The sequence below is a fragment of the Balaenoptera ricei genome, chromosome 14 (genome assembly GCF_028023285.1).
Source record: "Balaenoptera ricei isolate mBalRic1 chromosome 14, mBalRic1.hap2, whole genome shotgun sequence".
In the NCBI taxonomy this organism is placed as follows: Eukaryota; Metazoa; Chordata; class Mammalia; order Artiodactyla; family Balaenopteridae; genus Balaenoptera; species Balaenoptera ricei.
In genome coordinates this window covers 19,766,615-19,838,165 of record NC_082652.1, presented here as the reverse complement: position 1 = coordinate 19,838,165, position 71,551 = coordinate 19,766,615, and the positions used below count along the sequence as shown (strand labels likewise).

Genomic DNA, 71,551 nt, shown 5'->3' with positions numbered 1-71,551 from the left:
AGTGACAATATTTTAGATATATTGGGTTAAATTAAATATATTATTAAACTAATTTCACCTGTTTCTTTTTACATTTTTTAATGTGGCTACTAGAACATTTTAAGTTATGCATATGGCTCATATTGTGTTTCTCTGCTCTGAAGCTTATAGTCAACTGGGACGACTTAACAGCTTGGTTAAGAGTTTCAGCCCTAGAGTCAAACAAACCTGAATTCAACTCTCCACTTAGCCCCTAAACAGCTGTGTGACCTTGGGTAAGTCAGTGCCCCTCTCTGCGCCTCAGTTTCCTCACCTGTAAAGGAAGGGTAATAAGAGTATCTGCCTCATAAGGTTGTTTTGTGGGTAAATGAGAGGTGATGTGGACGGTAGTGAATAAAATGCCTGGCGCGAGGCGAGCATTTCATAACTAAGCGCTGTTGTTGTTGTTCTTTTAGCTGATATCAGCTAACCCCACAGAGCCCAAACCTCTCCAGACCTAAGAACTGACTTATTATTCCTCCCTTCTGTGTTTGGAAATATTTTTGTTTCTCAAACAAACTTCATGATTTTAATTAATATTTTTTTTCACTAAATTAAAAAAACCTATCAGAGACACTGATATTTACTGATGAGGAATTCTGATTGTCTTAAGAATGGACTCTAACACTGAGTCAATCCATTTCCAGCCAAAAAAAGCACAGAGTTGTACCATTTTTGAGGATTAAAGTATAATTTCTAGGGTTTTGGAAATCCTAAGAAGTCCCATGGACCCCTGTGGTGCCATTGGGGACCTTTAAGAGCTATGAGAGGGAGAGGAGGAGCATGATATCTTTCAATCTCCTCATCCTTATAGACAGGGGAACAGATGAGCAGAGAGGTTAAGCAACCTGTTCAATGTCACACAGCAAGTTGGTGGCAGGTCATCTGGCTCCAGAGTCTGTGCCTGGAGCCACTTGCTATACTGCATCATCATACCCAATCATCACAAAAATACTATAATTATTTCTTTTTAAAGATGAGGGGAAAGGACCAGAGAGGTTAAGTCACTTGTCTACCAACACACAGCTGCAAGTGGCAGAAGTAAAATTCAGTACCTGGTATGTTGGGTTGAAGAGTGTGCCCCTTCCCCCGAATTCATATCCATATGGAACCTCAGAATTGGACCTTATTTGGAAGTAAGTGTCATTCATTAAGATGAGGCCACAGTGGATTCAAGTGGGCCCTAATTCAATGAGTGGTGTCCTTATAAGAAGCAAAAACAGAGACACAGACACACAGAAAGAATGAATGCATGTGAAGATGGTGACAGAGATTGGAGTGATGTATCTACCAGCCAAAGAATGCCAGAGATGGCCAGCAACCACCAGGAGCTATGAGAGAGGCATGGAACAGATTTTCCCTCAGAACCTCCAGAAGGAACCAATCCTGCCTCCTGCTGACACCTTGATTTGGAACTTCTGGTCTCCAGAACTATGAGAGCCTAAATTTCTATTGTCTTAAGCCCACCAGTTTTGGTAACTTGTTATAGCAACCATAGGAAACATCCACCAGGCATGACATGCTTGCTGCCCCTTTACTGTGAAAGCCTCACCTTGTTCCGGGGAGCTGTCGAGATGTGCCCTCCTCCTGTCCCCAGACCCTCCCACCAGCCTGCAGCAGCTGCTCATCCTCGAAGTGGCTCCACGGGCTCTGGGCTGTGAGAAAGGCTGGCTGTGGTGCAACTGTGCCATTCCGTCTGCTCCTTGCATTGTGAGCTCTTGCAAATTACTGTTTTCAGTTGAAAAGAGCCTCCACGGAGCTCTTCAGCTGCTCAGCAGGAGCCGTGGATGCTCTTGAATTAACATGGAGAAGCAGAACCTTCTATGGCTGATGGCCCAGGGGGTCCCCCTTTGTCCTGTCCCTTGGTCAGGCCTGGAGGGACAGTGGTGCCTCTCGGTGTCTCCCACAAAGGCAGTCTCTGTTGAGACCCTGAACGCAGAGTTGCCTGTGTTCAGCATGTCTGTTGAGAAGGGGTCAAGGGATGCTGAATTAGGCTCTGCAGTTTCCAGGGGTTAGCAGGCTTCTGACTCCTATGGTAGAAGGGCCTGCATGGGCCACTTACCTAATTGGCAGCCTGTCATTGGTCAGCACACACACAATGGACCTCTATTTGGTCCCATCAGAAGGTCAGGAGGGCATTGAGGAATAACCAGCTCCGGCGTGTGTGTGTGTGTGTGTGTGTGTGTGTGTGTGTGTGTGTGTTTGTGTGTGTGTGTGTGTGTGTGTTTGTGTGTGGTGGGGACTGTCTGGGATTCAAACACCCTTGCTTTGCTGGGTGATTTGATGTAAACTCACCTCTCCTTCTGGTTTCCACTTTATCTGGGTCCATTCTCCCCATAACCTATTGAATGTATCTATCCAACTAATATTTATTGAGCTCAGGCCATTTTCTAGGCTCCAGTAAGCACTTTACAGCATTATTTCGTTTAATCTTTACAAAAGTCCTGTCCTGTATTATTGTCATTGTCCCCACTTTACAAATGACAAAATAAGGCCCCCCCACTTGCCTAAGCTCACAGAGCTGGTAAGTGGCCAAGTGGGATTTGGATGCTGGTAGGTCTTGCACCTAAGTCCACACTCCTTACTACATAAATCTTGGCAGATTTTCTGCTTTTCAACCACATTCCCTCCCCCATGCATCTAACAATAGATGCATGTATCTACATCTATTGTTAAAAAAACAACCAGAGCTGGATAGTAGTTGAAGTGAAAAGCAGATTTTATTCAGGACTATTGCAATGGGAGAAAAGAGACATCTGGACAGAACCAGCTCAACTCTGAATACGGCATGAGCAAATGGGCATTTATAGCTAAAAAGCAAGGTGGGGTGGGGGGATCAGTGGATGGAAAATTATGAAAAGGAAACATCAGGAATAGGGGAGGATTCTGACTAAACCAACCTAATAGGATTCGTGCTGAAGGCAGACCAGGTGACCTGACATTACCTGGGGAATGGTGAAGGGTGAGAAAACCTATTAGATTTAGCAGGTGATCAGATGTGGAGGATGGGAATTCTGCTAAACTGACTTAGCAGGATTCTTAATAAAATTGAAGAATGCAGAGACACCTATGTGTAAAAGAGTTCAGGGGAGCCTGAGTAGAGTTTGGTTAAGGAGGGAATCACTGTCACCATTTGTTCCCCATCTCATCCTTAAAAAATATTTAAGGATGCAGCTGCCTTAAATGGAGTGTGATAATCAGAGACTGGGCCCTGGCATCGGACATCTCTAGGCTCAAATCCCAGCTCTACCACCCACTAGCTCAGTGCCTCAGTTTCCTTACCTGGAAAACGGGGATAATCATGGACCTCGATCCCGGGGCCAGGTGAGGTGATGTGGGAACAACCTGACTCATGGTACAAACCCGCATCGTGGCCAGATTCTGATTGCCAGACAGTGTCCTCCAAACCAAGGCAGCTGGTGGCCGTCAGTATCATTCGTGCTGCCATGGTTTGCTCATCCCACAAAATGCCTTTGAGCCTCCAAAGTGTGCATGCTAGGCACTACGGAAAGAGCCAGGGATGCAGAGGTGCAAGAGAGAGTGTCAGTGCTCTCTTTAGGTGGGTCTTGGAAGGCAGAGGGATGCTGAGCCGAGCTTGCTTGTGTGTATCTTCACGTGTGTGCCAGTGGTTCTCAACCAGGGGCGATTTGGCCCTGCAGGAGACATTTGGCAATGTCTGGAGATATTTTTGATCGTCACGACTGGTGGAGGGATGCTGGTAGGCAGAAGCCGGGGATGCTTCTGAACATCCTGCAATGTACAGGGCAGCCCCCCTCAACAACGAATCATCCAGCCCCAAATGTCAGTGGGGCTGAGGCTGAGAAATGCTGGTGCATGCACAAGTGATTTCGGTGAGCACTTTTATCGCCTTTGCACAGAGACCCCAGGGCTCCCTGGGAGTGGGAGGAAATGCATGCCTAAAGCATCCTCCTTCAGCCTGCCCTCTCCCATCAGCTGCTTCCAGCCAGATAATCAGCCCTCCCCACGTTTAATAGAATCCAGGCCGCTGAAGCAAATGTAAAAACAAAACCCTGTGCAAATGTGTTTTTTTGTAAACCCAGCAGGGGGTGGCGGCTGCCTGCGGAGAAAGTACCCTGTGGCTGGTACTTCTCAGAGCAAAAATAACCCTGAATGTGTTCCTGTTCTCAGAGCAGAGCAGACAATGAGATGAGAGTCACGGCGGGAACCCAGGTGCTCATGGGAGCTGTCCCCGCCCTGGCTGAGCCATCCCTTCCCTCCAGGTGAGCATCCCAGGAGCCTGGGATGAGAAGTGAGCAGGTGTTGATTCTCTTGGAAGCATCCCTTCCCTCCGGGGCTCAGCCAGCATTGCAGGAAAAAGCACAGTGGGTTGGGATATTTTTTTTAACGTTTCTTACTGAGTATCATTTGCCTACAGTAAAATTTCACCCATTGTAGTTTATAGCTCTGTGAGTTTGTAACAAATACATTCAACCATGTAACAACCACCAGAATCAAGATATACAACAGTTCCATCACCCTCAAAAATTCCTCTGTGGCCCTTTGTAGTCAATCCCTCCCCTGATCCTAGCCCCTGGCAACCACCAATCTGTTTTCCCTTGGCCTTTTCTAGAATGTCATGTAAATGAACCATATAGCCCTTTGAGTCTGGCTTCTTGCACTCAGCATAATGCCTGGGAGATTCATCAGTGCTGTCGCAAATATCTATCAATAGTTTTTCCCTTTTATGGCTGAGTAGTACTCCCTTGTATAGATGCACCAGACTGGAGTTGTGGGGAGAATCCTGGGATCCTGTGGACCAGAACAAAGTTCTTTTGAGATGAGGAAAGAGACATTTTCCCCCAGAGATGATGCATTTGTGAAGTTTGTGCAGGATAAACTCTCCCCATGGATGGATCTGCTGGTTCAGGCCAGGCCTGTGCAGCAAACCTTGGCTTGGCAGATGGCCGGCACTCAATGAATGTTTGTTGAATGAATGAGTGAGTGAGTGAATTGTAATTAGCACTGCCAGGGGGAGAGGGAACAATAAGTACGAACCAGAAGAAAATTTAAGGTAGTTTTTGTTTTTGTGGGTTTTTTTTATTTGTTTGTTTGTTTTGTTTGTTTTTGTTTTTTTCTTAAAGCTCAGTTTTCTTCTTGATGCACAATGTGTACATCCTTCTCCTGAGCTTTTTTTTTTTTTAATTTTTATTTATTTATTTATGGCTGTGCTGGGTCTTCGTTTCTTGAGCAAGGGCTTTCTCTAGTTGTGGCAAGCGGGGGCCACTCTTCATCGTGGTGCGCGGGCCTCTCACTATCGCGGCCTCTCTTGTTGCGGAGCACAGGCTCCAGACGCGCAGGCTCAGTAATTGTGGCTCACGGGCCCAGTTGCTCCGCGGCATGTGGGATCTTCCCAGACCAGGGCTCGAACCCATGTCCCCTGCATTGGCAGGCAGATTCTCAACCACTACGCCACCAGGGAAGCCCCTGTTTTTGTGTTTTACAAAGGAGAAACTGAAGGCACAGAGAGGGTAATCCACTTGCCCTGGGCCACACAGTCATAGAATGAGCTTGAAAGATGGGGCAGGAAGAGGAAAGGAAAGGAGAGACCAGGCTTGCATCTCCACCCGGTGCCCTGCACGGGGCTAGGAATTTCAGTCACGAGCCTCCTTCCACTTTCACAACTACCCCAAACCAGCTACCTACTTTGCAGGGCCCACTACAGAATGAAAATGCCCCTTGTCCAAAAATTATTACGAAATTCAAGACAGTGACAGAAGACAATTAAAACCAAGTGCAGAGCCCTGTGGGACCACACAGGTCACACGCCCTTGAAAATGACCCTGCAACAATATCATTTATAGATGAGGAAACCCCAGCTCGGAGAGGCTGCACATCTCACCCAGGACGCCCAGCCTGTCTGCAGGGGTATCCAGATTCAAACCCACAGACCTTAGTGATCACCTCGTCCACCCCTTCACTGAACTAGCCTTGCTGGTGAGCCCCATGGACTGAGCCTCCGAGCACCCTGACTTTCTATCCAGCACTCTGGGCCGGGAAGAGGGGAGCTTCCCTCCCCCCAGGGCCCTGGCTGCTGAAGCCTCCAGCGTCAAGCCAGCTCGCCCGCCTCCCTCTTCCTCCTGGAATGAGGAAGGTCGGTAATGAGACAGACCTTCCTCTCTCCCACCCTGGCAGATTTATTCCTGGGGGTGTGTGGGTGGATGTGTGTTTGTGGTGGGGGGCGGTATTCTAAATTTAAAGACATCATGACAGCAGCGACCTATTAATGTTGGGGCTGGGGAGGCCTCTCTTGTAGAAGAATCAGAAATAAGTTGAGAGATAAGGTGCCTCCTCCAGTTCCAACTTCTGCCCCAGGCCCACCCCGCCTGGCTCTGTGCCCACCAGCCCTCCGGAATGGGGTAAAAGCAGTCAGGCACTGACTGGCGCCAGATGCCTGTGGGCGACCTTGAGAAGTGGCGTGTTCCTGCCCATTTCACACCTCAGGAAAAGGGAGGCTCAGAGAATGGACGTGCCCTCCCAAGGTCTTGACTTATAAAGTGACAGAGCTGAACTACTAACATATTCCAGAACCCATGTGCCTTCAGCCGTTCTGTAGCTGCCTGGGTTGATTCAAAAATGAAGTTAACGATAATTGTGATTATCGTCAAGCGCGCCTGACCCCGAGCTAAGCATTTTACATGCGTTACTTGAACTAACCCTCTAAACAACCCATGCAGTGGGTAACTGTCATCCTCATCCCATTTTATGAGTGAGGAACCTGCAGCTTAGAAAAGGTAAGTGGCTTCCTCACGTTCTCAGTGCTAGTAAGTGATGAAGCCAATTCCAGCCCAAGTCTAATGGACATCAAAGTGCACACGCACTCTCTATCTCTTTCTCTAAACCCCAGCCGACTGTGAAAAAAGAAAATGCAGATAAGCCAAGTGAAAAAAAAAAACAAACTACTCCTACACCTACCCTGCAAGAGGTAACATCTTTATGTACATTGGTGAGTTTCCATCCAGCTGTTTTTCTCTGCTGAAGGGGAGGCTTTTGCTCCCAGCACATGACCCTTGGTGTTCTGTAATTGCTGAGCAATTTAGAGATGACAGGAAATATATAATTCATGGGCGCATCTTTCATCCTGGTCGCTGGAAGGCAGCGAGGCATGGCTGTTTCCCAGGGAGAGTTTCAACCTTGACATGGGAGGAGATGGGATCTTAGGGGCTTAGAACACAATTTCAGAATCAGAGAACCTGCCAACGTTGAAACTGACCCTGGAATCCCAGCATAGAATGCTAGAAGTCGGGGCTCCTAGTATGGCAACTTCTAATAGAATCTTTTGAAAGAGCACGAGGATAAAATCTAGAATTGAGCTTTAGAATTGGAGACTACAACTTTGAAAAGCTGGAGTCAGATGGGTCCCAGAGTGGTGTTCTGGTCCACTCTTCTGTTTATTCACAAGAGCAAGATCTAGAACAATGTCTAGGGACATTTTGCATTGTCATAACTGGGGGGGGAGTGGAGTTGTGGGAGGACAACACTGGCATCTAATGGATGGAGGCCAGGGATGCTGCTTTAACATCCTACAGTATACAGGATGGCCTCCCACACCCCTGCCAGCAAGGAATTATCCAATATTCAGAATAGTCGTGTTGAGGTTGAGGAACTCTGGCCTAGACTTTTTTTTTTTTTTAATAAATTTTACACTTTATTTATTTATTTATTTATTTATGGCTGTGTTGGGTCTTTGTTTCTGTGCGAGGGATTTCTCTAGTTGCGGCAAGCGGGAGCCACTCTTCATCGTGGTGCGCGGGCCTCTCACTATCGCGGCCTCTCTTGTTGCGGAGCACAGGCTCCAGACGCGCAGGCTCAATAGTTGTGGCTCATGGGCCTAGTTGCTCCGCGGCATGTGGGATCTTCCTGGACCAGGGCTCGAACCCGTGTCCCCTGCATTGGCAGGCAGATTCTCAACCACTGCGCCACCAGGGAAGCCCTGGCCTAGACTTTTGAAGACATGTGCTGGCTTATGCTTTTGACAATCCCAGGAGCTAAGAAACTATGTTTGGTCAAAGCGAGAAGCTTCAGCTTCTTGTTTTCCCTGCAACATTAAACATGTTTCTTGGGCAAGTCACAGAGCACCCTCTGTGTCTCATCTGTGAAGTGGGCTGAAGGATTCCTGCCACGTGCTATACATGGGGATGGACCAGTAGGGATGGGTACGTGTGCATATGTGCTGTGAGGGACGTGGGGGATGCACATGCTCACACATGCGTGTCTCGGGTGACACATGCACCTGTGTGGTCGTGTGCCCCCTCAGTGATGTCCAGATGGTGAGCCAAGAGGCTGCCATGTTGGTCAATTTCTGGCAGTGGTTGCCCGCGTGGGATGGGACATCTTTCTGTTGGATGCCAGAACTCCTTGGGCCACGGAAGGACATGGTGAAGATACCTCAGGGGTCTGGGGACCCCTGTGCCTTCTAGAAGGGGTTCACTTCCCGCATTCCCAGCTGAGGAGCCCCAAGAAGGGTGCCAGCTTACCGAGCAGACTCCCTGGAGAAAGGCCCCTGGACGTGAGGGCTTCCGAATCAAACCACTCACCCTGCAGAGGTCAGAGGAGGGCACTGTTGCAGGAGGTTATGATTAACATCCTGGAGTCGGACAGGCCTGGGTCAGAGTCTCACTCTGCCGCTCCCCAGCTCTGCCTTCTGGTGAGTTGGCTGACCTTCCCTACCTCGACTGCTTCATCTGTACAGTGAGAATAAAACCAACCTACCGAGCAGAGTCACTGGGGACAGTCAATGACACAGTTTAGATGGAAGGGCCTGGCACATAGTAGGTGTGCAATAAATAGTGGTTCATCCACTTTCCTTCCTTCCCAGGTAAGGTGCCAAGGCTTAAGGTCTGGGTCTGGGTGAGTCACTGGATGTCTGTGGGGAGTCCCTCCACCTTACCCTTTAAGCCTCAGTTTCCCCATCTGTCAATAAAGAAGCTGGCCTGGGGATTGTGAAGGCTCCTCCCTCCAGCTCTGATGGGCTCTGAGCCTACCTGTTAGTCCTGCTCTGAGTCAGTTGCAGGGGGCCGGTGACCCCTCCAAGGGCACTGGGTGCTCCATGCTGGAAGAGAACTTGAACCCATACAAGTGGGCTATGGGCAGAGACCCCTCCCCCAACACACATATACACACACATACACACCTACACACTGGCTTAGACAGAAAGACTAGGCTTGCTTGATTGGAGGGTGGGGACAGTGGTTCTTGCTGGCGAAACCCCTGGTGGAAAATTCCTCTCTGGGAAGAGTTGCTAATGAGAGCTGTCACTATTCCTAAATTAGAGCTTAAACCTCCATGGCCAGCATGGAGCCTGCAAGCGGCAAGTCACCCATCGTGGTAGGGTGGGAGGTGATGGGGGCTGTCAGGGAGAGGCATGGGCACTGGGAAGAAACCTGGAACCAACTCAGCCCTGGCCTGGCTGTGTGACCCTGGGCAACTCTTTCAGCCTCTCTGAGCCACAGAGGCATGGCCGTAGCCCACTGGGGCAGGGAGGGTCCTTAGGGGACTCCTCCTCCACCCTCCACGTTGTATACCAGAAGAAACAGGTGTGGGTCACACTGCAGTTCAGAAACAGTCCTGAGCAGAATCCATGGCCCCTGCAGGATGGGGTCCTGCTCCCCAGCCCCTACTCTCTCCACTCTGACCCCGCCCCTGATTCAGCTTCCTGGGATGTTTGGGGCCCTTTCCCACCTCGCAGTCTGCATTGTGTCTTCTCGGCCTGCAAGAGTCTTGCCCCAGATCTTCCCATGGCTGTCTCTCATTTTTCAGGTCTCGGCTCAAATGCCTTCTTCTCAGTAGGTCCTTCTGTGACCACTCTACCCAAAGTAGCTCTTCCCTACTATTCTCTCTCAAATGATTTTTATGGACCTACAGGGAGAAATGCACTTTACATTAGGACCCAGTATACACGCACACAACTAAAGCAAAAGGTTCACAAAATCATACTCCTTACTGCATGTGAGCCAGTAATAATTCACTCTGTTCATTCCATTCCATCCCATTCCTTCCCCTCCCTCCTTCCTTCTTCTCTGTTCTCTGCCACCCCCTGTAGGTCTGCCCCTGTGGGTAAACATTCTGCCCGGAACCAGCATTGTCATCCATTATCTCCCCCAGACAATTAGCAGCCTATTAAGGACCTCTATGCAAATGTGCACTAACTGACCCACAAGACAGCATCTCCTGGGGGAGAAGGAGGACTCCAGATGGCTTAATGATAGGGATTTAGGGCCTTTCTTTAGAAGTCCCTGTTGGGGAGGAAAGTGATCTGGGCTCAGAGAAGGGCTGCCAGCTGCCTGACAGGGAAGACCAGTGGATTGGGTGACCCTTTCATCAAACCTCTGGACAAGGGGAACTGTCATTTTACCATGACCTTTATCCCCTGCCCCACCCCTGTTCCTTCCTGCAACTCTTTCCCTTCTCCCCAGCTCAGAGTTTAGATGGCTCACTGACATCTACTCCAATGGGTCCATGCCTTTTCAAGTATATAATTGCCTCCCCTTTTTAAAAATTGACTTTACTTTTTAGAGCAGTTTTACATTCACAGCAAAACTGATCAGCAAGTACAGAAATTTCCCGCAAATCCTGCTGCCCCCCACCACAGACAGCCTCCCCTGCTATCAGCGTCCCCCAGCAGAGGGGACATTTGTTACAATTGATGAACCTACACTGACACATCATTATCACACAAAGTTGATAGTTTACATTAGGGTTCATTCTGGGTGGTGTACATTCTATAGATTTTGACAAATATATAATATGTATCTACCATTGTAGTATCATTTAGAAGAGTTTCCCGACCCTAAAAATCATCTGTGTTCCACCCATTCATCCCTCCCCTCCTAACTCCCGGCAACCACTGATCTTTTTGCTGTCTCCATAGTTTTGCCTTTTCCAGAATGTCATATATTTGGAATCACACAGCATGTAGCCTCTTCAGATTGGCTTCTTTCACTTAGGAATGTGCATTGAAGTTTCCTTCATGTATTTTCATGGCTTGATAGCTCATTTCCTTCTAAAACTGAATAATATTCCATTGTCTGGATATACCACAGTTTATCCATTCACCTACTGAAGGACATCTTGGTTGCTTGCAGGTTTTGTCAATTATGAGTAAAGCTGCTATAAACAGCTGTGTGCAGATTTCTGTGTGGGCATAAGTTTTCGACTCCTTTGGATAAATACCAAGGAGCATGATTGCTTGATCATCTGGTTAGATGATGTCTAGTTTTTGTGTAGTGTACCTTTGAGGACTAACTGTAGCTAACTCTTATTGCATCCCCTTGGTTAAGAGTGCAGGTTCTGGAGCCAGATTGCCTGGGTTTGAACTCTGCTCCAGCATTCCTAGCTGTGTGACCTTGCACAGATGACTTAACCTCTCTGAACCTCAGTTTTCTCATCTGCAAAATGAGGCTAACCAATGAGACCTTTCGTATAGGATTGTTCTAAGGATTAAACAAGCTAATATGTAGAACAGTGCCTGTCACATAGTAGGTGCTCAATAAATATTAGCACATGCTATTAGGGTGCTATGTATTTTAAACACATTAGCTCATTTAACCCTTATACATTCCCAATGAGGCAGAGTAGATTGGTCCTGTTTTACAAGCGAGGAAACTGAGTCTCAGAGAGGCCACTTGCTGAAGATCACACAGCCACCATGTGGCTGAGGCAGGTTCAAGCCAGAAACATCTGACACTAGATCTGACCTCTTTCCATGTTTCTCCCTATGGCTCAGCCTGATTCCCTGTAACAAGTGATGATGGCCATAAAGTTTGCCCATGGAGCAAGAGGCACTGGAGTCATTACCCAGGGAAACAAAATTTTAATATTTATTTATAATGGGCACCATATGTTCCCTCTGATTTTTTAATTTAATTACATCATGGCAGATGGCTGGATGTTAAAGGACTTTAAGCTAATGGCACTTTGCCTTCTCATTTATTTTCTCGAGTTTTGGGAAAGACAGATGAAAATGGGCATGGATGGTGAGCTGTGAGTGCTGGGCGGTGGCGGGTGAGTCTCTGCCCTGGAAACCAAGGGAAGGGAGCATAGGGGTTCTGGAGACTCTTCCTGGGAGATGGGTGAGGATGCAGGAGGCAACATGTCCTGTGATCAGGAGCCCGGAGCAAGATTCCCCCTGTGTGCACACACAAATATGTGGAATCTTGGATGAAAGCAATCCCCTTTTTTTGACCCAGGAAGTAAGTCTATATGTACAGAAGTGCCCATTGCAGCTTCGCACAGAGTGGCCAAAAACTGGAGAAAAGAACACAATATGTCCCTCCTGGGCACGATGGGCTCATTACACTACAGCGCACCCATGAGTGGGAGGATGTGTCCTGGAGGGGGTTCACACACCAGGTAGGGGTGCAAAATTCTTCCCCAGAGTTAGTTGGGGTAATAAAATTCTGGATTCCTAAAGACCGTGAGTGAAAGCCACAAGACTGACAATTATAATGGTATTTCTCAGACTATTTCATTACCTCTTTCACTGGCCAAGTGACTGGTCCAGGAGCAAGAAGGATGAGAAGGAACTTTGATTTAAAGGAATGGGGGGTTCATTTACCTGGAGAAGAAGTGTTTGAGGGATGTCTCCAAGCTCAGGAAGCTTCCTTCCTTTGAGGCTGGGATTCAACTGAGAGATGCAGAGTGTAAGAGAAAGGGCTAGCTGTCCTGGTGGTCTGCCCCATGAGTGCCGTTACATCATGACGTTGAGACTTAGTTCTGCCCTTGAATTCATGCCCCACTTCTTGCTATCTGTATGTGTGGGCAAGTAACTTAATCTCTGTGAGCCTTAGCTCCCTCATCTGTAAGATGGGTATAATCGTGCCTACACTTCACATTCATGAGAGGTCCTATATTGCCTTCCAGGAATCTGGGTAAAGATCTACATTTGGGAGGTTTTGCATAGCACGACTTATTTACAAGGAAGGAAAACTGGAAATATTTTACACATCTAATGATAAGGAAAAGATTGGATAAATCAAGATATATTCCAAGTAATGGATTGCATGAGTAAGTAGTTTATTTAGGTGAAGAGCATGTTAACCCCTTTCCTTCCCTGAGTGGGTAAGGAAGACAGGGAAGGGAAAACACCAAATACAGTGTGGTGCTGTCAACTCAGTTACCAGTGACTGAGGCTGGGGAAACTCAAGGAGCCTGTGCAAACACAGCCTCAGAGTTACTCTATCAGTGGGGTGAGGGAGCTGGGGCATTTATACACCAACTCCCATCAGTCATTCATTGAGGCTGCTTCCAAATGGCATTTGGAAGTCAACTCTATAGGTAGGGCACATACAGCATCTATTACAGATCTACCAGACTGGCAGAAGTGAAAAAAGGTGACAACATTAAGTGCGGACAGGATTTGTAGCCATAGGCGTGCTCATATACTACTGGGGGGAGTTGTCACTACAGCCGCTTTAGAAAACAAATCAGCATTTCTTGGGGTAGTCATAAGATGCTCTCACAGTAGGACCCAGCAATTTCACTCCTAGGTATACACACACCCTACATTAATTCTTGTACACATGTATCAGGAGACAAGGATGCGAGTGTTTGCAGCAACCAGGGAGGGGATTCCGTTCTGCCCAAGCCATGTGAGCTGAGCATTAATGATGAGGAAGCCCTGTGAAGGAAAATGGGATCCTTATACCAGGAAAAAAGGGGCACTGGGAGGCAAAACCACATATATTCTCTACAAATCATAATAAGAAGTAACGCTTGGGTGACACTTGTACATGTTAATTCAATTTAATATTTAGTCCTCACACCAACACTATGACATAAGTACTATTATTTCCCTCATTTTATGGATGGGGAAAGTGAGGTTAATAACCACCTCAAAGGGTTCTAGTAAGGATCAAGTGGTGCAATGGAAATAAGATACTCAGCACAGTGCCTGGCACATAGTAAATGCTTGACAAATACCAGTGATTTCTGATATTGTTATTATTTGGCCTGGGCTCTCAGTTTCTTGGAGAAAAACTGAAGAAACTGAACTGTCACAAACCTGGTTTCTCAGCAGCTATTTCTTGGCAAGTTTGGATGGTCAGGGGGTCAGCTGGTGCCTGGGCTTATGCCCTCCAGTCAAATTCAAGGCGTTGTGGAGGGAGAGCCGGCCCCTGCCCAGCCTCCTGGGCATCTAGCCAGACTTACCTGCTCCCCAGAATCTACAGCCCCTCCCAGGGAGGGAGCCACAGGGCAGGCTGCACCTCCTGGTCTCCCTTCCCACAGGGCAGCTCTGCCCTGTCCATCATTCTCTTGGCAGCTCAGCACCCGAGGTTCATTCTGGTGCTGAAAATAGGCTGTGTTTAGACACTCCAGGGCTCCGGCTGGAAACACGAGCTACAGTAACCAAAGACTGTCATGCCCGCAAAAGGGGGCCTCTCAGCCTCACCCTCGTGGCAGCTCACACTACCCTGGAGGCAGGGAAGGGGACATCCACCACTTTCAACAGATGGGGAAACTGAGGCTCAGAGGGCGGTTTCATGTAAAACACAGAGAGATGAAGCAATGACAGCCAGCTTTTAGCGAGCGTCAACTCCGCCCCTGTGGCTTATCTCCTCAAGTCCTCCCTAAACCCCGGGAGGGAGATTCTATGGGCCACCCACTCTGCAGAGAGAAATCGGCAGCTCAGAGAGGTGAAGACACCTTCCCGACTCGCACACCCATAGGTTACGGGAGAGGATGTTAATGTGATTCTGGCTTCCAGCATGTAATGAACAAACAGAAACTGAGAGGTGAAGGGGCTTGCAGGAGGGCCAAGCCATGTCCCCTGCCCAGGGTTGGACAGACACAAGCTGTGGAGTACGGGGTAACATCACACCTGCCTTGCAGGTTGCCAGGAGGGAGGAGTTTGTGAGAAGATGTTTGTAAAACCTCTAAACACAGTGGTCAGCCTATGGTAGGTTTTCAACCAATGGCAGTCAGCTTCATTCCCCAGTTCTGTCTGGACAGACAGAGGCAAAGAGAGATTGAGAGAGACTTGGAGAGAGAGAGAGGGAGAGACAGGAGAGAAAGGATGATGGATGGGCATGAGAGACAGAGAAGGTTTCCTGGGGGAAGTGGGACTGTGGCTCAGCGGGGGGCCCTGCACCCCAGGACCACGCAGAGCTGCCTCCACAGAGCCCTGAATTTATGGCTCCCTTAGGCTGTCATGCGGGGCGTTTGGCACATGGCACAGACCCATTGGTGTAGGTTTAAGCCCCAGGGAGAGGTCAGTCCTCTGAGTCTTCTCACTCATTTTCTGCACTAGTGTTTCTTGGGAACCTACTGTGTGCCAGAGGCTGGGGCTGACACTGTGAGAGCACAGGTCGGGTCCCATTTACATGGGGCTCAGATTCCAAGGTGTTCTCCGTTCAGGTGACGCCCCCACCTCCTGGCACTGGCAGGATGGTGTGGGTGACTCAAGTCAGAACCCCCCTTCCCCCACTCGCTCCTCCCACCACTGCTGCCTCAGTCTCTTTCTGTTCCCTGCCAGCTTCTAATGAGCTCATTATCCTCTTAAATCTGGTTTTTTTTCCTATTATGAGATTTGTTTATTTATTTATTTATTTATGGCTGTGTTGGGTCTTCGTTTCTGTGCGAGGGCTTTCTTCTAGTTGTGGCAAGCGGGGGCCACTCTTCATCGCGGTGCGCAGGCCTCTCACTATCGCGGCCTCTCTTGTCGCGGAGCACGGGCTCCAGACGCGCAGGCTCAGTAGTTGTGGCTCACGGGCCTAGTCGCTCCGTGGCATGTGGGATCTTCCCGGACCAGGGCTCGAACCCGTGTCCCCTGCATCGGCAGGCAGATTCTCAACCACTGCGCCACCAGGGAAGCCCTCATTATCCTCTTAAAACCCATTTGGCACCCACTTAGAGGAAAGATGTGTTGAAATATAAAAGAATGAGAAGGGAACAACAAAAAAGAACTACACCCAGAAATATCCTCGGAGAGACAAAAAGCCGCAGGGAACAGAACAGCTGAAATCTTTGCTGTCTTCATGCTCGCAGCAAATGTGCTGCTGTAGCAAGGGGCTCTGATGGCAGCTCACATGTGCTCACGAGAGGGGCAGTGGCTGGAGGCTTTTCTTGAGCACCTACTATGTGCCAGGCAGTCTTCCTACAATTTTTAATGCAAGCCTGCCAGCAATATTTGCGGGGCGGGGGTGGTGTCAAGCTTCTTATTGTCCACTCCCCAGGAAAGGAGCCTCAGTCAGTGAGAAGAGGTGTCTTGCCCCAATCACATCGGTGGCGGGCGGAAGAGGCAGGGTTTGACCCCAGGTCGGTCTGCCTCCAGAGGCCATGCTCTTGCTTGCCTGTCTCTGGAAGGGCTGGTCTCCCCTGCCCATTCCCTTCAGGGCTGCTGGCCTTTTTTCATCCTGTCCCAGCTGCAGAAATCTCTGCCATGTGTGTGATCTACATGAAATGCCGTGGGGCACAACTCTCTGCCTGGAGGCTTTCTAGCTGATAAGAGACTGGTGAAACTTCAGTTAGAGCACAGTCCAGACTTCTGAGCTTGGCATTCAAGGCTCCCCATGGTCTGACCCCACCCAGCGCTTCCCTGCATTCTCACCATGCCCTAAGCTCCTTGGCTGCCTCCACCCAGTGCCCCGCCGGCGGTGTGTGCTGTTCCTCCTCCCTAAGGTGTCCTTCTGCTGTTCCTTCACACAGAAAGCTGACTCCCCTTGCAAGGCCTGCCAGCTTAAAGACCCCTCCTGGGAGAAGCCCTTCAGGGCAGCTACAGACCCTCACTTCTCTGGGCTCCTGCATTCCAGGGCTTCTTACCCCGGGGTCCAGAAACCCCTTGACATTGTAAGCCAAAATCTAGGAGCTTATGTGCAAGGGCTCTTTTCTGGGCATATGTCTATAGTTTTCGCCATATTCTCAAAGGGATATAAGTCCAGAATAGGCGTGTGGTTAGGAATACAAGCTGTGAAATCAGATGGGCCTCGGTTCACAATCCAGCTGCAACTTCACAGCTGTGCGGCCCTGGACAAGTTGCTTAATAATTCTGAGCCTCATTCCTCGCCTCTGTAAAATAGATACAGATCTCCCTCATTGAATTGTTATGAGAATTAAATCAGAGTATGTAAGCATTTAGAGCAGTATCTGGCACATAATAAGTGCTTGGTAAACATTAGCTGTTAATATTAATTGCTGCTCTATATCATATATACATCTACTATGGGATTTATCATTGTCTATGTAGTATAGTGATTTAGTATAGTGATTGTTTAAATTGCTGGCTCCCTCAGTAGACTCTGAATTCTCTGAAAGCAGCAACTCTGAATTATTTCTGCATTCCAAGCGCACATACAGTAGGCAAGCAACACATGTTGTTAAATGAATGGAAGAATGGGTGGATGAATGGATGGGTGGAGAGTTGGATGGATGAATGGGCTGCTACAGTTCAGATGAATGGACGATGGATGGATGGGTGGATGGATTAATGAATAGATTAATGATGAATGGATGGAGGGGTAGGTGAATTGATGGATAGATTAAAGAATGGATGATGGATGGGTGAATAGATTGTGACTTGACGGATGGGTAGGTGGATTGCTGGATAGATTAAAGGATGATGGATGGATGGATGGATGGATGGGTGAACAGATAGTTTGACCCCGCAAGAGCATGGATTTGGGGCTGTTTTGTTCATTTAATTATTCCAAGTGCCTGCAACAGTAGCTGGTGCATGTAGGTGCTCAGTACTTAATTCCTGAATTAATAGGATGGCATATGGAGGGACACTGGACTCTACCTTGAACCACAGTTAAACTCCCATGCTGCTGTCTGGATTGGTAGGGGCTGTTACCATTCAAATCACCCATTGGCTGACAGCTGAATTCTTTGCACTGGCCAAGATTGTCATGAGGCCCCCTGCTGGTGGTAAAATGAAACAACATAGGCCAAGTGGAGTCTTCTATTTTCTAATTTAGATTCTATTTTCCTCCTGTCTGATGATTCTGAATGTTTACTCATAAAGCCGTGGTTCTCAAACCTTTGTGCTCATTACCATCACCTGAGGGCACCTTGTTACACCTGTAGGTGTCCTCTTCAACCAGAGATTCTGGTTGGAGAGGTCAGGAAACTTCATGTTTAACCAGGCTGCCAAGTGATTCTGAATCAGATGCTCCTCAGACCACACTCTGAGGGACCCTCAAAGGATGAGCCACTGCTGGTCATTGAGAGGCAGTGGAGATGGGCTGCTGCTTTGGGGGCTGTCTCTGGATTCCCAAGTGATGCCCAGACCATCACTTGCAGAAAGAGCGTCAAAAAGGCAGGGGTTCAGAGCTGCGGTTTTGTGTTTGGACCATCCTGGGTTCAAATCCCACCGCCACCGCTCACCAGTTGTGTGTCCTCAGTTTCCTCATCTGTAAAATGGGAAATAGTTACTTCCCACAGGAACATGGGGAAGAATTATTAATACACATAGAAGGCTTGGCACAAAGCAGGGCATACCAGAGACACTCAATAAATACTGAGTGAATGCGTATGTTGCTAAATAATTCTGCTTTCCTTCATTCTTTTCTTCCTTGGATAGAAGAGAGGGGCTATGGATTTGATCTCTCCCATTACCATGTGAGCCCTGTGAGGGATGGGACTGTGTCTCTCTGGTTTACAGCTTTATTTCCAGCACCTAGGACAGTGCCTGCTACACACTAGGTGCTCGCTAAACATTTGTTGGAAAACAAAAAATGAATGAATTTGATCTGGTTCAGTACCAGCCAGGTCCAGCAGACAGTTCAGCAAGTACCTAGGAAGTACTTTTTGGCCTGGAAGTAACCCACGAATCAGTGTATATTTGACAAATATGCAGACGTGTGGGGCATAAGAACCTGTGCTTGTCCAAGATAAAGCTTGCCCTCAAACCAGGACCCAGTAGGATTCGCTTCTACCCAGCACTGCTGGGTGCTTTGAGCCACTGGTTTCCTCCCCTCTCTGACTCTGCATCCCCCCTTGAGAATGTTCAAGAACGCTTCGAGTTCTGGCCTCTGTGAGGAGACCTCTTATGCCTGTACCTGTGCTGTTTTGCAGGTGACAGCCCTGAGCCGGAATGCTTAACCGGATGAAAGCCCGCTAGCTTCTGTTTCTGCCAGGTGGACACGCTGAGCTTGGTCCCCAGCTGGGGAAGAGGCCAGACATGGCCCTCAGTGAAATAATCCAGCCCCTATAGGCCTGAGCAACTGAGAAAGGGCAAGAAGCGAACTCCAGCTGCTGGTGAACCCTCACAAAATCCTCCTCCGATTGCTATTTTCAAAGTTCTTTGGGAACTCTGAGGCAAAGAACAAGATGTAGGAAAATGGGACCAACTCCTGCGTGTCCCGAGCCTCAAAACCCCTTTCATGGCCCAAAGAAGCTCACCTTGACTCCGGGAGGGCTGGTGAACTCTGTCCTCTATTCTCTTGGCTTCAGCCAAGCATTGGACTTGCCCTCCCACTCTGATCTTGGCAGTCACCTTCGCAGACGGATTAAGACTGAAGACCCCCAGGGGCTCCATCGCTAAGGGAAGCTTGAGAAGCAGAGCCCTGCCTCCGTTCCCTCCCTGGATCACACCTCCCAGCCCCCAGCGGAGCCGAAACGATCCAGTCCGGAATGATCCCGCTATGGCCAAGCTCTGGTTCAAATTCCAGCGGTACTTCCGCAGGAAACCTGTACGTTTCTTTACCTTCCTGGTGCTCTACCTGACAGCTGGGAGCCTCGTCTTCCTTCACTCTGGTTTTGTGGGTCAGCCTGCTGTCTCCCAGAACCAGGCCAACCCCGCTGCGGGGGCCCCAGCGGAGGGCGCTGAGCTGGCCTTTTTGGGTGACTTAAATCTGGGCAGAGCCTTCCGGGATACAGGTGAAACCTCGAGCATCGCCCGCAGGTATGGACCCTGGTTCAAGGGCAAGGACGGGAATGAGAGAGCCAAGCTGGGGGACTACGGGGGAGCCTGGAGCCGGGCCCTCAAGGGGAGGGTCATCCGGGAGAAGGAGGAGGAGCGAGGTAAGAGGGGTGAGCATCTGGGCTTGGAAGGTGGCTGAGGAGAAGGGAAGGGGGATGATGATAATAATATAATAACAGCTGCCAGTGTTCAGTGTTTAATAGGAACCAGTCATCATACATGCAAGAGGTTTCACAGAGGAGAAAACTGAAGCTCAGAGACATTAAGTAGCTTGCTCAAGGGCACACAGCTTGTAAGCAGCCAAGCTTAGATTTGAACCCTGAATCTGTCAGAGTCCAAAGTCTGACCCTCCCCTGCAGCCTTTTTTAGCCCTTGTTACATACACTTGAAAATCAAAACACCTAGCATCTATTGAGCACTTACTAAGGGCTAAGTACTTTTCTAAGCACTTGACATGCGTTGAATTATCACCACAACTCTATGTGATAGGTGCTATTATTCCCATTTTAAAGGTGAGGAAACTGAGGCACCGAGAGCCCAAGTTTACACAGCTAGCTAGTGGCAGAGCTTCTGCTCCACTGCATTGCCTCTCAGTTCACTTTGCTGGATCTCTCAGTGATGGCACTTGGGGAACCTCATGGCCCTGGGCATATTTCGTTGCGTTTTCTTAGCCTGTCACAGTCAAAAAGGGCTTTTCTTCCTAAGTGCATTACCTCATTTGATTTTCACTACACTCCACGGACTTAAACAAGGAATATGAACTTATGCCCAGTTAACAGACGTGCAAACAGGCTTGAAGAAGGGAAGACACTTCTCCAGGGCCACATAACTGGTAAGTGGTAAGTTCAAATCAGACCCGTCTGGCCTGGATGCTGGCTCTATGACTACCTCCCAGAGTCAGCCAATGTCTGCCCATCTAACCCGCATTCTGGGGAGGATCCCACAACCCCTGCAGTTCATGAGATTAACACGAATGGATGTTTCCAGAATCTGGGACAGATGGTTTGGGAGGATCTACGACCAATCAGGACAGAAGGAAAACCTCCCTAGCCCTTGTGTTCCCTGCCACATGTCACGCTTCTGCTGTGATTCAACCTATGAAAAACCCCTTCTCCCACTGCGGAAGGAAGCAGGACTAATGGAGGGGACTCATCCCGGGGAGCACATTTCCCTGCTTCAGTCCCACCCTGCACCTGGCTCAGGAGCATCCGGAAGACCCTACCGTCTCACCCTCAGGAATTTCCTAGAATTCTGCCTCTTCGAAAACTTCACAGGGAGGTGAAGGGGATTGTGGGAGGTGGCAGAATGGATTGGAGGACTTGGATTCATAGTCCAGCTCCACTCCAACCAGCCGTGTGGTCCAGGCAAGTGGCTTTACCTTCTCATGCCTCAGTCTTGTCGTCTGTAAAATGGGAATAATGACCCCCTCCCTGCCAGGTTTCTCCTGAGAGTTTAATGAGACATGGCTATGGAAACACCTAGCACAATGCCTGCACATTATGGGTGATCAGGAAATTCTTGTGAATCTTCCTGGGTAAGGGACCCTGTCTTGTAGGCACAGTTGAGGTGTGAGGTGCTACACTGATGGAGAAATCATGATGTGGCTTCCCTCTCTACCTTCTCCAATCAGTAAGCTTCATCTCACCCCAGCCACTCCAAACTCCTTCTGCTACTTTGCAAACCCCAAAGTTTGCCACAAGCCTGCGCCTTAGGATATGCTCCCATCATACTTAGGATAAATTCCAGAGTCCCCACCATGGCCCACCAATCCAGCTTCATGTTATAACATTTCCCACCCCTCCTCACCACACACTCCTCCCCATTATCCTTCTTGCTGTTCATTGAACACACCAAGTCTTATCCTACCTAGAAATCTTTGTATAGATAGTCCTGTCCATCTGGGATGTTCTTCCCCATATCTTTGCATGGCTCCCTTCCTCCCTTCCCCCTGGACCTCAGTCAAACCTTGCCACCCTGTAGAGGTCTTCCTGGACTGTCCTAAAGTAGCCCCACTTTGTGCCTGGTCAGGACCAGATTCCCCAGCTCTATTTTTGTCACAGTACTTATCACTATCTGAAAGTATCTCATTTTTACTTGCTTTCTGGTTTATAGTCTGTCTCTACTACTAGACCGTCAGCTCCAAGAAGGCAGGGATAGTGCCTGTCTTGGTCACCTCATTCTATCAGCACTTGGGACAGCACCAGGAACAAAGATGGCGCTCAGTACCTACTGGTTGAATGAATGAGTGATTGGATGGACAGATGAATGAATGACCAGCCCTCTGCCTGGAGTGTCTCCACAGGCTTAGCTCTACTCTTCCTCCAGATCTCAGCTTAGCTCACCTCCAGGAAATTGTCCCTGACTGCTCCCCCCAGGCTTGATCGAATGTTCCTCCTCTGTACTCCCTGTCATGGCCCTTATGTGAATGGTAATTGCCTGTGTTTATCGAGGTCCTTTGGTAGAATATGATTCCCTAGTGGCACAGTTGATTTATCCAACGACAATAACAACATCCCCCCATTTGTTATGAGAATGAAATACCACTGCCACTATTACGAGTAATTATTACCATTTCTTGAGCACCTGCTTCACGCCAGTCACTGCCCCATTTGCTTTTCATGTGTTATTTGAATGGAATGATATGCGTAAAATGCTTATTACACCTCCCGGTTTATAATAATAGGTCACTTAATAGTTGCTGCTGTTAGTAGTAGAAGTAATAGCTAAACATCTATCGAATGGTCATCATTGGCTAGACCATGTTATAAGTGCTTCATTGCCTTATGTAGTTATCACAACAACTCAAAAAGTTAGAGACTATGATCCTATTTTACAAATGGGAAAATTTTAAACTCAGGGAGAAGTCACTTACCCCAGGTTACGCAGGTAGTGAGTGGAAGAACTGAGGTTTGAAACAAGGTCCATTTAATTCCAAAGTTTGTGAGCCTTCTTCTCTACCACGCCATCCCCCCTGCCTCTGGAAATCTTATATATTTTATAAAATATAAAGACAGAAGGAAGAGAAAATAAGAAAGAAGCCTGGACCCCAGAGCTCTCAGCAGGCAGCTTTGGAATCAGATGGTCTTATTAAGAAAACACAAATTCAGACTGTCCTTGATTAACTTATTCAGAGTTCAGCAAGGAAAGACAACATATTAGATTAACGCTAATAAAAACGAGACGCTTCTTTGACCTGATGCTAAACACATTTGGCTTTTCTCTGAAGCTGGCAAGGGCTCTGCTTGATGCAGTGATGTAAGACTTAAGCTGTAAAGGATTCGGAGCCCATCACGGCGCAGGAGGTGAGGGTGGAGCTGCTCCCAAGCTGGGCTGGGGCTGGGCAGGAAGTCTGACTTCCTGGGTGGAGCTGGCACCTACAATGTGCCAGTCACCTTGCTAGGCTTGCGAAATCCTGTGCTCTGAGCAGCCAAATGAGGGTTCAAATCCCAGTTCTGCAGCTTGCTGGCTGTGCAGCTTTGGGCAGGTCACTTCACCTCTCTGAGCCTCAGTTTCCTTTGGGAGATAAAAAGTACTTAACATCAGATGACTGATGTGATGATTATATAAGATAAATCAATAGCATGCTCTCTAAATGCCAGGCACTGTTCTAAACCCTTTGCATCTATTACCTCATGTAATCTTCGTAGCAACTCAATTAAGTAGACACTGTTATTAACTCCCCCATACAGGGAAGAAACTGAGGCACAGAGAGGCTAGGTAACCTGCCCAAGGTTATCCAGCTGGAGGAGCGGGTATACCAATATTTGAACCCAGGTGGTTTGAATCTTACACCTGAACCTTAACCACTACATCGTCTCACTTCTCAACACACAGAAAGTACTCAGCACAGAGTCTGGCACACAGTTAGCAGTTAGCACGTGCCGGCTATTATTATTAATACTGTAATTCTGTAGGAGAAAACAGAGGTGATTTGACTTACCTTAGGTGACCCAGTTGTTGGGACCAGAGTCAGGAGCCAAATCCAGTTTGATTTCAAAGTCTGTGCTGTTTCTGTTTCCCCCAGATTACAGAGCGGGTGGGCTGGGTGTAAAGAAGGACACGGGGATATTTAGTCAGCATTTTTGGAAGGGACAGCAGGGCACCCACTCCCCATCTCCTCCAGCTGAGGATGCAATCTCTGCAGATTATGGAGGGTCTGCTCTGTGTTGGAGACTGTGTGCTCATACTCAGCCTCACATCAGGTAGGAAGTATTAAACTCTTTTCATGCATTAAGAAACAGAGGGTCAGAGAGAGTAAATGACTTGCCCCCCATGTCACACAGCTGCTAAGAGGCAGAGCAGACTCCAACCCGATTCTGTCTGAATCCAAGGCTCTTATTCTTAACCACTGAGCTATAGAATCCCCAACTGCAATCATTCATTCATTCCATATTTACTGCATGTCTGTATGCCCCGCCTTATGCTGGGAGCTGGAGACACAAGAATGATTCAAGCACAGTTTTTTTTTTCCTGTGAGGAATATTCACACCCTCCTGGGGGAAGACAGGCAAGTAAAAGATAAATTATGTTTTCAAAAATAACTTTTTTCTGGATTATCAAAGTAGAAAAATTAGAATACGTAGCAAAAAAGAGATGAAAAAAAAAATAGCCCAGAGTCCCACCATCCAGCAACAGTCCCAGTCAACACTGTTGGTGTATCACCTTTACCTTCCTGTCTTTTTCCTTTATGCGTGTATTTCTAAAGAACAGAATGCTGTATATATAGCATCATATCCTGCTTTCCCCTACTATAGCACTTTTTCATTTTGTTAAAAGTTCTTCCCCAATGGGCCTAAATTATTTCTAATTTGAAAAAATAATGGACAATACTTGGGAAATTGTTTCAGAAAAGTGTTAAGGTGGGGTAAGCCAGGGGACTCTGGGATCCCAAAGGAGGGATCCCGTTCGGTCATGGGGCTGTATCATGGCTGCCTTCCTGGGGGAGGTGATAGTTGAGCTGAGCCTGCAAGATCCATGGGCCTTGACCAAAGTGAAAGATGCATCCCTTCGACCCCAGGGAAGCCTAGATATGAGCAGGAAATTCTATTCCCTGTGCAAGGAAACCCAGATAGCACTGGAGTGATCCTCTTGAAGGACAACTTTCCAAGATGGCGGAGAATTCCCAGCAGGAACATACAGTTTCTCTTCTCCATGAAGAGATCAATCTTACAGTCAATCTTAAAATTACCCCTGGGCTTCCCTGGTGGCGCAGTAGTTGAGAATCTGCCTGCCAATGCAGGGGACACGGGTTCGAGCCCTGGTCTGGGAAGATCCCACATGCCGCAGAGCAACTAGGCCCGTGAGCCACAACTACTGAGCCTGCGCGTCTGGAGCCTGTGCTCCACGACAAGAGAGGCCGCGATAGTGAGAGGCCCGCGCACCGCGATGAAGAGTGGCCCCCGCTTGCCACGACTAGAGAAAGCCCTCGCACAGAAACGAAGACCCAACACAGCCAAAACTAAATAAATAAATAAATAAAAAATAAAGGAATTCCTACAAAAAAAAAAAAAAAAAATTACCCCTGTATTAGAGTCTGAGGGCTGCTATAACCAAAATATCATGAACTGGGTGTCTTGAAACAACAGAAATGTATTACCTTGAAGTTCTGGAGGCCAGAAGTCCAAAATCAAGATGGGCTCTCAGCAACAAGAGAGGCCGCGATAGTGAGAGGCCCGCGCACTGCGATGAAGAGTGGCCCTCGCTTGCCACAACTAGAGAAAGCCCTCGCACAGAAACGAAGACCCAACACAGCCAAAAATAATAAATAAATAAATTTAAAGCAAGCCCATATTTCCTTAAAAAAAAAAAAAAAAGATGGGCTCTCAAAGGCTCTAAGAGGAAATCTGTTCCAAGCCTTTCTCCCAGCTTCTGGCATCAGCAGGCGCCCTTGGCATTCCTTGCAGCTGTATAACGCCAGTCATTGCCTCTGTTTTCACATGACCTTCTCCTTGTGTCTCTGGGTCTTCAGAGAGCCACTTTCTTACAGGGACACCATTCACATTGGATTGGGACCCACCTACTCCAGTATCACCTCATAGCTAATTACATCACCAATGACCTTATTTCCAAATAAGGTCACATTCTGAGGTACTGGGCTTAGGACTTCAACCTATCTTTTTTTTTTTTTTTTTTTTTTTTTTGATGAGGGGCACAATTCAACCCATAACTATTCCCACTTTTCAGGCAGGAGCTTGAGTAATACTGCAAGGCTACTGCAGTGTCAGGATTAGAACCCAGATCTGGTGCCTCCTGTCTGTGAATCTACTCACAGACAGTAAATAAGAGGAATACAAATTAGCATATGTGTAGCTATCTTTTTAACAAATTACTTTCATTGAAGAGAGCAAAATTTCTTGAAAAGGAAGATTAATTGAAGCAAAAGAAAAAAAAAGGAAAGGGGAAAAAACACAGTCAGGAGAGCTCCTTTCCAGATGCCTGTGCTCTCCTGGGCTCACCCCTCATGGTTTCTGTGCTTGAGATAAATAGGCAGGCTGGGACAGGACTTTGCCATTTCAGCAATATTTAGATGGCTGCAGAGATAAACTGATAAGATTATGTGAACTCGGCCATTAATGCACCCTTGAGTGACCTGTGATTTTTGTCCCTGTGTTGCATACTCGATCTCCACCTCATCTCCGGGAGATTCTGCCACCACAGCAGAACTTGAGGCGGGGCCTTTGGAAAACGGCAGAAGTGGGCTGGACACTACCCCGGCTGATGAGCTCATTGCTAGCAGGGTGACAGAGCTCCAGGGACAGGGTCACCGGTTGCGTTGGCCGCAGCCTGCACTGAAGGGTCAGCGGGGAAAGAGTCACCAGCACTTGCCCAGGACAGGGAGCAAACAGACTCAATATCCATTTCCTGACCCAGAGATCTCAGCCCGTCCATCGGGTCACAGTATGTAACACGCCCATGCTTCTCCGGAGCATCAGTGACGGTACCATGTATCTCTTTTATCCTCCTGTTGACAGATGAAGAAATGGAAGGTCATCTGTTCACCCAACAAGTCCTTGAGCACCTGTTATGTAGGACATCTCAGCCTGATGCCTGGCCTGTGGGAGGGTTAGGGAAGGGGTGGTACAACATTTAAAAGCCCAGGCTTAGGGGCAGTTGGACTTATGGTCAAATCTCAACTCTTCTCCCTAAAAGACCCTCCCTCTCCCATCATCCCTCCAGGAAGGCCTCTCTTGGAGGATGGAGCAGCCCTTCTCCCAAGCCGAGACTGAATGTGGTACATGGGAAAAAGCAGCCTAGACATGGATGTAGTCTAGACTCTCCAAGCTGGGTGGACTCAAGCAACTTAACTTGACAATCAACATATTAGTCAGTGCACCTTTGGTGGCAAGGGACAAAAACCCATCTTGAATCAGCTTAAGCTAAAGAAGAAAATGTATTGTGTCTTGTCACCAAACTACCGAAGGGGCTAGATTTTCAAATGAATGATTTGTGCCCTTCTCTTCCTAACTCTCATCTCTGCTCGCCTCTGACTTAGCTTGGTTCTTCTCCTATACAGACTGACTTTGATGCCAGGGATTGTGGCTGTCAGTAGCTCTGGGCTTAGAGAATGCCAGTGTCATAACCCAAGGGAAACAGATTTCTTTCTCCCAGCTTTAATCTATAAAAATCCAAAGAATGGGTCATGTGCCCTTCCCTGTAGCCATCAATCACTGGCTGGTGGCAGGTGCAATATGATTGGCTCTTTCAAGGTCAGTGTCTCCTCATGGTCAGGGCAGCTAAGATCTGTTAACAGAAAAATAGGAAGAGGGGGTGCTTTGAAGGCACAAACAGTACCATTACAGTCCACCCCTTCACCCTGTAGAGGACATGTGTGTGTACATACACTCTCACTGCTATTAATTTGATTGTAAAAATCTCATCTAACACAATCCACTATCCCATATATGGCCAAATGCACCTACCCTCACCCTAAGGTGAGACCACCCATGGTCATAGTACATCCAACTCCAAGCCCGGCAGTTCTGGGTCACGAGTGTTACTCTCCATCAGGACTCAGTGTGGCGCCTTGTGATCCTGAAGTCTGTGGGCCAAATGGAAGTGAAGCCTCCCCAAATGTAAAATGGCTGGAGGACAGATCTGGGCTTAAATTTTAAGTGAGACACTTCCAAGCTGTAGTAACATAGGCAGACTACATAGTTGCGAATTCTACTTAAAAACGAGTAACATGGAGTAACATGGGTGGTTACCAGTCAGAACATATACCGTATGCCAAAACAAAGATTTGCGTCTAAGACAGAGAGATATGATAGTCATTAGGATCAGCCTCTTCACCTATAAAATGGGTTAATAAGGGTGTGAGGACTGAATTTTTTAAAATAAGGCATGGCACTTAGTAAAGTAGATAGCACATAGTAGATACTCAATACATATTCTCTCCTCTCTCTCTCTCTCTCTCTCTCTCACACACACACACACACACAGAGCTTTTGATCTGATGACAGTGACCTCATGCTGACAAAATAAAACAACCATTTCCCCCCTTCCCCTCTCCCTCCCTCTCCTTCCTCCTTTTTTTTCTCCTCCTGCCCATCCTTGGACACTCTGTCCTCTAGCGAACTATTGAGCTAAAGTTGGTGTGAAGCTCTCAGCACCATGGCCCGTGGAAGTTCTCACTCCCAGCCCAGATGTAAATAGCATCCATGCCCCAGGGCCGTGGTTCCTTCTGTGACACAGGAGGGACATGCATTGTTGAACAAGCACAGTGACAAGATGTAGGCTTTTCCAGAGCTGTCACCATCTGATGTGCCCGCTCCAGGGAGGCAATGTTTCTTTTAAAGATGGACTGTTCTTAGTTGACCAAATCACCTCTGTCTTATGAAAGAAATTCAAGGTGATCAGGGATGAGACGCATCTCCAGCGAGACTGACAAATTCTGCACTTACCAGGGTGGTGTTGAGAGAAACTGTTGCTCCATAATGAGCCTGTATCCTCTGCTAGACCCTGCTCTCCACCATGAGTGAGGGGGACAAGAAGCCCACAGTTTAAATAGACAGCAGCCCACCCATGAATGAGATCAAGTGGCATGTAATATTTCCCTCAGTCATTCCCTATGAGGGCCGTTTAATTCCAAGGGCTGGCTGGGTCCTCAGTCTAACCTTCAGTTATTTCCAAGTGCAAGGGTGGAAAGAGCACTGGTTTGGGGTGCCATAGATCTAGATTTAAATCTTTGTTCTACCATCAATTAGTTTCAGGTCTCAGACAGCTCACTTCACCTTTCTGGGCCTCTGTTCAATCATCTAAGAAAAGAATTTAAGCATGCCAAGGGTCATTGCACCTGGGTCATTGCAAAGATTCTCGGATTCAAAGAGAAACAAGCAGTAGTTCAGAACATGGGCTCTGCAGCCAGATTGCTTGGGTCCAAACCTAACTCCACAGGTATAAGCTGTGTTTCCTTGGGCAGGTGACTTAGCCTCTCTGGGCCTCAGCTTCCTCTTCTGCATTGAGTGGGAATATTAATATTTACCTCATAGGGTCATTCTAAGGATTCACTGAGACAATATGTGTAAAGCACTTAGCAAAGTGCATGTCCAAATTAATAATAATGATTGTAAGAACATATGGGAAAAGACTTTATAAACTGTAAAGTACCATCTTTGTGTACTATTTACCAGGAAGTACAGGAACACGTGTACTACTTTAAGAAAACTAAGTGAATGGTTTATAATTGTATAGTTGTTTTACATTATTTAAAAATTTCCTTTTGGATGAAAGCATTCACCTTGGCCCACAAGGTGGGAAAACTGTAAAGTACTTATACAGCACTGTGAATGGCTGGTATTTTATTCCACTCACCTTAACTTTGTGCCTGTTATATTCAAGACACTGTGGTAGAGACGTTTATACAAATAAGTCCATTTTAACCTCATTGGGCTGATATTTTCATCCCCACAATGAAGAAAACTAGGCCTCAGAGAGGTTAACTGGCCTAAATGCACTAGGTCAGCACTAGAATGTAACCAAAGTCCTATGACAACCTAGATCTTGAGATATCCCAGGCCAGTGTTCCTTCCAAGGGAAAACAACACCTTAAGCCACCTTGTAGAAATGATAACAGGCGGTCAACTTATCAAGCTCTTCAGAGCTGTCCTAATACAGGTCTCATCTGCTTGGTGCTTAGGGAATGATGTTGGCTTGGGTTACTGGGTGCCCAGTTGTCACCAGTAGAGCCCAGGGGCATGACCTTAACCCTGGCCTTGGAAAGGTCCCTCCCTCCTCTCTGTTGACCTCCAGGGCCCACAGCCTTACCCATGGGACACCACTGCCCTTATAGATCATGTTCTGCCAATGCACATGAGTTTCAGTCTCTCTTGTTTCTACTTTACTGCTCAGAGGAAGGAATTGGTACCAAAAGGTCAGCAAGGCCACATAGCCAGAGGCACACTGGTTACTCCTGAGACCCTTTCAGCTTTGTCCCCCCTGCCAAATCTGACTTTTCTCATCTCCCCAAAGCTAAGTACATCGGCTGCTACCTGGATGACACCCAGAGCCGGGCCCTTCGAGGCGTGTCCTTTTTCGACTACAAAAAGATGACCATCTTCCGTTGCCAGGACAACTGTGCAGAACGGTAGGGCCCCACCAGTGTCCCAGGCATTCAGACCCCTTCCTTCTCAGATTCCTACCTGTGGTGGTCTTTCTTTTTCCATGGGAGGGCATGATGGAGGATGAACATGCGGCTACAAGGAAAGGGTGATGTGTATGTGTGTGTGTGTGTGTGTGTGTGTGTGTGTGTGCGCACATGCATACATGCATGCAACTGAGCAGGGAGTTGGTCTATGGGCATTTGTGAGACTCTACCTAGGAGTGAGTTTGCAGTGTACAGTATGCAGGGTCATATGTTTGTAAGCTTAATGCCAATACCTAACTGTCGTTAAATAACAGTAGCTGTGAGTGCAGGAGTCTCTGTGGATATGTTTGCAAGGGTCCCGAATTGTGCGGAAAGCACAAGTGGGTGTTTACATGCAGGCAAGTGTGAGTCTGTGAGCATGAGGCTTGTGTGATGCCCGTGGGAAGGGTGAGGTGGGAGCCTTGGATCAGGGCTATTTAATGGTTTACCAGCCAAGAAACTATTTGTTTCTCTGCCAGGGAGAAACACTCACCTGTCCAGACAGTGTTTTCCAATCTAAGAAGAAAATGATGTTCTTGATTAGAACATGCACTGGGGGTGGGGGGGGCTGACTTTCCAAGAGTGGATAAGGCCCCAGAGGACTGGCGAGTTGAGACCCTCAGTCCAGGCCTGGGAACCAGCACTGCTGCCCTAGAGGCACTGTGGAGTGAGCTGACCTTCTCCTCCCCTGTGCCCTGGGTCCCCATGCTCATCTTCAGACTCTAGCCAGTTGCCTCTGGTGATCACAAGCTCTAGAGGGGCTCCACTGCATGGCTGGAGTGGAAATGGGCAAGTGAGTGGCCAAGGGACTCTCCCCTCAGTTCCTGACTAGGAAACACTGTCCCCTTTATAATCAGCTTCCAGAACAGTCCACCATTGAAATCCTGAGCCCAGGACCATCTCCAGCTTGGGAAAGACTCCAAGCTCTTGAGGATATTGATTCTTTAATTTATTTATTGAATGGTGGGGAGACAGAAGTGAATTTCAGAGTCCACACCCTCAGACAGGTCTTGTGGGAGTTGAAGAGTTAATATTTGCAAAGCAAATATTTGAGAACAGTGCCTGGAAGAGAGCAAATGTAAGCTATTTCCATTCTGTGGCCCAAGCCCGTTCTTGCTTCTGCCTCCCCACCTAGCTGGGGAGCCCCTTGTGGGTAGGGCTGCAGCTGACTCATCTCTGCATCCATCTGGAAACCCATGTAGGCAGCCAGACAGTATGCACTGAACCAGAGTGAATTACGCGAGTTGATCTGACTCATCTTCTGAAGCTCCACCTTGGCTGTCACCTCCTCTGAGAAGTCTCTCCTGACACCCCAGGCAGGTTGGGGGCCTCTTCTGCATTTCCACAATCTGCGACTTATTCCATCTCACCCCTCATCTCACTCTGCTGGCGTTTTCTTGTTAAGCGCTTGTCACTCCATCTAGGCTGTGAGCTCCAGGACGCACGTCAGCATCACCTGGAATCTCTCAAAACAGATTGCCGGGCCCCACCCCCAGCCTTTGATTTAGTGGGTTTGAGGTGGGGCCCAAGAATCTGCATTTTTAACAAGTTCCCAGGTGACACTGGATGCTGTTGGTCCTGGAACTATGGTTGGAGCACCACTGCTCTGATTTTCACACCCAGCTGGGAAATTTTAGAAACTCCTGCTGTCCAGTGTTCCTTCTATCAGTGGGTCCAATTATATGAGACGGGCCCCAGGGGCACCTGAGAACCAAGGCTTGAGAGAGACAGTGGCAGACAGGTGGAAGAAGGAGGTTGGCCCAGCTCCAAGATGCCCAGATAGTTTAAGCTGCTCTTACTGCGTCTGCCCAGGTGACCGTGTGATCACACGCTACCCGAGTAGTAGGGGTGTTTGGAGACATGAGTCTGGGTGTGTCTGTCTCTCCAGCCAGCCCCCAGAAGTCCCGAGTGATGGCGTGAGCTGACACCTCCCATAGGTCCAGCCTTGCATGACCAGTATTTTGCAGGCTGCTCCCCCAAGGAGCTTTCACAATTCTGGAAAATGCCTCAGAGGCCACAGTGGGCAAGAGGACTGAGCAGGGGTTGTCCTACTCCCCTCTCCCCCACCACTTCATACCTACCCCGTGAGCCAGAGCAAGCAATTCCCTTTTCATCTGTTTAGAGAACAGGTCCTTACTAAAAGTCCTTTTTAGGAAATGATTCCATAGCTATGAAAAAAATTGACAATCTTGCAGTGCCTGGATATTTTTTTTTGTTTTAAGGAAAGGAATTTTTTACTTGGCTGGATACGTGACCTTGGTTTTGCCACCTTCCAAAGACATACGAGAGTCCCTGCTCCCTCCCCTGGGTCCAGCTCCTCTCAGGGGACATAGAGGCATTTCTGGGGGATGTTTCCTGGAATAAAGAGGCTGGACTTTGCAGATATGATTGGCTTGTGACTCTAGACAGGGAAGAACAAGAGAGTGGGTGGGGCAGAGGGACCACAGGACCAGAGGGGTGTGTGTGTGAAGTGTCCTGTGTGTTGAAGGTATATGTAGATGGGTGTGAATATGACATTGTGTGTCTATGTGGGTAAGTGTATGGGGGTGTGAGACATGAGGCAGGGATGGAAGCAGGTGGTCCCTGGGGTCTTGTCCCCTTCCAGAGTCTCCCTGTCCTCCAGGGACCTCCTTGTATTCCTTCTTGGCTTCCTGCCCATCCCACCTCCAAGACTTTCTAACCCCTTAGCCTCCCTGACCCTCTCAGGGTCTCCTTATTCTCAGTCCAGATCCCCCTGTCCCTTGGGGTATCCCTGTACCTCAGATCTCCCTGGGTCTCCCTGACGCCCAAGGTCTTCCTTGTTTCCCCTCGTCCAGGGAGATAGGGAGACCCCCACCCCAATCTCCTCATTTCTCTGGGGTCTCCCTGTCTCCTGGAAGCTTCTGTCTCCTGTCCCCTGAGGTCTCCTCTGTCCCCTGGGGTCTCTCTGTTACCCCCACCTTCCATCATCTGTCTCTCCATTTCCCCTGGGACCTCCTGGTCCCCAGAGCCCTCCCGTCCCCCAGGCCTCCTCACTAGGTGAGTCACCCTGTCCCTGGGGTCTCCATGGTGGCAGTTACCCTGGCCTGACAGCAGCCTCCCCCAGGGGTTACCTGTATGCTGGGCTGGAGTTCGGCGCCGAGTGCTACTGTGGCCACAAGATCCAGGCGACAAACGTGAGCGAGGCGGAGTGTGACATGGACTGCAAGGGCGAGCGGGGCAGCGTGTGCGGTGGCGCCAACCGCCTCTCCGTCTACCGGCTGCAGCTGGCCCAGGAGTCAGCCCGCAGGTGTACGTGAGTCGGCCCCTCCCCTCTCTGCCCTCGCCCACCTGAGCGCCCACCTGTACCTTCCACGGCTCCCACCGCTCCTAAGCCCTTGGCTGCCCTCCAAGGCTGCCACCATCCTGCCCCAGCCTCACCTCCAGCCACGCCCCTCTTCCTCCTTAGCAAACAGCTAGAGCCTGAGCTGGCCTGTCCTTCCTCATTTTCTGAAAGCAGATTGTGTCTAACGATGGTGACAATGACAGTGACAACAGCAAACACTTCATTGTTTTCCAAGTGCCTTCTATGGGAGAGCACATCTAATCCTCATGATGACCCTTGAAATCGCACTGTTATTCACCCACTCCCATTTTACAGATGAAGAGACTGAGGCTCAATGTCACACCAGCAGCAGAGGATTTAAACCAACTCCAGAGCTTATGTGTTTAATGCTCCTGTAGAGAGAATTTATCCCTTGCCTGCCAGTGCCTCAGTCTTGTTGGAATATCTCTCCAGTTTCCAAACTGAGGGAGGGAAGGGGATGAATAGCCGAGGACAAGAGCCACCCCCTCTTCTGTGGATATTGTCCCGTTGTCCCCTCTCTGGGTGTTTAATAGCAGTTAATGTCTATTTATCAAGCATCTGCCGTGTGCCAGGCACTGTGCTGAGCCCACTGCAAGCCTGATTTTGTTTCCCTTCCCTACAGACTTTTCAGGAAGTTACCGTGGTTAATTATCTCCATTTTACAGTGAGGAAACCGAGGCTTGATGAATTTAAGTAAGCCTGCCCAAGGTCACACAGTCTTGTGACCTCAAAGGTGACCTTCAGACCTATACGAAGAGCTAATGGCCTTGACGAAAGACAGAGGGCTGAGGTTTGTCCTGGTTACTCTTCTGATGCAGTCCTGAGGTAGGAACAGGAATCCAGAACTAAGAATCCCAAATTTGAATGCTCCAATGAACCCTAGGGAGATCTTGTTAAAATGCAGATTCTGATTCAACCAGTGAGATTCTGCATTTCTAAGGAGTTCCCAGGTGATGCTAGGTTGCTGGTCCATGGACCATACTTTGAACAATAAGGCCTTAGACCTCCGTGGAGCTGACAAGGTCCGCCCAGAATGTCAGCCTGCCCACCCAGGTGGATTTGGCAGAACCTAAATGCCTGTCTGCATGCAGAGAAAGGCCTCTTCCGTATGAATGTCTTTGTTTATAAAAATTCATTGCTGGTGTGCTTGACACTGTGTTCTGTTTTCCAAACCCCATGTTTCTGAAGCCCTGTTCAAGCTTTGCTTTACAACGGGGTCCCGCGTGCCGCCAATTTACAAAGCGGCTGATTTCTAGAAACGGAGGCACCATCTGCCTCCCCATCGTTGCCTCAGTTCATCCAGCTCTGCAGGTCTGGCTGGCAGAGGGCGGGGAGGGTGTGTGAAATCCAGGCTGGATAATGTCCATACAGCAAGTCTCTGGTTTGGCCATTAGTGTAATGAGGTTTTAATTTGATAGCAGATTTATCATCCCCAATATTGATTTCTTTATGCCAATGTTTACATTATTTTGATGGCGACGTTGACCATATGAAGAGATGGCCTTAAAGTTGTGTGTATTTAGAGCGAAAGCTGATGCCACTAGAACATTCTAGTGGATGATGCTGAGCTAGATAACAAGAATTGGGCTGTGTATGTCATCAGCCACTATTAGCTAGACCTCCTTTTGGTTAATGTTCAGATGGGCTGGGTAATATGAACATTCTCCTGTCTTTCTGTCTCTGTCTCTCTCTCTGTCTGTCTGTCTCTCTCTCTCTCTCTCTCTCTCTCTCTCTCTCACACACACACACACACACACACACAGACACGCACACACACACACTATTGAGATCACCTGGTATAATAACACTCTCGTGGACCATCAAAGATTTTTCAGTCAGCTGAAATATATAAACCTCAACACACCGAGACTGCTAGATCCCGTTACAATTGGGTGTGTTTTGCCCTGGTAGCAGTGGGAGGGCTGTGTGGGTGGTGGCTGGTGAGAAACCCCTGAGGCTGATGGGAATGCTGCTGTGCCCCTCAGCTTGCCCACCTCTGCAGTGGTGTTTTGTTCCATCTGAGAAAGGAATCTTTGTATTTATGTCGAAGACGGGGAACCCATTCATTTCTACTGAGAGGGGAGTCCTGGATTCTCTAAGTCCACCCCAGTTGTTCTGAATCGTCACTGTACAAGGTTGGAAGCTTGGGCACCTTCAGCTGGAAACTCCTGAAGGAAATCTAAGCCTTACTAATCTCAAGGCTACTGTGGCTGAGATGAGAATGGAAGTGGCTTGGATAAGGAGACAGATGGTTTGTCAAATTGGGACTCCTAGTGGGCTCCCAGTTGGCAACATGGTATTTGGAGAGAGCATGGGGACTGTTCATTAAACACTTGATTGCTCCCATGTGTATTAGGCGTGGAGAGGACAATGGGGAATAAAGCACAGTCCCTGCCCTCAAGGAGATCACCATCTAGTGGAGAGACAGACCCAAGACCAGTGGGATCTGTTCAAGCATGGGGTGTATATATAGAAGCCACGGGAGCAACATTTGAGCTGAATCTCATTCTAAGATTTCCAGGTGAAAGGGAGAGTCTTGTATTCAGCCGTGAACAAAAGGATCAGCAAAGGTGACGTTTTGAATGACCTGTTGGAAGCACCTTCCTCACTGATGCTTCATTTTACAGCTTTAGAAACTGAGGCCCAGACAGCACAAGTGGCTAAATTGAACAGCTCTGCGGGAGGCTCCACAAAAGAGAGCTGACTGATTAAGGTCTTGAAAGATGCATAGGATTTTGCCTGGTGTAAAAGAGGAGGATATCCAGACTCAACAAATTGCCAAAGGGTGGGGGAGAAATCTAGGCAGAGGGAATAGAGTGTGCAAAAGCCGAGAGGTAATTTCTAGAGATGATGGGCAGGCATGATTTTTCCAAGGCCACAGTGCTTCTTAGGGACTGAGCATAGGCTGGAACCCAGGTCTCTGACTCCTGGTTTGAGTGCTAACTCTATATAGTGCTGTAGACACCTTGACCTCTTGTATTGGATTTTGGACCCCATTGCCTCTCTTTTGGGAGTGTTCCTTGGATTTAACTTATCTCCTTTCCTCCTTGACCCCTGACCTCTCCTTCTGCCCTGCGTCCTGACTCTACACAATACAGAATATCCAGTGCCTTTGTTCTGACTCAGTGGCTTCCCATTCCTGAGATCTGATTTATACACAAATAAGTCAGAAAGGGAGGCCTTCCATTGGCACACGACACTAGCATGCATTACATTAGGGAGGGCGATGAGCAAACACTCCAGGAAACAGGTATGGTGGAAACCAGATTCCATTTGTAGAGTCATTAGTTTGTATTAACACCGTGTCCTAATTGTGTTTCCCTGAGCAGTGGCACAGAACTCTTAATGACTGTGAAGATCCAAAGGAGGCTTATTATCGCCCAAGCACCGCTCTGGTGGGGTGTCCACCTTGCGTGGGAAGCCAGCCTACGTGTTTCTGAGGTGATGGAGTGCTCCTACAGTAGTGAGAGCATTAAAAGGTTGGCAGAGCAAATGTCTGCAGGCACCCTGCTATTCTTTCTTGCCACAGACTCTCGGGCACATGGACTCTTTGCCCTTGTTACAAAAGAACCGAGAAATGGACTTCCTTCTTGGTTGGATTACAATTTTTTCACAGCAGTTTGCTGAATGTGTCAGCAAGTGTAGCTTCTCTTCCCAGGGGCAGAGACCTGCTGGCGATTTGAGAGTATTATGGCTTTATAGGGTGTTGCAAGAGATTTCATTTGCCTGAAAGATTCTTGCAAGATTTGCATTGCAAGGTTCATTAGAATTACACAAAATATACAATATATAAGTGGGTCCCGTGGGTGGCTGTCCGTGGTGCTGACCATCCTTCAGTGCCGCCTAAAACCCCCATGACTGCAGCCCAGCCTCTCCCAGGACTCAGCACTTTTCCCTCTTGTTTTTTCTTTTCTATCTTGGTGAAAGTATTGTGAAGCTCATGTTATCACTGAAAAAATAGATCTTGACTTATGGATCACAATTTACATAAGTGACTCTTGTGTACTGTTGTTAGTTCTGGCAATTTTCTGTCTTTGAAGGTTAGAAGGGAAATGTGCAATGCTTGTACTTTTTGTTCACTGATACTCCATTTTAACCAGTTCTGCTGAGGGGAGCCTCAGATGACCACGGAAAGTCATATTGGATGGATGGGCTATGTCTAGCTCCTTCTTTGCCGGGCCTGGAGGCCTCTCCTTTCCCTTGATATATGCCTGGGACCCCTGAATTTTATAATTCATATGGGTCTTCATGTGTTCTGCTGTGTAGGGCCAAGGAGATGTTAGCTAGAAAATTTTTTCTCCTTCTGCATCATGATGGGGGAGAATTGGTTTGCTCTTCTCCATGAACCATAATCCAGGAAGGCTATGGGAGCAATGATTGTAGATTTTGAAATCAGACAGACATTGTTTCTATCCCAGCTCCTTCACTTACTTGCTGTGTTGATTTTGGTCAAGCCAGTCATTCTGTCTGAGCTGCAAATGCCTCATCTGTAAAATGGGGACAATTCCAACCTTGAAAGATTGCTCTGACCACCAAGTGAGATAAAATTGAGAAAGCACATAGCACAGTGCCTGTTATGGAGTAGTGGTGATGCACCCTCCTTCCTGAAATGAAAATTCCTCAATTCACTCTGAGTGGCACCCAACTCAAGCTGTTTGAATTTCCAACAGCTCACAGGAGCCTTTGGTGATGCCTAAAAATAGCTGGTTTGAATTCTCCTTGGACAGTTAGGCTCTTTGTGTAATTCAATCTCTCTCTGATTATAGGTAGCCATTAACAGCTCCCAGCTCACTGCCTTTCCTCCTTACCAGCATCTTTAATGCAGTAGAGCTTGGCCTAATTACCCAGGGGGTGATGGCCTCTTTCAAACCAAGGAGAACTCTTCCACGCCTGCCTTTAAGCTGATGCCTGGTGGGATTTACCTCATTTTTGTGAAGCCTCAGAACAAAGAGATGATGGACTTCAGAGATACTTGCAGCTGGTTCCAGGATGTTCTTCATCTGCCCCCAGTAAAGGGAGTTGATGAACAGTTGCTCTGCTCGCCTCTTGCTAGTAAAAACTCCAAGCTTCCGAGGTCATGCACCATCCCAGCTGGCCTGGCAATGAAGAGCTGACATTATCAGAATGTGGGGCACGGGCTTTTGTGATCCTTGGACCCCTACTATGGAGCCTCAGAGGGTTTCTGGGAAATTCAGGTGGCTGGCATGGGGTCTCTGGAGCCCAACCATGTTGGAATTCGGCAGGCCTCCTGCAGAATAGCAGAGAGGTGGGAACCTAGGATGTGATGTCAAATAAGATTGGGGTCAAATCCCTACTTTGCTCCCCACTAGCTGTATGAGCTGGAAAAGTGACCAAATCTTGTTAGGTCTCGGGGTCTCCACCTGCAAAACAGGATAATAGCATCCTCTACCTCTTAAGTTGTTGTGAGGATTAATTGAGGGGTGATATGTGTAACATACTTAGCACTAACGACATACAGTAAGCAGCTGTTATTATTACCTTTGTTGCTATTCCTCAGCAAGGGTTGGTCGTTAGGAAGACACTCCTCAGGGTTGCTGCTACTGTCCACGGGCTGTGTACCGCACAGCTCCAGGGAGCGCCCTTCTCACAGGCTACAGGCTGTGAAGAGCAGTGGCTCTGAACTCTGTGCAGCGTTTCCCTTGTAAATTAAGAACGCTCAAAGACCCAAGATATTTTAAGTTGGGTTCTCCCGGAGACAAGGATGTGAGCTTTGGTTTACTTGAATCATGACCCCAGGATGCACCTCCAGGGGAGTGGAGACGTGAGAAAGGGAAGGGAAGGAGCCAATACATGCCCTTTACAAAGCAGGTCACTACTGAGGACAGCTGAGGCTTACTCCCACTGGGGAGCTGTGGGAGGTGGTGGAGAGCGTGCTTCAGAGACGTCCCATTGGAGGAGCAGGAAGCTGCAGTATTTATCCTCCAGCGTTCACCCATCATTGGCTGAGGGTGGCTCCCAGGGAGATTAACTCCCTGGCAAGTGCAGTCTGTCCCTCACATACCCTAGGTGTTTACAGTAGGTCACTGTCAGCCTATACTGGGATGGTGAGCGCCAGGAGTGTATTAATGGGGCACTGGTAGTGTCTCCTACCTGCGATCTAGCCACCCTTCACATATCATGAACGAGCAATGGAGAAGGAGCAGGAAGAGACATTGACTAAATCCTCGTAGGTCTCAGGCACTGTAAATGTCATTGCATCACCTTCTGTCCCACCTGGGCAGGGTAGAGATAATGATCCCCATATGCAGATGAGGAAACCAAGGCTCAGTCCAAGGACACACAGCTAAGTAAGTTGCTGACCCAGGTCTGTCTGAATTCAAAACCAAGGCCCTTTCTGCTGGGCACGAGAGTTTTTTTGCAAACAGGAAGGCATCTACCTACCGCTGTAGAAGTCCAAAATTCTTTGTATCACAAGAGTGTGTTAGGGAGGTCAAGGGACCCAGGCTGGTCACTTCTCTTTTGTTTTCGGACGTAAGAGAAAAGAAAGCCTCTCACCACTGGTGTGGAGAGCTGGTGACCCAACCCATTTTACAGATGGAGGAAATGAGGGTAGCAGGAGGATTCAACGTGTTGGCCACCGTGCATGTTCTCAGTGTTCCAATCACCAAGCCATAATGGAGAGCAACCTGCAGAGAGAGGTGGCCTCCAAAGTGTTCCCCAGATCCCTGGGAGTCCGGCCTTCCCATTAGACATCACAGAATTCTCTGTGAATCCATGTGGTTTCCCTCCAAAAGCAGAATGGGCAAGACTGTAGGAAGACGCCACATCCAGCAGGTTTACTGCTCCTAGAACTAACTTCCCAAACGTGTTCCCCTCCGCCCCCCACCCCAGTGCACACCTTGACCAAAGAGAGACTCACAGCAGCAGCTTCTGACCCCTCCCTGGCCCTTTAAGGCCTCTGAAAACGTCACCTTACTTGGTATTCAGGGCATTCAGCTCAGCTCTGCTTTCTAAGCTGGGAGGGTCAGGGACTCATTAGCAGATGCTTAAATGTCAAAGGGAGACCTGTCTCAGCAGAGCTGGGCTTACAGAGTCTTCCTTCCTCTTCCCACACTTGCAGTCTGGCCTCCTGGCATCCAGGAAGGCAGGAGAAAATCATCTGGGGAGATACCAGGGTAGGAATTCTACTTCCTCTAAGGAGACAGATTCACAGCCCTTTGCCTGTCCCTTCCACTGTACTGACAAATCTCATTCATGTCCGTCCCTGAATGATCCACCCAGTATTTATGCCTCCATTTTAGAGATGAGAATACTGAGCCTCCAAAAGGAGAGGAAACATGCCAAGGTCAGTGAAGAAGGGTGGAGCTGCCTGTGTGTACTGGAGGAGAGCTGCCCGTTTGACAGGTGAAGACGCCACCTTTCAGGGAGGAAAAGCAAAGTCAGGATTAGAGCTCGTGTCTCTGAGCCACTGGTCTTCTGCTCCTTGGCCAGGGCAGCTCGTCCAGAGAAGTGCCATGGTCCTGGGAAGTGCCATGGCCTTCTGGTGTGGTACCAGGCCGGATGGTCTCTTCTGGAGCCCCTGGATCAGAGTTGGGCCCTCGAGGCCATCTGGAGATGCGTGCTGATGTGGCCCAAGAGACAGGCGTCCAGCTGGGGGTGATAGGAGGGCAGAGCATTTGGCCAGAGGCCTAGATGAAGAGCCTGTGGGCTCACAGGGCCCTGAGTGATACCCCAGTGCCCTCAGTTACTCAAGGTCATGTCTGCAAGAGGATCCAAGGGTGAGCCCCTAATAGCAGGTAACTCCAAAGACTACCAAGGGTGGACTCCTGCTCTCACATGCCTACGGTCAGACACACACACTCCTGTACAGAGACCCATATGCAAGGTGTTCTGTGATATGCAGGACCTGGACCGATACCAACCGTGCACCTGTCTGTGGGCTCCAGGTGTAAGGGTCTCTGTGCTCTTGACATCCTGGGGAGAGACTCAGTCTGGGCTGGACTCCAGCAGAGGGGCCCACTCCTCCTGTTCTGCTCTCTCGTATGGCTCAAGCATGAAGTGGCCTTGCACTGAGGAGACAAAAGTTTTTGTTCGAATCTGGATGCTGGCTGTTCAGGGGTTGTTGGGAAATGCCCAACCCTGGTGGCTTTGGGCCAGTCCAGTGGGAGGCTGGCTGAGGCTCAGCCAGGCCTTCTGGTAGAAGAGGGGGAGCTCTTCTCTCTGGTACTTGGTTGCCAGGCAACCCAGAGAGAGCATCCAAGATTATGTCTCCTCCCCTTGGTAAGACTCATCACGCAGAGGTCCAGTGCACAACTATACAGTCACAGCCCGAAGCACACAGCCACAGCCCAGTGCCCACTGTCAAGAGACCAGGCAGGCAGGTGGGCAAACACCTGCTCACACAGGGTCCTAGACTCCCACATGGACAGACCCAAACGCGCTCGGATGAACCAGGTCCACGGGGCCACATTTGTAGTCTCAGAGCTCAGTATCCACACACCCTAATAGGTAGATCTCTACTCACACCATCACAAACCCAGTCACACACACACACACGCACACACACACACAAGATGCACACACTGCCTCCCTGTCACACACACTGTACACAAGTGTCCCACCTCCCAAACACACCGTCACTACAACCAGGCCCAAGCTACTCTCATGGTCTGCATCTCCTGCCCCATTGGTTCCCTCACACCCACACGTACCCCCAAACCCCCAACACCTTCTGATACAACTCTGTCTTCCCCTGCACAGTCCTGGGTTGGGGAGGGTCTCAGACCCCCCAGGGTGGTGGGAGAGGGCTCCAGGAAGCAACCACCCTAGAGGATAAAAGGTGGTGGGCTTTGCAACCCTACAGTGTACCCAGGACCACACCAGTCCTGAAGGGGCCTCCCTTGGCCTCAACCCCAAAACCATTGCCCATAGTGACCCTCCTGGCCCCAGCTGGGACCCAGGAGGATTATAAGATGGTCCCTCGGATAGGGCCCTGGTGGGGAAGGGGCAGGTTAACAACTTGAATATGGTTCTGGAGACTCAGTGTCAAGTTCTAGGTGTTTAGGTGTGTAAAGAGAATCCGACCCCAGAGTCAGGAGACCCCAGAGTGACAGCCTTTGTGAATGATTAGTGGTCAAAGGGGAGTGAATATATGTCACAGTGTTTTGAAAATGCTCAAACAGGGCCTGGGGGTGGTTCCTTAAAGAGGGACAGCCCAGAGTGTGAGGACTCGGAGCTCAGATGTTCCCAGGTTAGAATCCGGATGCTGCTAGTTGTCAGCTGTGTGACCTTAGGCAAGTCACTTACCCCTCTGAGCCTCTGTTTCCCCTTCTGTATAATGGGGAGAGTGAGACTTTCTTTATAGGAATTAAGAGGATAAAGTATATCAAGTGCTTACACAGTGCCTGGTACAGCGAGAGCATTCGATAAGATCGTCAAGAATGGAAAGATCTCAGACTTAGATTCCGGTCTCAGCTCTGCCTCTTATAAGCTGGGTGACTTGTGTCAAGCGGTTTCAGCCCTCTGAGGCTTGAGTTTCTCCATCTGTAAAAGTGGGGATCCTTATACCACCAGAATGATGCAAGGGTTCAACGGGGCCGCACGTGTGAACAGTTGAACCTAGTTCCCGGCTGATAGCACGTGACCCGTATATGGTGGCTGTGATGATAACAATGATATTATGATATGACTATAAGCATCTAATCATCATAGTAGCGTTATTATTATTGGAAGAAGCATAGACTTGGGAGACAGAGCAACTTGGCTTTGATCTCACTCTGTCCTTCCTTAGACAGCTTTGTGACCCTGGAAGCCAGAGTGCCTCCTTGAGCCAGCCGTGGCAGCTACTGCTCGTGGCTGCTGCAAAGATTCAGTGGATCCAAAGCACCCAGCTTGGAGCCTGGCATCCGTGGGGGCTCAGTAAACACTGGTGGAGTCTAAAGAGAAAAGGCGAGTCCCCTTATTTCTGAGAGTAAGGCCAGCGTCTCTGCCCTGGGACCTGATTGGCATCCAGCTAATGGAGTTTTCGTGAGCTTTCGTCCACACTGCTTCCAGCTTCTCATCTCATTGCTGTAAATCTTTAGCTTAAATGCCTGACTCCCCTCCCCATCCTCTCCTCGTACGGCACATTCTCTGAGCATCATTAAATCTTCCTCAGGGTGACCGATGAAATGGCACGTCCCTCGGTGCATCCTGGGCCACGGGATGGGAGACTGTCCCGTGTTCCCCCACGGGACACTAGTGCTGTTTGGGGTCTGGCAGTTCCTCATTTGGGGGATGGAGGGCTGTCCTGTACAGAAGAGACTCTGCATAGTCTAACCCCCTCCCTATCATTTACATGTGGGGAAACTGAGGCCTGGACCACAGCGTCCACCACCATCACTTCTCACCAGCCTCTCCCAGCAGCCTGGAGTGAGAGGTGGGGAAGTGGAGGAGATGGTGCTGGATGGCGGGAGCCTGCAGCATGCTCCGGAAATCAGTCATTTAACCCAATTCCAGATGTCTTCTCAGCTTGCTAGATTTGCCTCCACGATGAGCAATTTCAGGCTACAGGGTGCCAGGTGGCAGAGGTAATCACTAGGGTGCCTTTGACAGCTGAGATTTAAAATTTTCATTCCTAGACTCCCTCCCCCCTCCTCCACCATCCTTCTGCCCGGGGAGTAATTTCATATCCTTTCTCTGCACTTAAATATAGATATATACGTATATGCTAAAAAAAGGGGGGGAGGAGTGGTTTACACAATAGATAGACCCAGATACAGACATAGATGGAGATATATGATTTTTGTAGCTTGCTTCACTTTTCCCCAAGGATTAGCATTGTCTTTCTGAGATGATCCTTAGCACGTTTTCGCTAACAGTGGGTCCTTAGTACTGTCATGTAACCTCCCCTCTCTAAGCCCTGTGTCTCTCACGTGTAAAATGAGAGTTTACTATGGACCCTGCAGAGTTCCCAGGAAGGTAAAATGAGATGGCATTCGCAAAGTTCTCAGAAGAGTGGATCACACGTAGTAGGTACTCAGTAAATGGCACTTACTTTTGTGCTCCTGATTTTGATTCACTGCATCAACAGCGTCCTTTATTTTATGTGAAAGCTGTGCTTCTAGAAAGTGTATACAGCTCAGATTTGAGAACAGTGGAACCCAATTTAAAATGGGCACCATGAGTCTTTAGATAAATTTGACAGGGGCCACTTATAATTTTTTAAATTTGTCTTTATTACATTAAAAAATAAATATGCACTGTCGAAAAAGTTAGAAAAGAGTTTTACAAAAAGGTGGAAATAAAAATTGCCTATATCCTATCAGAGTTCTCCAGAAAAACAGAACCAGTAAGATATAGGCAAATATATAAATTAAGAGATTGATTTAAGGAATTGGCTCATGCAATTGTAGAGGCTGGCAAGCCTGACATCCAGAGGCTGAATTCCTTCTTCTCTGGCAAACCTCGTTTTTTTCCCTCATCCCTTCAACTGATTGGATGTGGCCCACCTACGTTTTAGAGGGAAATCTCTTTTAAGTCTCCTTAAAGTCAACTAACTGTAGATATTAATCCTATCTACAAAAAACCTTCACAGCAACACCTAGACCAATGTCTGACCAAACAACTGGGCACCATAGCCTCACCAGGGTGACACAAAACTTAACCATCACACCTGCTGTTAAGAGATAACCATGGTTGTTAACATATTAGTCTATGTCCCTCCAGAGATTTACACTGAGAGATAATTTGCGGACACAATTGATATTTTATAATATGTGGAGTTTCATGGTCTCAGTTTTTATTTAACATTCTGTCTTGAACACATCTTCATCTCTTTCAAGTAACCTTTAACATCATTATTTTTGATGGGGCATAGAATCCCATTGTGTTGTCATTCCCTACTTTATTTGTCCAGTACTTCATTGTTGGACAGCAAGGTTGCTTCCAGTCTCTCACCTATTAATTTAAATAAATGCTGCAATGAGCATCCTTATTGATAAGTCTTTGTGTACACCTGTAATGGATGCAAAGGGTACCCACCCAAATCCTCTTTACCACCAATGGCTCACATCTGCCCCCTTGTCTGAAAAATGACCCTTGCCCCAGCAGCCTTCCAAATGACAGATGTTGGGGAGGGGGGCACATAGGGCCAAGGTCGGCCCCTTTCCTTAAAGTGGGACCAACTCTGTGGTACAGTTTACCCTCCAAGCTGGAGGTGGGACCCAGCCAAGATCACATGCTTACTTAGCTCCTCCCCTGCCCTGTCCTGCTTCTCCTGAGAAGCCATAAAACATTGTCTCAGGTTCGGCTTCAAGTAAACCCAGCTGAAGGCAACATCTCTGAGTATTGTTTTGAGGATGACTTCTATTAAAGAGATAGCAACGTCTTCTGAATTTTCTGTTGCGTAGCTGGGATGTTTCCAGATTAGGTTATCTTAAAGGGAATCTCTCCAACAAATCAGTCCCTTATAGCACTGAGTGGGGCAGAGACTCCCAAGGCCCCGGTTTTTCCCTTAAAGCCCAGGACAATGGGAGGGAGAGGGGGCACCCCAGTGCTGGAAGGAGGGGCAGGAGAGCTCTGGACCCTTTGCTTCCCTCCATCCTCAAATGCCCAACCCTCTCCTGATGAGATCACGAAAATCCTCCATGGCATCTATCATTTCCCTAAATGAAAAGTTGCCACCACCAAGAATGAGAAAGCGAGACATAGGAATGGTGACAAAGAAAAGGGGATTATACGGCCCAGCAAGAACATCTCAGTGACCTGTGTTGTTGACAGAGATGCCAGGGTTGAGGACATTCTTTGAATTTTCTAGCTCATGAGTCTCCACTGTGGCTCACTGCGTGACCTTGGGCGAGACTCTTGCCTTCTCTGGACTTCAATTTATAAGTGCTTCCTTCAGAAGGTGGTTCTCCCAGCCTACATCTGACTAGTTCCTTTCCCTCTGTCTCTCCAGATGGAAGTGCAGTCTTCCGAGGCTGCTTCCGCAGGCCCGACAACCTCTCCCTGGCCTTGCCCGTGACGGCTGCCATGCCCAACATGTCTGTGGACAAGTGTGTGGACCTTTGCACAGAGAAGGTGAGCCCGGTTCTGTGCACGGAACACTGGGGAGGGTGGTGTGACACAGCTGGAGGAACGGGATGCGTGGCTTGGAGAAGCAGCAGCCCAGCTGGGATGAGAGAGGTCATTACTGTGATCTGTGACATGGGGGGAGCGTGACTGTTTCATGTGGCTCCGAAGGGTAGGAGTTACATGGGGCCCATTTCTTTCCCTCCAAAGATGTGTGTTTGTTCTAATAGTGACGACTGCTCAGGAGTGAGGGCGACATGTGAACCGGGCCGAGAAGCATGAGTAGAAGATTGCCAGGTAAAGGCAAGGACAGTCCCACCTTGGGACAGAGTGAGTTCCCCATCACTGGAGGTATGCAAGCAGAGGCAGGGCAGGTGTGGTGTACGGAACTTTGGACATTGGATAGCAGTTGGACTGGATGAGCCAACTGGCTGATCCTCTCTCAGCCTGAGATCCTTGATGGGTGACTGTTTATCCTTCCTCCCAAGCCAGACAGGGAACGCCACAAGAGTAGAGACTGTGCCTAAAACATTTTGTGACCACTCCCAATACCCAGCACAGAGCTAGGCGCATCACTGGCATTCAGTGATGTCTGAGGAGCTCCCTCCTTCACTCAAGGTGAGCTAGTTACACGAGGGTTCAAAGGAGAACCACCCCCCCCCGCAACCACAAGAAGGTGGTTGCCCATTTCATTCATTCACTCAGCTAATATTTGATGAGAACCTGCTTTGTGCCAGGCCCCTGTGCTCAGTGCTGGGGGTGCAAAGTCAACAAGATATGGTCTTTATCTATCCTCCATGATGCTGGCACTTGCTGGGGGCCGACTTTGTGGCCCTTCCTGGGTGCTCAGCCTGCACCCCAACTGCTGAATGCCCCCACCTGCTCTGTGTCATCCTGCTTGGCTTTTCTTTCATCAAGGCTCCTAATTCACAAAGCATGTCTCAGGAAGACTGAAAGGATCATCACAGAAACTGCCACTTACCGAGCACCTCCTCCATGCAGCCCTCTGCCCCACGGGTCACACAGTTTACCTCTCACAACAAAGCTAGGTGTCGGGAATTTTCATCCCCATTTCACAGATGACAAAACCAAGGCTCAGACAGATGAAGTCATTTGCCCAAGCTCACAGCGCAAGCAAGTGGCAGAACTGGGACTGACGCCAAATCTATTCTCTTGACTTCTGAGCTACCCTAGAGACCCCACAGAGAGGTTTCCAGGAACCATTCAAGGGCAGCCAGGCCACTTCAAGTCACCAAGCATTTCCTGCGTGCTTGCTCTGCTCCCGAGAGGCATCCTGGAAGGTCAGGGGCGATGTTCATAAGAATAAAGAAGGTTTGACCGTCTTTTTGTCCAGCTTTCTCTCTTGGGCAGGAATCCCCCTCCCATGGCATTCCCTCCAGGTGGACATCCCTCTGTCCTGAGGGCCCTGGAGGAACCTACAGGTCAGCTGGAGGTGGAGGACAAACACAAGACAGTGAGGTCACAGGGCAAACCAGTATGGAAGAGAGTCCAGCTGTACATAGGACTGGAGGGAAGCAAAGGTGTGGGCAGGTTGCGTGGGCGGGGTGGCAGGGGAACAGGAAGGCCCCGCTGCAAACCTCCCTCTTCTAGTTTCCTCTAATCTCCTTAGGGGGCCACAGGAGGAAAATTGAGGGGATTAAGTGGACAGGGGTCCAGAGCTGCTTGTGTCAAGTGGTGGAGGGTCTGAAAGACTTAGGGTGTCAGAGGAGGCTTCAACATGGGTCACCGGCTAGAAAATACCATCAGTCACAGCCCAGGCTCACCCACCTGCGTATCAGCATCTCTCTGATCTTTGGCTATGTGCTGTAGCTCATATTTAACACCGGTGAGAAAGAAACCAAACCTACCATGGCAAAGCTCACCGGAACCAGGCACGGCGGTATGACCTTGGTTTGTTACCAGATTATTCCTGGACCAGCTACCAGGGAGAATTCAGCTTCATGGGTCTGAGCAGAAGCAAATTGGACAAAGGACGGTCCATTGCCCTCCAAATCTCAGGTCCAGCCTGCTCCCACTTAGCTCTTTCATAGAACAAATAAAACACTTAGGAGCAGGTCTCCACAAAGACTGTGGCTACACGTAGGTATCAACATCCTCTTTGGCTTAAAAGAAAGGATTCAGACAGCTTTTCCCAAAGCATGGGCTTCATATCACTGTCAGACGCAGAGGATTTACTCTGGTATAATGCATGGCCATAAGAAAAACTTTTCTTTTTCAGTTTTCTTTCAAGACCTCCAGGAGAAAGCTGCTTTTCAGTGCTAAAGTATCTTGAACACCTCTCTCCCCTCAACTAATCTCCCTTTTGCAGGAAAAACGGAGTCGACCCCAGGATCAAGTTCTTGGCAGGCAGAGTGCCTAGTTAGAATTTAATCACATGGTTTTGTTTCTGTAGTATTGGGGTTTACAGTATGGAAATGTATGGAAATGATACTTCTCTACCAGTACTACTTTCAGGAGTAATAGATAGATTCCTTTGAATAGAGAAAGCCCGTGTGCAGCAACGAAGACCCAACACAGCCAAAACTTATATATATATATTATATATATATTTTATATATATATATATAAATTAATTTTAAAAAGTGACTTGACACATAAAGGAAACAAATAAATGAATAATAGTACAGGAAAGCAAAAAAGAAAATGGTGACTATGTGAGGTGATGGATGTGTTGACTAGCTTGATTGTGGTGATTATTTCACAATGTATACATGCATCGAAACATCAAGTCGCACATCTTAAATAGATGCAATTTTTTACTTAATTATACCTCAAAAAAGCTGGAAAATATAATAGTACAGGAGGTACGCAGGTAGGGCAAAATCTTGCTGATGAAGCCTGGGGACCCTTGAGTTGGGGAGAGTGATGGAGAAGGGGATGATTGGAACGCAGATCCTGTTCTGCATCCAGAGTCTGGGCTGTCCAGGGATTTGGTGACTTTCTTCCCCTTCCTCTCCTGCTTCATCCCCAGGAGTACCCACTGGCAGCCCTTGCGGGCACTGCCTGCCACTGTGGCTTCCCCACTACGCGATTTCCCCTCCACGAGAGAGAGGACGAACAGCTCTGTGCCCAGAAGTGCAGCGCGGAGGAGTTTGAGAGCTGCGGGACACACAGTTACTTCATTGTGTATCAGACGCAAGTCCAAGGTAAGCCAGGTCCCCCCCGACCCAGCAGACCCCCAGAAGCTCTCCCAGCGGCCTCCCTCCCAGAGATGCTCCAGCAAGTCCATTCCAGCCAGCCTGTCAGCAAGAGAACTGTGCAGGCCAGAGAGCAGAGGGCAGAGGGCAGAGAGCAGAGGGCAGAGGGCAGAGGCAGGGCTGGTGAGCGTAGCCAGGCTTAGAGATCCTGGATGGGCAATGGAGGGAGGGTCCCCGGCAAGGGGGATGGTTCTGAAAACCTTCATCTCTATCCCTTATACTGAAGACCCCCTTGGTGGCTCTTCCTGTAATGGGGGCTGTGAGATTGAATGGGGAAACATCTGAGCTGGGAGTGGGAGACTTGGGTCTTCAACACAGACCCACTGCATGATCCTGGGCGAGTCATGTCCCCTCTCTGGGCCTCAGTTTCTCCATGTGTAAAATGAAGCTGTAGGTTGTTAGCCTTCCAATGCTAGGATTCTGCAAATTTACCTATAACTTTTTCTTCTCTTTCTCTGTTTCACTCATCCTTTCCACTTTCATCCTTCTTCCTTTGCTAGTGGAACCCACACTCAATGTTTATCTCCTCTTCCATCTATTGGGGTACCAGACTGTGATGACGATGGTGGTGGTGGTGGTGATGGTGGCACTTAGGGACTTTCTTTGTGCCAGACTCAGTGTTGAGTCCTTCGTATGCATTTTCTCACTGATTCCCCTCAGCTTTCCTGTGAGGCAGGAATAGTCATTATGCCTACTTTACAGGTAGGGAAACTGAGACTCAGAACAGGTAAAGGACTTGCCTGAGGTCATGGTGTTTATACTATTTCTAGATGAAAATCTTTTCTCCTGATGGAGGCATCATGAAGGGTGGTGGCACTTGGAAAGGTGCCTTGCTGGGATGCTCAGCCCAAAGGAAACCCGTGAAGGATTACCCCAATATCTGAAAAAACTGTCCACCTACAATGTGCAGTCCTATGCCAAGCCTCATCTCATTTAATGATGGGAAGCCCACAGTAAGCCTATGATCAGGGTGATAGCATCCCCATGTTACAGATGGGAGAACCAAGACTCAGAGAGATTGAGAACGGGCCATAATCACACATCTACAAGAGTGATTTGCTTTCAGGTCTCTGACTCCAAAGCCCCTGCTGGAAACCTCTGCCCACAGTGCCAAGGACACTCCCCGCACCCTCTGAAGCCTGGAGAGCTAACAAAACACCACTGGGCTAGACCTCCTCTTCATCTCCCAGGAACTAGGCTGCCACATATGGTCGGGCAGGTTGAGCACTGCACAGGCATAACCCAGAAGAAAAGTAATGCCTGAAAGCCAGCCTGTGCTCTGCCTGTCATGCCGTGAGCTCTGGATGGCAGCACATCTGCCCAGAGGAAGGGGAGGGAACCTTTATCTGATTTGCACAAAGGTGCTGTAAGAGCTAGTGGCAGCTTCACCAACAGCCTGTCCCCTGTTTGGCCTGATGGGCGTACCGGTGGTGGCCAACTGCAGCTGCTTGCATGGCAGCTGAATCTTGCTAAGAGCCCAGTGAGCAGAAATGTCTTTAGCTAGTGTGGCCCTTGGCTTTACACTCTGGTGAGGAAGGATGAGTGTTTGTTAGTTTCCGGGAAGTGTTGGTTAGTCTGTGCAGAACTGCGTTACCCCAGCTTGGGGGAAGGGTCATACACAGCTTAATTATCCCGTGACCATGAACAGCTTTGATGTGGACAGAACCGACACTGGAGCCTTTTCAATAGCCCCTGATTGATGGGTTTGCTCATTCCCAGTGCCTGGCCCCAGGCCATTACTGGTGTTCAATTTCCCATGTCACACTTGCAGGCCCTACACACTGGGGTGGCTTGAGAGTCATGTGGTTCATGAGGCTGCCAAGAGTCTGGTCCACGATGGCTGCCATTTACTGAGTACCTACTGTGTGCCAGGTACTGTCTAAGCTCTTTAGACTGAATTAACTCATCTAATCCTCATAACAGTCCAATGACATAGGTGCTGTTATTATTACCATTTTACAAATATGGCAACTCGGCACAGAGAGGTTGAGTAGCTTGGCCAGAGTCACACAGCTAGGACAGAACAGAGTTGGGATTCAGACCAAGGCAATCTGGGTCCTGAGCCTGCACTCTTAATCTCAGCTTCTCAACATATACTGCAAATACTTCACATGCATTGTCCATCTAATCCTGGAAGGTTTATTAGCCCCACTTTACAGGTGAGGAAACTGAGGCTCAGAGAGGTGAAGAGCCTTGTTCAGTGTCACACAACTAGGCCATGATCATCCTAGATCGAAACCCAGGTCTGTCTGATTCCAAAACTATATACAACACTGCCTCCAGCATCTATTTCGATTTGTGGAGCTTAAGAACCAAATAAACTTCCTTTTTAGTGCTGAAAATAACCACCTTTATCCTCGCCGCCCAGGCAGTATTTGAATGGAGAATTCTGTTTTCAGGGGAAATTGAGGAGCCAGGTTCTTTCTCTCTCCCAACATTTTATTATGAAAAAATGTCAAACCTCTAGAAAAAAATGGAAAGAATTATACAGTGAACCTGCTAGACTTATCCTACAGATTTTACATTTGTCAACATTTTGTTCTGTTTACTTTATCATACATCTCTCCATTTCTTCATCCCTCAATTTTTATTTTTGGATGCATTTCGGAGTAAGTTGCAAACATCATTACACTTCAGTCTGCATATCACTAATTATAATTCAATATTTACTTATGATTTTTTGAAGTAGCATTTACATAGAGTGAAATGCACACATTTTAAGTGTACTATTTGATGCCAACTGGGTCCTATGAAATCCACACCCCTGTCAAAATATAAAACATAACCACACTCCAGAAAGTTTTGCATCTAGGCTCCTTTTTGCAATGTGTTCTCATGAAAACCATTCCCAGACACCTACTTGGCTTGATAAAGATGCTTTTTGGTTTTTTTCCAAAGTCTGCTCTCCTCTGAACAAACAGATTAAACGTGCATGGTGGGGAAGAGACCTGGTCTCTGGCTAGCACCATCAATACTAAGAGCTCACAGCATGTGAGCCCTGTGTTAACACTCAACACCTATTCTCTCTTCTAACCCTCCTAACCAACCCCCAGGATGTCATCATTATCAGCATTCCCATTTTACAGGTGAGGAAACCGAGGTTTATTCAGATCCATCATTTTTCCAAGGTTACCCAGCAAGGAGGTGGCAGAATTGGAATTTAAATTTAGGACTTCAAACTTTTCCCTTGAAGGGCTATTGTGAGACAGCAAGTAAGGATAATAAATGTTCCTTGGATGGATGGATGGATGGATGGATGGGTAGATGGATGGTTAGATGGATGCCAGATAGTATGGAAAGTGCCAGGGAATCAGCAAAGGACAATATGGCAGGGTTTCTGACTAAACAAATAATTGTTTGAATTACAGTAGCAGAAAGTAATATGAGAGAGATGGACATAGTACACTAATGATAGCCCAGGGAGTCAGAGAAGGAAGGGAGGGAAGGAAGGAAGGAAGGGAGGGAGGGAGGGAGGGAGGGAAGGAGGGAGAGAGGGAGGGAGGGAGGAAGGAAGGAAGGGAGGGAGGAAGGAAGAGTCCAATTCAGCAGAGAGCAGGATGATAAGCAGTCAAAGGCAGGTAGGAGGCAGTGAAGGCTGAGGGACCAGTGCACCTGAAGCTGCCAAGTCAGGAAGGAGCAGAGCACGGATGAGACGGTGAAAGAACCAAGTGGCTGGCAGGTGGGGGAGTTTGAGGGGAGAGCATGTGGGTGGCGTGAGCCTGGGAGGATGCAAGGGCCAGGCCACTCGGGGCTTGAAGGTCAAGATAAAAACCTTGGACTCAGTCCCATGCAGATGGACAGCATTTGTGAGTTTTAATCTGGAGGCAGGTGTGGGGGTGATAAGAGACTCACTGTGACAGGGGGGAAACTGAGGCTGGAGAGAAGGCTCATCCTCCTGGCTGACTTTTATTGAAACCGTACCATGCGCTTATCCTTTTTCATATATTATCTCATATAACCACTTTCCCATTTCCAAATGAGGAAACAGGCCCAGAAAGCACCGTGTCGCACAGCTGGGAAGTGGCAGGGATGGGACTCACACCCTGGTCCCTTCTGAACAGGCTCCTTCTGATGTGCCCCTGCCACTGACCCCTGTCTGTGCCCTGCCCTTTGCAGACAACCGCTGCATGGACAGAAGGTTCCTCCCAGCCAAGTCCAAGCAGCTCATCGCTCTGGCCAGCTTCCCAGGTGCCGGCAACACGTGGGCTCGCCACCTCATTGAGCTGGCCACCGGCTTCTACACCGGCAGCTACTACTTCGACGGTTCTCTCTACAACAAAGGTGAGGAGGCGGAGGGGAACAGGGAATGGGGGCAGGAGCTTGGGAAAGACCCCCTGGGAGGGCATGGGAATACCCCTTCCTGAGCACCTACTATGTGCTGTTCAGCTCACCCGGGCATGTTTATCGAGACCTACTGTGTGCTTGGTACTTTCCCTTCACTTACATCCCACAAACATTTCCTGAGTATCATGTCCTGGGTACTTCACCTGCTTCCATCAACATTACACACTTATCAAGCACCTACTATATGCCTGGGACCTTCCCTCCATTTAAGTCATTCCTTCAGCACTTACTGTATGCTGGGCACCTCATACAGGAAACTGAATCCCAAAGAGATGACACGATGTCCCAGATCACTCATTGAGTTGGAAATACAGCCAGTATCTTGAAGGTCTAGTATTGATACATTAGCATTCTAACTGGCTTTGAAGAGCCCATCCAAATGCCTTAACTCTCATGGGCATGGGAGGCCAAGATGGAGAAGAGCACAGTCTTGGGCGGCAGGATGGCTTAGCTTTGAACCTTAGCTCTGCCTCTCGCTAGCTCTGTAACTTGGGCAAGTTATTTGCTCTCCCTGGGACTGTTTCATCATCTATCAAATAAAACCCGCAAAGGATTATTGAAAGGATCAGTTGTCTACTACATGAAAAGGGCTCAGAGCAGTGTCCAGCACGGAGTCGTTGCTATAGAAGCATCCTCCAGCTACCCAGAACGTCTTTCAGTTCCTCAGCTTTTGAAATGAGCACCTGATCAGGTCCCTCCTTCCTTTTGCTTAATTCCTTTTAAAGGCTGTGTAGTCTTTCTGGTCCAGTACTAAAACTCTTCATCACAACCCCCTCTTGCCCTCTGCTCTCCTGTACCAGTCGCTCATGTGCGACACGTTTCTTCCCACCCACCACAGGACCTTTGCACCTGCTGTTCCCACCACCTTTCCCTCCTCACTTGGGATGGTAAATTCTTCCTCGTCCTTCAGTTCTCAGCCTAAGCACCTCTTCTCCCAGGAAGTCTTTCTGGATGCTGCCTGACTAGCTCAGTGATCTTGGCCAGGCTGGCTGGGCTGCTCAGCTGCAGACTGCAGGTTGGACCCATGTCTGTTCCATGGGTCTCTCACCATCCAGGACCAACAGGCTTCCAAGGCATGTCCTTCTCAGTGACAGCAGAAACACACAAGAGTGGACAGAAACGTGATGCATCCTGAGACTTTGGCAGAGACCCATTTCCGCCCTCAATCCGCCGGCCAAAGCAAGTCATACGGCCGTGCCCAGCATCAGTGGGGTGGAGATGTAGACTCCACCCAAAGAGGAATCCTCCAGCACATTACGGTCAGGCCACTCTCGTGGCACTTAGGCATGATTACTCCTCTTCTGTAGCTCTCACCACGGCAGTGACTTTACATTCATTTATGTCACTATTCAAATTATCTGGCTCTCAAAAACTAAGACCCATGGATGTTTTTGTAAATCATTTTCTCCCTGCCCAGTGCCTGGCATGTAGTAGGTGCTCTATAAGTACGTGAGTAAATGAATGAGTGGACAAATGAACGTCTGACGATTCCTGAAGGGGTCCAGGAGGGGGTGGGGTGGACCTCTTGTGTCCCTCAGCTCAGTGCCACGTTCCCTAACCCCCTGGTTGTGGGAAGGGTTTAAAGGTGAGCGGGACCACTGGCGCAGCGGGAGGACCATCTGCATCAAGACGCACGAGAGTGGCCAGAAGGAGATCGAGGCCTTCGACGCGGCCATCCTGCTCATCCGCAACCCCTACAAGGCCCTCATGGCAGAGTTCAACCGCAAGTATGGCGGACACATCGGCTTTGCTGCCCATGCCCATTGGAAGGGCAAAGGTACTGCTTTGGAGTGGGGGGGGGGGGGGTGGGGCCCTTAGGTGCAGAGGGCAGTGCGAGGGGCTGGTGCTGTCTCCTGCCAGGAATCCAGGAGGGCAGCCTTGAAGGCATGTGTGTAAGTGTCCAGGTCCTGCTTACAGATGAGCAGGTATGCTTTGCACATCCCACCATACCCACCAGCATCACCCTCTGTGAGCCAGGTTGTTATCATGGCACAGTGGTTAAGGGCATGGGCTCTGGACCAAGACTCCCTGAGTTCAGATCCCAACTCCACGACTTCCTAGAAAAGCTCCTTCACCTCCATGAGCTTAGATTGTCCTGTTTATAAAGTGGAGGTAATAAAAATCCAAGAATTTAACCCTTTAAAAACACTCAGTGGACCCTCGTGTTCAAGAGTCCTTTCCTAGGATCTGAATCCAGCCCAAGGTCAGTGGCTGAGTGGCCATGAGGTCACCTATGAGCTCCTAAGATCATCATTCTATGAACCCTCTCAACTACTCTGGATTGGAAAACTCACAGAGGTTAAGTGACTTGCCCCAGGTATAGCTGGGAAGTGACAGTGTCAGTCTCCGAGCAGTAAACTTCATTAAGATGATCTGAGTTTGATGTTCACCTCTGGTGCTTAGTAGATTCCAGAATGGAAGAATGTCTCAGTACAGAGCAGCGGTCCACAGTAGTGGGGAGAGCTCCGAAGTCAGACCCAACCTCCTCAAAATCCCATGTCAGTTATCACCCATATCTCCATTACCATAATGGAAGTCACCTCCATGCGTGACCAGAATGTCAGCAACACCCCAAGGTGAGAGACAGCCTGCTAGCTGATGCCTGGGTTAGGTCAACACAGTTAACCCTGTGTTATGGATGGGGCAAGCTAGTTTCGGGAGGTGAAGGCACTTTTCCAGGAAGTGGTGGGGCAGGGGTTTGAACCCAGGGAGTCTTGCTCCTGAGCCCATGCCCTTAACCACTGAGCTATGATAATGAGTTAGACGGAACGTCAGTGGCTACAAAGCCCCCCGCTCAGAGCTCCTGATGCCGAGTAAGTACTCTGTGAACGTGAGCCCTGCCGACCTCATCCAGCTTCAAGGAACCAAGCTGCTGCAGCCTCTAGGCCCAGGGGTGCTTCCCACTCCTCCAAACCCTCCCCCTAGCCCCCAGCTGCTCCACGCTCCAGCCCCTCCCCAGAGAGAACCAGAGCAGGCAGGACAACGTTAACTCAGCCAATCACATTCTCAGCACTGATGTCATTGATGAAAACCCTTGGGCCTGCCTGACCAACTGTGCCCTGGGTTCCCAGTTTGCTCAAGGGACCTGTCTGTCCCTTCCCCTGCTTCACCTCCTCTCTCAGTGAGGGGGTGGAAGCTTGGACAGGTGATGACGTTTGTTCCCAGAGGTAAAGAGACCTCTGAATTACTTATTTGTAGAACAGTCAAAAATGACCACTGTTTGGAGCCAGGCTGAGAAGTCTGCAGGTGCCGACGGCAGGACCCTGTCCCGGGAGCAGATGCTCTGCTTGTCAAGCTGCAAAGGACCTGGGAGATCGCTGAACCCAGGCGTCCTCAGCCCCAGCAGCACATCAGAATCCCAGGATGTGGGGAAGTCCCAGTGCCCAGGCTGCACCCCAGACGATTACTGGAGTGGAGCCTGGGCACTGGTATTTTTTCAAGCAGTGTGCAGGGAGGCCTGAGAACCACGGATTCATTCTCTATTAGTGGGGAAAATGAGGCCCAAGAGAGGCAGGGCCTGCCAGAGTCACTCGGGCACATAATGCGGGACTAGAGTCCAGCTCTCCACCTCCCAGGCATCCTGCTGCCCCAAGTAAAAAGGGAGGGAATTCACTGGGGAAGCTCATATGGGACCAGGCACTTAGCGATAATTGTCTCATTTAAATCTTCTAATTACCCGAGGCGGTAAGAAGGGCTGCCACAATCACCGGTAGCAGAAAACCATCCCAGGAAGGGAGCGAGTCATGTGGCGGAGGCCCCAGGAGTTGAGCGAGCTGAGATCCAAACCCAGGCACTAGCTACCAGGCTGTCTCTCACCTTGGGGTGTTGCTGACATTCTGGTACATTCAGAGGCTCCCCCCTCTTGGCATAACCCCTCGTCTCAGGTTTAGGCAATTTCCTAATTCCCAGGAGCCACCTTGCCTCTTCCTTATTCAAGACAGTTGGGGGCTTTAAAACCAAAGATAAGGGAGGTGTCAGGACAGGCTGAGCCCAGAGGCTGCAGGGGATGGGAAAGAGGAGATTTCAGGACACACACCTCCTATTGGGGGCCTGGGGCCCCCTCATTAGTCTGGGTTGGGAGGGACCTTCTCCCAATGCTTCCTCCCAGGCCTGACCCAGGTCTTCAAGTGCTCTGCCTGAGAGCCTTCCCCAAAGAACTCCATGCCCACGGACCCCACCCACCCATTCCTCTCATTTGCATTAACATCTGACCCTGTAGGCACTTGAGTTTGAGACCCTTGCCTGCTCCAGCAGCGTCAGTATCACTTGGGAATTAGTTTGAAATGCAGATTCTCAGGTCCCACCTCAGGCTTACGGGATCAGAATTCTCATTTTAACAAGATTCCTTCCAGAAGCTTCTTGTGAGCTTTCAAATTTGAGAATCACTGCTTTAGGACACCCTCGGCCTGGAATGTGAGGGTTACTCCCACCTAAGAGCAGAGGTCACTCACCCGTGTCCCCCTCCCAGTTATAGCTGGGTCGAGGCTCGTGTCACCACCACCCACCCCCGGCTTTTGGTTCCATAACATTGATTTTATGACATCCCTGGAGTGGGCCCAAAGCAAAGTTTTATGTGATACTATTACACAAAGTGAATTGTCCTGGATCTGTTTAATGAAACAGAGACCGTATTTAATGATTCCGTGGAGAATTAAATACAGTTAAGCTATTAATCAGACCCCGGTTCCTCCCTTTGACAAGAAGATGAAGCAGAGAGTGGCCAGCCCGTGTCCCGCTGGGCCCTTGTGGGGGACAGTTCCGGCAGAACCAGCACTCATTACCAGTGGTCCATGGCATAGTGTGCTTTTATTGCCCAATTTGAAGGCAGCCATCAATTACCGGGAATCCTGAGCTAAATGAGGGCTTTTGTTTTTCATTTTTGTTCTTCTTTGTTCCAGCAAAGTCATTCAGAAGCTTCAAGTGAGGGATCTTTGCTCTAGGAAGGGGTGGGGAGGGGGCAAGTATCTGCTGCCCCAAAATGATGGGCCACTTGGGGCATCTCAGAGATGCTGGGGACCAACATCAAGAATAATTGTAGCCAACATTTATCCAGCGCCTCCTATGCCCCAGCCCTGGTGCCAGGGTCTGCAAATCTTATTCCATTCCATCTGTATGGTGTGTCTAGGATGGAGGTCTTAGCACAGTTGCCATTGTGCAGATGGGTAAACTGAGGCTCAAGGAGACCTCCTGACGTCCCCAAGGTCACACAGCCAATATGGAGAGGAGCTGGGTTTTGAACTCTGGCAGTCTTACTCCAAAGTCTTCTGTGAACAGACCCGTGTCTTAGATGACACCTGAAGGTGAGGTAAGTGGATGTAGACTAGGATCTGGGGCGAGAATAGTGCTGGCGATGGTCAGATCAGGTGCTCTTAAAGGGTTTGCCAGGAGGGCGGGAGCCAGGATCAGTCTGGGATAGACGTGGGTTCAAATCCTGCCCTGGACACCCACTGTGTGGCCATGGGCAGGTGGCTTCACATCTCTGAGCCTCCTTTGTTCCCGTGTGTAAAATGGAGCTAGAGTAATTCCTACTCTCCAGGCTTCTTGTGGGCACTGCGTGAGGTATTGCGTGCAAAGTGCCCAGCACAGTCCTGGCACACAGTAGGTGCTCAGGCAACGTACATTCCCACCCCAGGGAAGTTTGCAGTCACAGGGATGCCATGTCGTCTCCCCTCAGCCTGTGTCCAAGGCCAGGGGCACCATCTGGGGGATCCAGGCCATCGTGCAGACAGGCCCTTCGTTCTTCTTGAGGACCACCTTCCAGGGACCTCTTGAGATGGTCACAAGTCGCTAAGCCTGGAAGTCCATCCAGATCTGTGTGTTACTGGGTGACCGAGTGCCTTCTCCATCCATCTGGGTTTCTGCCATGGGAGCGGCAATTGTCCTGAATCACCAGGGATGCTGTGAGATGACTCAGGAATGGGGAAATTCTTTCTCAAAAAATAAAGCAGAGTATACACATGCTAGATTTTTTCCTAATCACACAGATACATCTGGTCTTATAACAGTACGGGCCCAATTAGCTAGATACATTGTAAATAATCTACCTGAAGGATAAAAAATATCTTTGTCATCAGCATAAATATTTCCCAAGTGGCTGTGGTGTTCCAGGGGGTCACTGGGGGAGCAGGAGCCTCACCACAGATTCTGATGTGCTCTGCAAAGAAAGAGGAGCCCTTTATCACATCACAACTCGGCGGGTGGGAATTTCAATTTAGTTCAACAACCATTTATTAAGCCCCTGCTGGGTGTAAGGCAGTGGGAGGGAGTGGGGGTGAGGCTGCTGGTGCCTAGGAAAGATGGGGGCCTGGAATCAGGCAGGCCTGGTCTGGATGATGCTTCCCGGCTGTGTGACATTGGGCAAATTACTTCACGTCTCTGAGCCTCCGTTTCCTCACTGGTGACAAATGAACAGTAGTCTTTTCCTTTCAGGGTAGTTACTATGATTAAATGAGATAAGGGGTATCCATCATCCAGCAAAGGATGAGGATTTAGTTATTAAGAACCAGCTGGGCTCCCCAACCCAGCTTGGGAGGCTCACTGAGCCTGGTTCAGTAAACATATCCCTCTGGAGGGTGCAGGGTGGTGCTGCCCCTGTGAGAAGCAGGGGGTATGGCTTCAGGGTTCTGGAGTACAGGCCCCATGATTCTCCAGCTGGGGCTCAGAATTGAGGCTGCAAATCCCTCTCTCTGTTCCCAACATCCTCCACCACCCCCCTCCTGGGTTCCCCTTTATCAGAATTTCAACAGCTCCTGGGGCTGGCTGGCTGGCTCTCTCTGAGGTCTTCTCCAGGGCTCTCCGGTGAATTTCCCACATTCTGTTGTAGCCCGTCTCTTGAGTCAGGGGATCCCAAACGCACACTCCCAATCTTGGTGACAATCCATCCTGCCCTTTTACCATGGCAAGGGAACAAACAGCACAAAGAAACAGTGTGTGATACTTCAAAAAAAATCAAAGAAAGAAAGATAGGATAGAAAGGTGTCAAAATGACAATGTAAATAATCTGATTTAAACTGCCCTCAGCCCAGAGGAGGTACCTGCCTGAGCCTGGGGAGTCAGGGAAGATGACATCTCACCTGAGAACAGAATAATCACAGTAATAATATTAGCCAACGTTTACTGAGCACCTACTGGGTACAGGGCACCATGCTAAAAATTTTGTATGCTTTTTCCACTTCTCTGTACAAAGGCCCTATTACTATCCTGTGAGAAGATACTGTTACTACACAGGATAACTGTTCCTACACAGGATAACTCGGTAGTTAAAAGCCCAGACTTTGATGCCAGACTGTTTGGTTTCAAATCCTGGCTCTGCCAGTTATTAGCTGCGCTGCGTGACCTTGGGCAAGTTAATTAACCTCTCTGTGCCTGAGTTCCCCCTTCTGTAAATGAAGAAAACGATGATGCCTGCCTCACGGTGTTCTTGTGAGGAATAAGTGAATTGATAGCTCTATTAGTATATTTATTACACTCTATATTAAGATCAATATATATTAAAATATAAAAATAGAGTAACAAGGATTTATATATAAGTCTGTGCCTGGCATGGAGTAAGCACCAGACAAATGTCATTCTCCCCAGAGAGAAGGAAGGGCTGAGATGATTCCAGGCAGAAGCAGCAGCCCTGAGGTGGGAGGAGGGAGGCGAGTTTGGCGATCTAAGGGTTAGCGGTGGTGGCGCTGTTGTGAATTGCCAGCGCCATCTGACCTGCGTCCTCCCTCTGACTTGGGCCTCCTTGCTCTGTCCACAGAGTGGCCAGAGTTCGTAAGGAACTACGCCCCGTGGTGGGCCACGCACACGCTGGACTGGCTCAAGTTCGGCAAGAAGGTGCTGGTGGTACACTTTGAGGATCTGAAGCAGGACCTCTTTGTCCAGCTGGGCCGGATGGTCGGCCTGCTGGGTGTGGCTGTCAGGGAGGACCGACTGCTGTGTGTGGAGAGCCAGAAGGACGGCAACTTCAAGCGCTCGGGGCTCCGGAAGCTGGAGTACGACCCCTACACGGCGGACATGCAGAAGACCATCTCTGCCTACATCAAGACGGTGGATGCGGCCCTTAAAGGGAGGAACCTCACGGGCGTTCCCGAGGACTACTACCCCAGATGATGGGTCGGAGCGGGGCGGGGAGCTGGCAGTCCAGACCAAGCAGGCCCTGGGGACTCCAGACCCCTGGGGGCCCACACCCATCAGTCCCCTCTTCGATTGGGGGACAATCCCCTTGGCTGCTATTGGCCTTCGATGAGTTTCCTGCATGACAAAGGAGGCTCAAGCGAAGAGATTGTGCGGGCGCTCCCCACCTACTCACACCGCGCCCCCAGAGATGGAGGGGGCAACTGGTTTAGGGGGCTCTAGCCACATGGACCCTTCTCTGTCTCCCGTGTCCCTGTGCCCACCACTCTGGTCTCCACTTGTGGGAAGGAGGGCTCATGGGTGTCCCAGAGACAAGGGTGCCCCACCGCAGGTGTTGAGGACCCTGGTGCAAGAGCTAAAGAGAATGACATGGGAAAATGTGGCCCCAGACTCTCCTCCGTGCCGAGCTGAGCGCTCAAGGCTTCCCCGTCTCTGCCCCACCCAGGAAGCACTGGCGCCAGGGCTTATCCTGGCCACTTCTGTTTGAAGAAAGATTGCTGGGAAGTTTCTCTGCGGCCTTAGGTTTCTGACATGCTGGGTGGGTCAGGGGAGCAATGGTGCTCAGAGCAGGTTAACTGGGGCCACCGCGTGGGGTCACTGACATGCCAACCCGCCCCCCCCCCCACCAGGTCACAGCACTCCTGAGAAACGACCCGGTTCCTGTGCACCTCGAGGGCTGGAATTCTTCCCTTTCCTCCCCAGCTGTATCCAGGTGGTGACCCACTTCCAGGGTCCTCAGGCACCAACCATTATGTCACCAGGATGGCCACAAGCCACGTGCAGAATCTGAGTGAGGATGAGAGCTCTGGTAACACACCTCTCCACCGTGGGGTCCCACACGTTGATGTGACACTGCCCTTCTGACCCCTACCAATAGGTCCCTTGCTATCCAGGAGAGGCAACAAGAGGGCTCCAAATCAGGTGGAACCGTGACCGCAAGAGACCCCACTACCTTCCCAGACCGTAGACCTCCCTTTGCTCATAGTCCAACGGGGCCAGCTTCTCTTCGGGGTTGAAGGAACGGGGTGAATGGGATGGTTGTTCGTGTCCATACAAACGCTGCTCTTTTGATGCTGAGACATCAAACCAAAGGATTCCCGAGGACCTAAATCACTGATCATCTGTCTCGGAAAGCATTGAGATCCAGGATCCCATCTCTCCCCCCACCTTGGGTACCGGTGGTTTTGCATCCAGCCCACATTTGTGCACCTACACCATCCCCCCACCATGTAGGTGCAAAAGCCATAGGTCACAGCTCTTTGCTATTCTGTCTGGAGCAGCCCCCCAAGCAGCCACCTCTGAAGCCTTGGGGTGCAGATAAAGGCTCATTCCCAAATAGCCGAGAGACTATGGAGAAGGCGAGTGTAAAGAGATATATTTTTTTAAGAGGAATATGACTAATAACATTCCACCCCTTGGAACGTGGCCATGCAAAGAGAAGGGCCAGAGGACTGGACCCGTGGTTCTCTTCCCTGAGCCCCTCATCTGTAGGATTCGGGCCACCCCGGGGCCCAGCCAGGGGGCTCTGAATGTATTTTGTACCGTGTTTCTTTCCCCCAGGCAAATTTCTAGTCGTCTTTCATGAAGCAGTTGGAGGACTTGGCCTCCGCTCCCTCTTAGAGGTCAGCTCTCTCTGGGAGACTCTGGGTCCAAGACCTGGGCCAGTTCTTTGCTGGTGGTCACCTCAGGCCACCAGCCTCTGTCTGAAGATTCCTCAGGTCAACACCATCATTAAAAACAAGTTTTGTTGATAATTCTACCACGTGATAGAGTGTCGTGTAAGGCAAGGTCACAAATGGGATGTTTTTCTGGTGTGTGTGTGTGTGTGTGTGTGTGTGTGTGTGTGTGTGTAAGAGACAGAGACAGAGAATGTTCTGGGAGCATCATTGCTTTGGTGTCTGTGCAACTCTAACTGCCTGTGAAGAACTGTGTGTCTTGGTGTGTAACGTTGTCTCTGCCTCTGTGTTCAACTGCCCTTCTGTGTGGTGACGCTGCACCCCCCCAAGCTGGTGTGATGACCGCCCAGTGTCTGATGTGTCTGTGTGCCCTCTCCAAAAAGTGCCACCCAAACCCTGGCACTTGAGGAGGAAGGAAAGCTTTGCATTCCAGTGGTCCCCAGGGCAGGGGACAGACATGCCTGGCCTGCAAGCCGGGACACGCAGGCTCTCATCCTGCTGTCACCTCCGGTACATTGTGACTCCAGAACTCAAGGAGAACAAACAGGGCCCAGCATCTGCTGATGGCTGGGATTTCCTCCTGATTTCTCCAGGAACCCCGGAGGCTGCTGCAAACATATACCTGGTAGACAATGTGGGTGGGAGAAAAGGATGGGGAGGCAAAGGGGATGGTGGGGGGCAAGGTCCTACAGGGACCCAGCTCCTCCTAGAGGCTTTCTTCCCTTCCCCCCATCTCTCTTGCATTGGTTTGTTTTCTGGCCATCCCCACCCCCGTCACTGTTTTTCTTTACACTGCCTCCTGCTCTCAATTTCTCTCTTTGTGGTCTCTTTTATTTCTTCCAGCTGCTCGTTAAACCTCTTTTCTTTCTTGTCTTTCTCCTCTCTCTCTCCCTACCCCCATCCCTGAATCTCCTCTCTCTTTCATCATAATCTCTTTCTTGATTTCTGCTTCTCTTTGTGCAAGCATCTCTCTCCCTGTCTCTCTCTTAATCTCTGTCTCTCTGCCTGTCTCTTGCTCCCTCTCTCCCTTCCTCCCCACCCCTGTTGTCCTCTCCCGCCTCCTCCTCCTCATCTTCCTGGAGAGTGGGGGCGACTCAGTGGGATCCAGACCCAGTGAGACAAATGCTACCCAGGCCGGTAACCAAGAAGTGGTTTCCTTAGCAACAGAATCTGCAGGCACGCGCTCCACTGCCCCATCCCTTAGCTATTACAGTAAGTACTGAGAGGGCGGGGGGCAAGCCTGGAGATGGGGCAGTTGGTATAGACGCTGCTGTATTGGTCCTCTTGAGAGGGGACAGCGGTCAGAGACCAGCTCAATGCCTGGCACTTTGGGGACATTCAAAAAAAATAGAGGGGCTGTGGGGTCAGAGAGAGGCAGAGAGAGTGGAGACAGCTGGGGAAGGAGTCCACAGGACCTGGTGACAGGCTGGATTCAGGGAAGGGGAGGTGACCAGGAAGGCAAAGAGGCACCAAGATTCTGTCTGTGCATCTCCAGAAGGAGGTCCTTTGACTGAGATGGAGAACAGGGGGCAGAGGAGCAGGTGGGGGTTGGGGGGATGGTAAACTGACATAGCTCCCTGTCCCCAAGAGTTCACCATCTAGTTGGGGTGACGTTGTGGGAGGGAAGGTGGCAACAGACACAGAAATATCTCACTCAATTCTCCCTACAAATTGGCAACAAGGAGCCCGGGAGAAAAAAGCACAGCCCCGAGGGTGGTGAGAGACTCAGGGACGGTAAGTAATTTGATCGTGTGGCCCAAAAGTTGGTGGTGACACTTGGATTCGAAGGATCCAGAACCTGTCCCGAAGATGGAAGACAGAAGAGGGTAGAATATAAAAAGACAGGCAGAGAAGGAGACAGGAAGAGAGGGAAAACAGAGGAAGAGAGAGATTTAAATCATCAATCTGGCACTTTTTCCTACTGGGAAAACAAAAATATGTTCAGTTTTAGAGAAATGACAAAGGGGGAGGGAGGAAACAAAAGCACCCTACAGGATGATAGCTTTTGCAGCTATAAATAACTATCCCCAAAGAAAACACCTGTCAAGATGCATTCGCTCGCAGGGAGATGGATTGTGTCCCTGGTCTAGGTTGATATTTAAACGACTCAGAGTGGGTTACGGGGGTGAAGGGCAGAAAGTTGATCAATGTAACATGAAAACCTCACTCTGCTTTTCCCCAAATGCAATAAAGCATGCAGGCGAGGAGAGCTGTAAATCTGGATGATAATAATATCCGTCCCCGCAAAACCAACATGTTTATTTATCACGTTTGCACATTTACTATTTCCCCTCAAATTTACAGTCTGCAATCTGCCGGCGTGCAGGGGGAGAAGCATGGAAATGAGAACAAACTGGCAGAACATCAAGAAGGGAAGAAATGATGACATATTTATCCCCTCTGTCCACTCGCCCCCCGACCCCCACCCCGGCTGTCTTAAATCCACTTTCAAACCAAGGTGGTGATTTATCCGAGCAGTACCATGCATCTCTATTTCAGGCCTCTGACAGCTAATTGAAATGAAGTCATTATAGAATGGAATGTGTCGCAACAAAATGATTTTTGTGTATTCTGGAGTCATTTGCTAAACAATTATGGGGAATGAACAGTCCTCCAGAAGTGAGAGAGAGGGTCGATCTTAGGGGGACAAGACTTGTGTGTGTCCTAATGTCGGGGTTGAGAGGGAGCAGGAAGCAACTTAGAGGCCAGATTCTCTTCCAAGACCTGAGTTAGGCACTCAACCCATAGTCAGAGTTCCCTGGGCTTCCAAAACGTGGAATGCCCATGCCTTATCCTAGACCTTCTGGATCAGATTTCCCAAAAGATGGAGTCCAGGTGTGGATGCGAAGGATCTGGTGGGCTTGCTGGGAGGCAAAGTTGTATTTACAATTGCCTTGTTGATAATTACTGGCTCCAATCTAGGTGCTTCTATGGTAGAAGCATTCAAAGGGTCGTTGTTATCATCCCTACATCCATGGCTTTTCACGCGTCATGATCTACATATCCCTAGAACTAGCACAGTGCTTGGCACACAGCAGGTGTGACCGAAATGCTTGTTGATTTTCTGAATGAGTGTATCAAGGACTATTAAAGAATATTCAGAGAAAAACCACAAGTCATCAGCCAAAGCAGGCCCTTAGCTGCCCTCAATTTTCTCTCCAGTAATACTGAATTGTTTTTCTATTCTCTCACCCCCAGCCTGAGCCCCTAAAGCCGATGGTGTGGTGCAGCCCACTTACACTAGCTCTCAAAAGCCCATTGTGCACATCTCTTCTCAAATTCACATTCAGTGACATCACATCGGTAGCTTGAAACTGGCCATGGTGAGAATATTTACACCATGGAAATTGGCAACTGCTACAAATCAGGTGAGTGGTTTTTTTGTTTTGTTTGGAGAGCCAGTTGTTAAGTATCTGCCAGCACACCACTGCCCAAAGCACACAGGCACACATGTGCTATTTCTAGTCTTCCATGCCTTTATTCATGCTGCCCCCTCTACCTGGAAAGCCTCCTTAAGACTCAGCTCAGGATCTTCCTCCTCCAGGCAGCTTCCCCTGATCACAAAGACCAAATTCAACTCCTCCTCTAACAACTCTGGACGTGGCCATTGTTGTGATCTCTTCAGTAATCTGGTGCATGTGTTTCTCTCTCAGAGCTCAGGGCATGAGCTCTGTTAGGGCAGGAATCTTGTCTTCGCCTCTGGATTTCCACGTGCTTCCTGGCCCAGATGAGCAAACATTGACCCAATAAAAGAATGAATACATCAATTACATTTAACACCATCCACCAGCCTCTCAGTTATCACAGATTTTGTGGTGAGTGGCTAGAAGGATCCACCTGCGCAGACAATGGCCAGGAAGACAGGAGAATGAAAAACTATTCAGAGTGATGATAGTAGCTAATATTTATTTAGTACTAATTATATGCTGGGCGCTGTGCTAGGCGCTTCATAGGTATGAATCATCGCCAGAACTCTGGGAGACAGGGACATTTAGTCTCCCCACTTTACAGTGAGGGAAATCCAGGTTCAGAGAGGTTGAGTAATTTGCCCAGTGTCACACAGCTGGGAAATGATAGATCTGGGCTTTGAATTTAGGCAGTCTAGCTTCAGAGTCCATATGTTTGGCCACAGTGCTGCCTCGCAGGGGGAGAAATGAGCACAGAGCCAAGAAGGAAGGGGTGGTTCTCAAGTCAACACAGAGAAGATTGCTGCAATGGGAGATGAGGGAAGAAAACAAATCATGCGGAGGATTGGCCTTTCTGGGGTGGAGGAGCCACGGGGTGAAGAGGAGGTAGAGACAAGGCCGGAAGCTGGTGCTCCAGACAACTCTGGGCTCTTAGTGGCAAGGTTGGTTTATAGGTTCCCATGGCAACTGCCAAGCAATAATCTCTTACTCCACAGCTCAGTGATTCTCTGGAAAGTCCTTCCTACTCTCTGTCACTACCACTCCTCCCAGCCGACAGAGGCAGGGTGACGGCTTCTTCCCCAGGACAGACTGTGCTGGAGAAGAAGAAATGGCCTGAGACCCTTTCATGATGATGATGGAGGAGGGAAATTTGAGTGGGGGGGCCAAAGAAAGAACAAAGAGGGGCTTAAAACCTCACAGGTCTAATCATCAGACTGGGAAGGGGGTGTCAAATCAGCTTATAAATCTCGTGAAAACCATGAACTGTCTCCCTAGAAAAATGTGAGCATACACGTATACCCATGCATGCAGAGTTCTGCATAGAGTTTCAAGGAGCATTTAGGCTCTTTGGGACCTAAAGTAGGAAATTAAAAATCATGTAATCCAGTGGTTTCCAAATTAGGGCAGTGGAACCCTATCTTCAATCAAAACCAAATGTGAAATCCTAATCTCTAATACAGTGGTTCTCAATCAAGGGGGATTTAAACCTGGGGATATCTAGCAATATCTGGAGATATTTTTGGTTTGGGTGGAGGCCAAGGATGTAGCTCAAAATCCTGCAAAGCACAGAACAGCCACCACAACCAAGAATGATCTGTCCCAAAATATCCATAGTGCCAATGCTGGCAAACCCTGGTGTAATATAATAAAAGGGGAGCTGCTCATTCATTCGTTCACTCATTCAGTGAAATGGGCAGGGAGTGGGGTATGGAGCTCCTCCAGCATCAGACCAAACTGACTTACATTTGGACTCAGCTGTGTGACTTGGGACCAGCTGCCAAAGATCTCTGAGCTTTAGTTTCCTCATCTCTAAAATGGAGATTATCATGGAATATAACTACTGGAGTTCTTGTGCTGGGCACAGTACTCTATACACAGAGGGAATAAAAAGTGCAAACGTATTCTGTTTATTATCATTACTATGATTATTCGTGGTGTTGTGGAAGATTTTGCAAATGAGGAATTCAGTTTGTAATAACCCGGAAAATTGTCTGCCATTGGCTAACTTGAGGGATCAAGAACAGCTATAAACTATCTGTTTGTGTCCTCCTGAAATTCATATTTTGAAGCTCCAATCCCCAGTGTGATGGTACCAGGAGGTGAGGCCTTTGAGAGGTGATTAGGGTTAGGTTAGGTCATGAGGGTGGTGCCCTCGTGATGGGATTAGTGCCCTTATAAAAAGAAGAAGAGGCACTAGATCTCTTTCTCTGTGCCATGAGAGGACACAGCAAGACGGCAGCCATCTGCAGACCAGGAATTGGGTTCTCAACAGACACCAAATCTGCTGATACCTTGATCTTGGACTTCCCAGTCTCCTGCCCCTCTGTAAAACCAGGGCGCTGAACTGGGCGATCCCCTACTGATCCAATCATCCCTGGAATGGGACGACTAGGGGCATATGTACAACTTAGAATCACACAAGCCAAGCCACTGGGGAACAAGGCCTGGAGGGGGAAAGAGGTTTGCTCAAACTGTATTTCACACCTACGTTCCCTTTTGTCAAAACTATGGTTTGGAGAACAGTCACCCACCATGTGCCCTTTCTCTGCGTGTTGATGGACTAAGTGGACTAAGGCCACTGGGTCCTGATGGGAGGCTGGCAGGAGCCTGACCTGGGGAAAATCATACCCTCTTCCTCCTCTCCGTTGGTGCCCTGGAAAGCCAGCCATCCACCCTTCTCTTGCCTCCCAGGGCTGTGGAAAGTGTTTAATTAATAAACACACCTTCAAAGCAAGTTAATGTTAAAAAGCAATGCTTCAGTACTAATTATTGTTATCAGAGGCCGCTTTCCACCTCATTAGAGGCGTGGATTCGGTAATTGTTAGCTAATCCCCAAGGAGAAACCAGCGGCCCCCTCAGGTGTTAGGATTGCATCTTTCCCCAGCAAATGACCTGATTCCCAAGCCACAGGATGGCCAGCTCTTTGGTCTTGGAGTCTGGATGAGGTGCCTTCACCTTCCCAGGTTCAAGTCCCAGCTCTACCACTTCCCAGGTGTGTGGCCTTAGAAATGTTTCATGTTCTTGAGCATCAGTTTTCTGGTCTAGAAAGTGAGACATGTATGTGGAGAGCCTGACCCACTGAAGGGATTTAATTATTATTGTTGTCAATATCAGTATGTCTTCCACCATGGGCTCAATGTTTTCTTTTGTTTTTTGATCAGCTTTATTGAAGTATATTTTGCATATAACAAAATTTGCCAATTTCAGCTATACAATTTGATGAATTTTAACCATCACCATATACAGTCATGTCACCACCATCACCATCATGCTATGGAACATTACCATTTCCCCCCAAAAAATTCTTTGATGCCCTTTGCAGTCGATTCCTTCCCTCCGCCCCCCACCCCATAGCCTCTAGCAACCACTAGTCTGCTTTCTATCATTATAATTTTCCAGAATTTCGTGTAAATGGAGTCATACAAATCTTGCTTCTTTTAGCTAACATAAGCCTTTTGAGATTTATACTCAATGTTGCATATGTAAATAGTTCATTCCTTTTCACTCCTGAGTAGTACTCTGAGTACTCTTTTTTTTTAACCCATTCACCAATTTATAGCAATTTGACTTCTTTCCAGTTTTTGGCTATTATCAATAAAGCTACTACAAATGTTCACATGTGGGTCTTTGTGTGAACATAATGTTTTCAATCTCTTGAGTAGATACCTAGGAATGGAATTGCTGCCAGATCACAAGGTAAATAGATGTCTAACTTTAATAAAAGAAACTGCCAAACTTTGCCAAAGAGGCTGTACCATTTTGTATTCCCTCCAGGAGTGTATGAGAGTTTAGTTGTTTGCATATTTAAATTTTGTGCAGGGATTCACATGACAAAACAATCCCCTGCCCCATCAGTTGGGGATGTTTTGGACAATAAGTATTAGAATATCTGACTCACAGATATGTGAGCCCCCATGAGAACAGGGACTTT

At 48.8% G+C, this 71,551-nt stretch overlaps 1 protein-coding gene across 1 annotated transcript; it reads left to right on the top strand.

The window, feature by feature from the left end:
• The first annotated feature begins 19,616 nt into the window (after positions 1 to 19,616).
• Positions 19,617 to 63,048, top strand: WSCD2 (WSC domain containing 2). Its single transcript, XM_059894752.1, has 8 exons — positions 19,617 to 19,995; positions 30,362 to 30,476; positions 33,601 to 33,785; positions 46,739 to 46,860; positions 49,844 to 50,018; positions 54,186 to 54,350; positions 55,990 to 56,190; positions 62,161 to 63,048. Exons 1-8 carry the CDS (start codon positions 19,617 to 19,619, stop codon positions 62,511 to 62,513), a joined length of 1,695 nt encoding a protein of 564 aa, XP_059750735.1. The 3' UTR covers positions 62,514 to 63,048.
• Positions 63,049 to 71,551: the final 8,503 nt, after the last annotated feature.

What these genes read in the sequence shown, in the direction of transcription:
- WSCD2 (XM_059894752.1), top strand. Translation starts at nt 19,617, where the DNA reads ATGGCCAAGCTCTGGTTCAAATTCCAGCGGTACTTCCGCAGGAAACCT. An exon ending in GGAGAAGGAGGAGGAGCGAG is followed by an intron (nt 19,996 to 30,361) that starts GTAAGAGGGGTG and finishes ATCTCCCCAAAG; the next exon opens with CTAAGTACATCGGCTGCTAC. An exon ending in TGCCCATTGGAAGGGCAAAG is followed by an intron (nt 56,191 to 62,160) that starts GTACTGCTTTGG and finishes CTCTGTCCACAG; the next exon opens with AGTGGCCAGAGTTCGTAAGG.